The sequence below is a fragment of the Chionomys nivalis genome, chromosome 20 (assembly GCF_950005125.1).
Source record: "Chionomys nivalis chromosome 20, mChiNiv1.1, whole genome shotgun sequence".
NCBI lineage: Eukaryota > Metazoa > Chordata > Mammalia > Rodentia > Cricetidae > Chionomys > Chionomys nivalis.
In genome coordinates this window covers 30335640-30407388 of record NC_080105.1, presented here as the reverse complement: position 1 = coordinate 30407388, position 71749 = coordinate 30335640, and the positions used below count along the sequence as shown (strand labels likewise).

At 43.2% G+C, this 71749-nt stretch overlaps 2 protein-coding genes across 4 annotated transcripts; one reads left to right on the top strand and one right to left on the bottom strand.

The window, feature by feature from the left end:
- Positions 1-12672: 12672 nt before the first annotated feature.
- Positions 12673-54534, bottom strand: Trappc11 (trafficking protein particle complex subunit 11). 3 transcript variants are annotated; one of them, XR_009055681.1, is made up of 31 exons: positions 54407-54534; positions 51551-51776; positions 50412-50581; positions 49065-49135; positions 48039-48153; positions 46101-46200; positions 45702-45775; positions 44240-44336; positions 41727-41860; positions 40586-40733; positions 39000-39093; positions 38263-38342; positions 38082-38160; positions 37954-38008; positions 37498-37643; positions 36841-36902; positions 36604-36736; positions 35327-35457; positions 34227-34382; positions 32245-32432; positions 31992-32140; positions 30002-30123; positions 29209-29328; positions 27665-27730; positions 27402-27558; positions 25105-25216; positions 20100-20191; positions 18424-18557; positions 16449-16616; positions 15851-15956; positions 12673-14075 (listed from the first exon to the last, which is right to left on the bottom strand). XR_009055681.1 is itself a non-coding variant. In XM_057752635.1 (30 exons), exons 2-30 carry the CDS (start codon positions 51752-51754, stop codon positions 14031-14033), a joined length of 3396 nt encoding a protein of 1131 aa, XP_057608618.1. In that variant the 5' UTR covers positions 51755-51776; positions 54407-54534; the 3' UTR covers positions 12673-14030. The 3 variants fall into 3 exon arrangements, 2 of the variants coding, with proteins under 2 accessions (XP_057608618.1, XP_057608617.1); XM_057752635.1 differs by lacking the exon at positions 15851-15956 and having other exon boundaries at positions 12673-14069; XM_057752634.1 differs by lacking the exon at positions 15851-15956 and having other exon boundaries at positions 12674-14075.
- A 206-nt stretch (positions 54535-54740) lies between these two features.
- Positions 54741-69148, top strand: Rwdd4 (RWD domain containing 4). Its single transcript, XM_057752799.1, has 7 exons — positions 54741-55038; positions 58638-58718; positions 62582-62691; positions 62772-62922; positions 63894-64011; positions 66386-66570; positions 67143-69148. The coding sequence occupies exons 1-6, from the start codon at positions 55015-55017 to the stop codon at positions 66490-66492; spliced, it is 591 nt and encodes a 196-aa protein (XP_057608782.1). The 5' UTR covers positions 54741-55014; the 3' UTR covers positions 66493-66570; positions 67143-69148.
- Positions 69149-71749: the final 2601 nt, after the last annotated feature.

Below are 71749 nucleotides of genomic sequence, written 5' to 3'. Positions count from 1 at the left end.
TGAGCCTTTGGGGACTATTTTCATCCTCCACACCACATTTTCACTGCTTTATTTAGGTCTCTGAGCTTCTCTTTGGATAATTAAGACCACTTTTATTATTATATAATTCTGGGTTGACAGATTTTTCTTCCCCTTTTTTATGCACTTTTTAAAGATTCATTTTCCCATTATTTTCTTTGTTGTTTTCAATCGTTGTTCACCCATATCTACAGCACCTTTTTTCTTGTTGTTTTATCTTTGGTTTTGGCAGTTTGCCAGCATTTTGCCTAATAGTATTTTTCTTTGAATTTATCCTGGTTGAGATTTTCTAAGCTTCTTTAAGTGGTTCAACTGAAATAGGTTTGGGGGTTTTTATTTCAAATTTAGAAAGTTGGAGGGCACCCTCCTCTTCAAATTTGCATCCTCACATGTTCTCTCTCCTCTCATTCTGAGATTCTAACTGCACATCAACTCGTCAGACATTGTTACCATCACTGAGATATTTTGTTGTTGTTATTGTTGTTGGAAACAGGGCAGCAGGGAGCCCGGGCTGGCCTTGAACTCACTAACTAGCTGATGATAACCTTAAACTCTTGGTCTTCCTTCCTCTACTTCCCAAGTGCCAGGATTATAATAATGAACTACCATGGCCAACCAAGATCTGTTCATCTTTTTTGATCTTTTTTTCTGTATGTGCTTCAGTCTGATTTCTCTCCATCTGTCCTCAGTTTCACCTGTCTTCTTACACTTAAGTTATCTTACCTGTTTTAAATTTTCTGACTATCATTTCCACAGTATCCATTTTTAAGCTCTCATGGAAGAACTGAAATTGAGTTTCTTAACATTGCCATGCCCCTTTTATTAACTGGAAAAATGTTTACAGAGACCCTGGTATATACATACATAAATCAAATATTTACTGAAAATAAATCATAGAAATTCATTTTAATGCAATTCTCATATATTTCTTATATATGAATATATAAAAAACTTTACCATTTGTTTATTAGTTATTTATAGACAACTGTGGTTTTGCATACCTTTAATTGTAGCACTGTGGAGACAGAAGCAGATGGATCTCTATGAGCTAGCCTAATCTACATAGTGAGTTCTAGGACAGCCAGAGCAACATTATAAAGATTCTGTCCCCCCCAAAAAAGAAAGAAAAGGAAAAAGGTTATTTATATTTAAAAGATTTATTTTATTTGTTTGTGTGTGTGTGTATTTGTGCAGTGGAGTTACAAATAGTTGTGAGTCACTTGATGTAGGCACTGGGAGCTTTGACCATATGACATTCCCATCAGTCACTGGCTGAGCACTCCTGGAGTTGGAGTCAGGGACTTCCCTATTTGTAGTCTGTGGTACTAAATTTCTTGGGAAGAGCGGGCTTTGGACTCAAAGACCTCATGCAGTCTGAATTCCTGTGGGAAACACGACAAAGAGCAGGGGGACACGGGTGGGTGCATTCATTGGGCTACAGTCATTTACACTGAGAATAAGTAAGAATTGGGATACACACTTGATACAGTGCTAGGTTCAGATAAATATTAGCCTTTAGTATAGATAAATCACTCTGGAGTCATCCAACTTGGGTTTACTTAGAAACCCTTCTGATCTTATGGCCCTGAAAATTTTGCTAAATTTTTCTGACCCTCAGTTCTCTCATTTATAATAAGGTTTAAGACAGGCAAGAATATAAACAAGATCGTGCCGGGCAGAAACCAGGTAGAAATTGACTTTTCATTCCTTCTTCTGGCTTTAAGCCAACACAATAAATTATGGAATTTCAAACCTCAGTGAACTGGGAGGCATTTGTGCGGTGGGTAGAGGGAAGGGAAAAAAGGACTTTCTGGCATTACAGCCTAGAAGAACGCTCTTTGCTCTGCTGCCTGGCTGAGTGTTCAGAAAAGTAAGATGTGATTAGCAGAAAGGGGGCCGTGAGAGAAACAGGTCATTTCAGTGCAAAGATAGCTAAGCAATTAAGTCAAGTATCTGGACATTTAGTTCATAAAGTGCTGAGAACCTAAATGTGGCCTTCAACGCTGAGCAACTCAGGAGGCAGAATCAGGCAGATTCCTGTGAGTTTGAGATCAGCCAGGTCTACAGAGCAAGTTCCAAGACAGTCAGGGCTGCATAGAGTAACCCTATCTTGAAAAACAAACAAACAAACAAATTAAAAAAAGAAAGAATATAAATATTGCCTTCAATTTTGACAACTTATCAGTTCAAAGGAAGCATTTTCTTGCAAATAAAATTATATTTTAATATAGGTCATTAGATCTGAACTAGAAAACAGTTCAGAATTTAGCTTTGCCCCTCATCAACTACAAAGAGAAAGTACTTGATTCTTGTTGCCCTCTGGTTCCCGTTCTACTTTATAAGAGGGTCAAGTGAAAGCGACACAAGATACCGATTGCTATTATAGCTGCTGTGGTTGCCTGCAAAAGAGCCAAACAAAATCAAGCCAACCCAAATCCCAGCACAGAGGGAAAGATGATCTCCAGGCCCACCCCTTTCTGAGGAGCCATTGGCAATGGACTGCAGCTGGGGGAGGGAGAATCATTCTTTCTGGAGGATGTGGCCACTAGGAGATTCTCCAGGCTCCTGTAGATGTGGCCGACACCCATCCACATACGAGTGGCCCTAACTGAACTTGCTGGGTTATCAAAAAAAAAAAAAAATGACATTGAAGGGAGAATATGTTGAAGGGAGTATGTGAAAGTAGGGGACGCTGGAGGAGAACTGAGGGCAGGTATAATAAATTTCATCGTGAAATTCTCAAAAACAAGGAAAAACATTAACTAGGAAAAGGCTAATATTTCTGGGGACTTTCAATCCTGGCAAGGCTATCATAAAGCTTTGCAAATATCCCCAGAAATTAAGATTGCAATATTTACATAATTCTCAATGCTTTCCATTCAAGTAAGAGGTGGAGTTTCCTCGGGGATCCCAGGAAATTCTGAGTAGAATCACTATTGTCCCAAACCTGTCCAGAACCTTCATGGGCTAACAGCTTGGTGCGGAACCTGAGGGAAGAGGGGAGAGAATGGGAGAGGAAGGGGGGCGGAGGACAAAGAAGAAAGGGAGAGGGCAGGGGAGGGAAGGGAAAGAGAAAAAGAGATTTCTTATGAACAGAGAGCCATCAAGGTTTCTGCTGTCATCCTCATGTTCCAGGTGAGAAAACAGGAACCCACAGTGTTTAAATAACATCCAAAGGTCACCTAGCAGACAGATAGAAAAGTCAAGGTTGGCTCATCCCAAGTCTGTGGGACTCATAACTAGACCAGTCTCCCAAAGTGCTGAGGCTACCTCCACAGCCAACAAGAACATTCCCTGTGTGAGCAGTATTCACTCCAGCGCCCAGCACTGCTCTGCACTGAGGACCTCCTGACAGTTCTTATTTCAGGGAGTATTTATAGTGGTGCCTCATCAGCCCTCCTCCCCTACCTATTGTTCTCGGAGCATCACCCCGGGAGATTATTATTAGCGCCACTAAATTTGAAGAGGAGGAGTGGTAGTCATGCGTGCTCAGAAAGTCTACCAAAGACGGAGGCATTTTGAAAGCATAGCGGGGGCTGCTGGGAAATTCTAGCAGTTTCTAGAATACACTCGGGACTCTTACCCGATATGTTTGTATTATTTTTATATTATTCACATTATATGCATCCCCATGTAAGTGGTGCACATGCAAACCCACAGATGGTCTACCGTGGACCTCAGAGAGTGTTTAGAAATAATCCATGTAGGAGACAGCAGGAAATAAACACACATCGGCTGGAGATGCAGTTGAGCAGTAGAGGGCTTGTTTAGCGTGAGTTTGCCCCTCAACCTCGTGAACCAAAACAAAACAAAGGCAACAAGCAGTCAGCAAACAGAAATGCAGGCAGTTTTGGTAAAGGATAAAAGCCAAATAAAAACTTTTTAGCATGCCTAAGGTTTTTTTCATTTAATAATTATTTTCATTATCTTTGTATTTTTTTCTGCATTTACCCCAAATTTTCTACTATAGCTATGCATGGCTTTTAGAAATAACATAAAACAAAAATAAGAAAACAAGTGGTCAAAATCAAAACCTTTTACAAGGGTGCTGGAGAGGTGGCTCAGTGGTTAGGACTGGTCGCTCTTGCAGAGGATCCAGGTTCAAACCCCAGCACCTCCATGGCAGCTCACGGCCTTCTATAATCTGATGCTCTCTTCTGACCTCCATGGGAACCTGACACACATGTGGGGGACATGCAGGTAAAACAGTCATAGGATAACAAATAAGAATATTGGTGGGGGTGGGGACAGGCTGGGGCCAGTGTTAAAAACACTGGCCACTCTTCCAGAGGACTCAAGTTCAATTCCAAGCAACCCATAACCAAATATCTGGTTTTCATGGGGTCAATAATGCACCTGATACAGAGATAGACATACATGCAAAAACAAACAAAAAAAAATGCTAATACACATTTTAAAATGGGGTGGGCTTTTACAAGCTTTTAAATTGAGAAAAGAGTCCAAGTTATTCTGGTATTATCCTTTCCTACCCCAGGTCTAAAGGCCAGAAACAAAGTCAAAGCAAGTACATTAATGCTTTATTGAGACAGTAATCCCAGGCAGTATAGGCAGCAGGCAGGGAGGGAAGAAGGGTAAATATTTGCACAATTCTAAGCTGTTCAAAACACAGCTAACTCCTTGTCTGTCTGTCTGTCTTCCTTTCTTACTTTTTGAGATTCTAATGTAATTGCATCGTTTCCCTCTTCCCTTACCTCCTCCACTCCGATAGTCTCCCTCCTCGCTTTCAAATTCACCACCTCTTTTTTAAATTGTTGCATATGAGAGCGTGTGTGTGCGCGTGCGTGCGTGCGTGCGTGCGTGTGTGTGTGTGTGTGTGTGTGTGTATAGCTGGCTACAAAGGCGTGAAATACACACAGTGGAGTAGTTCCAGAAATACCTGCCAAAGGAGAGAGAGTCTTTTAGGGTTTTTATTGCTGTGAAGAGACACCACAACCACAGCAATTTCTGCAAAGGAAAACATTGAATTGTGGCTGGCTTATATAGTTCAAAAGTTCAGACCATTATTATCAAGGCCCGTGGCTTGCGGACAGACACAGTGCTGGAGAAGGAGCCGAGAGTTCTACATCTTGGTCCACAAGTAGCAAAAGGAGACAGTGAACTACACTGGGCATAGCTTGAGCATATGAGACCTCAAAGGCCACGCCCACAGTGGCGCACTTCCTCCAACAAGGTCACATCTCCTAATACTGCCACTCCCTGTGGTCAAACATTCAAACACATGAGTCTATGGGGGCCGTTCCTATTCAAACCACCACAGTGAGCAAAGGAGAAAGAGTGAGTTTCATTGGTCAGGACCGAGAGCCCCAGCTGCCTCTGAGCTTCAGGCCTTGAGCACGAGACTCAGCTCCTAATGCGGTTGATGAAAATGCTGAAGACGTTGCTGAAGAGGAGGACATGACCTGCACTATGTTTTGTCTTTTTTAAGGACCCTCCCAGGTCACTCCCTTCTCTTCAAGAAGGCACTGCAGTCCACTCCGGTGGGCAGAACACAGAAACAGCTTGCTTCAGATAGGCAAGCATTTCTTGTGCTCGAAGCAGGGTGTATGAAGGGCATATGCATTCAAGGACCACACCAACCGGAAAGTGGAGGCCGTACCTGCAACTCCCTTAGGGAGGGATGGCTGGTTTTCCCCTGGGGCCCAGGGCAGACCATCTCACCATACACACTTCCTGATGTCCTCACTATCACAGGGCTCAGGCTTGAACCCTCTGCAGACTTGACTGGTTGCAGGAGAGGAGTGAGCTCTTAATGGTACACAGCAGGTAATCCATTCACTCAGCCAGCACCTCCCCACCCCCCAACAGACAAGCATACAAGAAAGCCTTCTGGGCCTGTCGCAGCTGGGGTCCCGGTTTTAAACATAAAAGCTCATTGTCCTAAACTCACCCAGCTTGTCGGACCACTTTGGAAATTTCATTATCCACCGTTGAACTTGGAACTGGTCACTCCACACCGTCCCGGGGAGGGGAGGTGCGCTGTTTATGATTTGTGCACTGGAGCGTGACATGGTAAATTTCTGCGAAAAGGCCATTCTAGTTTAACTTACAACGAATCAAAAGGGGAAGCATTTCTTAAAATGGTCCTCGCTACCCCACACTTGGGCAAAGGCAACCGTAACCACAGTGCACACCAGAGCAGCAATGAATCCAAGGAGAGAGCTGCAGGTAGCAAGCAGTCTGTGTGTGTGGTTAGGCTGGTGTGGGGCACAAGTTCCATTCCTGAGTGATTGATGTCAAGTGTCTTTTAAATATAACCTTCTACCAGTGCCAGATCCTGTGCTGAACTCTCAAGGTTGTCCTTGGAACAGCAGAGGTTAATATTGATGTTAGGTGTACAATTAATAAAGGTTTGTGTATGTAGCTTTTTTGATTTTACTCCCAGGGCTGAAGATTCCTTGTAAACGTTACTTTTCAGAGGGGAGAGATCTAAAGAGAGTTAAGAACTCACATCCTAAATCCACCATAACCAGTCCAAGATCCTGATGAGCCAGCCAGTCAGTCATTTATGTTATTAGTTCATAGAATGAAGTATTTCCTAGAGAAAGGAGCACGCAGAACAAAAGCTGAAGAGCCGCTCTCCTTCTTTTTTGAGATAGTGTCTCACTGTGTTGGCTTGGCTGGATCAGGCCGGCCTAAAACTCATAGAGGTCCCCCCCAAGCCGTGGAATCAAAGGCCTGTACCACCATGCCGAGCTCTTAATAGCTTTGGAGTCTACGGGGCACTAACTTCCTTTCTCTCCTGCAAATGACAAATTGTCCCTCATAGGAAATGCATTCCAAGGCAAGTGAATATAGTTAGCTAATGGGGGGGGGGGGCGTTTGAGCGTAAGAACCTTGATTTTGCTGCTGCTGCTGCTGCGTATGTGTGTGTGGGGGGGCGGGGGTAGGGTCTCACGTAGTCCAGGCTGGCCTAGCATTGGACCTTGGACTCTTGCCTCCACTTGCCAAGTGCCGGGATTACAGGAGTTTACTAACCATTTTAGACTCACCAACTTCTTGCTCTCTTTCCCAGTCAACTGGGAATACTGGAAGTAAAGAAACCAGCTACAGGGCTGGAGAGATGGCTGCCCTTCCAAAGGTCCTGAGCTCGATTCCCGGCAATCGCATGGTGGCTCACAACCATCTGTAATGAGATCTGGTGCCCTCTTCTGACCTGCAGACAGAATACTGTATACATAATAAATAAATAAATCTTTTTTAAAAATTAAAAAAAAAGAAAAGAAATCAGCTACATAAAATATATCTGAATAAAATATATCTGGAGAAGTGGCCAAATCTACAATGTTGGGTGTTCTACAAGGGACTCCATTTCTTCAACTGGATTCATGCTATTAACGTTGAGGGAGTCCTAGACCAGGGCATGATCAAGCCCACAATAAGAAATACAAAAGACTAACTTAAGTGGAGTGTCAGGCACAGTTAAGTATGACTGAATTAAATATTATCTTGATTCACAAAAGCCAGCTATAATAACAGTCCTTAGTCAATCAGGAAAAACTGCATATGTATTGTGCATTAGACAATTTCAAGGAATTACTGATAAATTTATTAAGAGTAATCAATTTGATAAAACATAATACATGGTTATATTTAAGTATTTACAGGTGAAGTGATTTAATAAGTTTGTTAAATTAATAAATTAAAATCAATAAATTTAATAATACAATAATACATGGTCGTATTTATTTATAGGTGACATGATTTAACAATAAGGCAGACAGTAAATGGCAACATATTAACGGCTGAAGCTGACTCCAAGGAAAGTATCTTGTGTGTTTAGAGAAACTGACGAAGAATTAAAATAAAATGGCAGCAATCCGAAGTGAATAAGATCAATGTAGTCTGGTCATCCAATGGTCTCCAGCTTCTCTCACTTGAAACATTGTCAACTGTGGCTCACGCCTGTAACCCCAGCACCATCAGCTGTGGCTCACGCCTGTAACCCCAGCACTAGCCAGGTGGAGGCAGATCTTGGAGCTATGCGGCAAGTTCCAGGCCAGTCTAAACTACAGAGTTTAGATCTCAAACACACGACACACCATCAGCTATCTGACTAAAAAATAATCAGAAAAGAAAAACACCAAGCCAGCTGTGGTAACACCTTTCCCACCCTGAGCTTCAATCACTCGGTGTTTCCCCTCAACAGTGGACGTCTTGGCTTTTCTTCCGGTTAGGGCGGATTTAGTCCTTTCACAGCCGTTATCGCCAGAGATCAGATCGGTTTCCAAATACAAGCTCATTTATTACTGCTAACCAGACAAATCACGACGCAAATCCAGAAGGCAGCCTTGCCCTGCAGCTCCGGTGCTGGGAGGTGGGGGCCGCTGCCAGAGCTCTGGGTTTTAAGTGAGTTTCATCTTCCTGCCCACTTATCAGGGAACCGGAATCTGCGGAGGAGGAAACACTGGCTTTACTCTCGGGGGACCAGCCTCCGTTGGAAGCCCTCGCATACCTTGGCGCTGCCAGGAGTGAATGCCAGCATTCCTTTTCATCACCTGGAACGCTCTCCTTGCTCTGTTTATTCTACAAATCTTTCTATGTGCTCCGAACTGCGGCTCGCGCGTTATCGTCTCTCTGTGGATGATGGAGATGCATTCTTGTATAACGAAAACATGGAATAATTCCTTATAAACATGAGGGCTAAAACAACTCCCCTGTCACTCCTTGAAGAAGCCCTGCCTCCCACCTGGCCCTCAGGCTCCCCCTGGGCTTCCTTTCCTGCCTTTTGTTTTTACTATGGAAATCTTCAAGCACACCCCAAAAGGAATCCGGAAGAGTTTAACAGCATGCTCACGTGCCCTCCTTATCTTTAACACTCTACAGCATCTTCCAGATTTTACAATCTCATCCCAAGTAGGGTTTTTAGTCTGTTTGTTTTTCCAACAAGGCCTCACTGTGTAGCCCCCCACCTGTCTGGAGTGCCCTATGTAGAACAGGCTAACCTCAAACTTGTGGTGATCCTCCTGCCTCTGCCTCTCAAGTTGTGGACAATAGAAGTGCCCTATCTAATTTTTGGAAGTACTTAAAGCCACACCAGCTATCCCATAAGCTTGTCTGTCTTGTTCCCACGCTGTATTGGAATTCTGTTACCTGGAAGTTTCTCTGACTGGCCACTGGTCCTCTATGACCTAGAAATCAGCACAGGAAGTGGCTCACAGGGAACCCACAATGAACATTTAGAATTGATGTCCGGATACAAATTTGCTACCACAGTATTCTTTGTTTCTCTGGTTCAAGACAGGGTTTCTTTGTGTAGTCTTGGCTGTTGCGGAATTCACTCTGTAGACCAGGCTAGCCTTGAACTCACAGAAATTCACCTGCCTGTGCCTCCCAAGTACTGGGATCAAAGATGTTTGTCACCACAGCCTGGCTACTACCACAGTCTTAAGTCTGGTTTTCAACTCATAGAACGCATGGTGCATTGATCATCAGAGACATATTTAACTCAAAACAATTTAGGACTGGGCAGGAGTATGAAGCATGAAACCCAGGAAGGTTCAGCCTAGGCTTTGAAAGTGAGTTCCAAGACAGCCAGAGTCACAGGTGAGACCCTGTCTTTAAAACAAAGCAATACACATTGAGTAAGGTACCCGCCTGCAATGGCAGGTATTTGGGGGGCTGAGAGAAACACACCCCACCTGAAACACTGTAGCACTCAGTCTTAGCAATTACCACTTGGCAAGATACACAACTTTAGCAATACTGATTTTAGATTTTAATTTTTTGTGTATAGCTGTTCTTCCTGCAGTTTTGATAAGACGCCACAAGAGGGCATCAGATCCCCTGACACCGGAATTACAGACGGTTGTGAGCTCCCATGTGGGTGCTGGGACCCCAGGAAGGATCCTTTGGAAGAGCAGCCAGTGCCCTTAACCAGTGAACTATCCCTCCCGCCCGACTTTAGGAAGTTTCAAGGAGCCTACCAAGGGTGGCTGTCAGCTCTTGTCGTGCATCTGAAACATGGTGGTTGAGGAGGGAATCCTCTGAACACAAGACATCTGCCTCGTGGCTGCTTTGACTTTTGCATTCTGCCAAATGCTCAGACAAGAAAACTTTAGGCATTGCTCAGGGTATGGTTTGCTTGGCACAAAGACCTGAGGTGCAGGCCTTCTTGGCAGTTGTGATTAATCTTTCCCTCAGGTAAAAATGTGCTTCAGAAAGCGGGGACAATAAAGCCTTGTGCTACCTGGCTTTTGTACGTGGCTCGAGTAAACTGAATGGAAAGGAAAATCGTTCATAAACGTGAGCTTTGAGCGGAAACTGAATATAACTAAGATTTCTTTGTCATTCAAAAAAGTGGGACTTTGTATTTATGGAGCTCTTTAAACGTCTGAGAGTCAGATGGCTATGAAGCACCGAAGAACTCACTCTAGAAATTTCCAAAAACGTGGTTAATCTTTAAGTAAAAGGCTACTTCAGAGCACTATAATAATAAAGCTGAATTAACAATAAAACTTGCTCTCATGCTCCTCCTGCCCAGGGTTGTGGTTCTCAGTCAGCAGCCTTGCACAGGGATGGAGACGATGAGGCCCCACAGGTGGGAGCCACATGCCAGGGATAAGTTGACTGGACAAGATAAAGCCTGCATTTGTCTTTGACAACGGGTATTTGTTTGACAGTCTCCAGTTATTAATGGTATAGATAATTGTTTCTTGAAAATCATAGTCATTAAATAATATAACCCATCCATCACTAAGTCGTTGATAAATTAAGAATTGGACCAGAGAGTGCTTTTTCTGGGTTCTGAGGTCAAGAGACAGCTATAGAAAGGTATTTGTTGGGACCATATGCTGGCTATCTACATCAGGTTGGGAGAAGGGAATCTCAAGTGAGAAAATGACTCATAAAGAGGGTAACAGCCAAGCCTGGAGGGCATTTTCTTAATTAGCAATTGATGGGGGAGGGCCCAGCCCATTATGAGTGGGGCCACCTTGGGCTAGTGGTCCTGGGTTCTCTATAAAAGCAGGCTGAGCAAACCAGAGCAAGCAAGCAAGCCAGTAAGCAGCACCCCTCCATGGCCTGTGCATCAGCTCCTGCCTCCAGGTAGCCACCCAATTTGAGTTCCTGCCATGGTTTCCCTCAGTGAACTAGGTTTTAGGCTATGTACGTCAAAAAACCTTTTCCTCCCCAAGTCACTTTGGTCATGGTGTTTGATCACAGCAACTGTAAGACAGACCGCATAAACCGATGGACCGGCGCCTTTAAAGAGTGGAGTTTTGGAAGCAGCAACTCTTCCACTGCGATGCTAATGTGGAAATTACAGCTCAGAACCCAAAGTCATTGTTCTGAAGAGTGCTGGCAGGAAGGAACGCTATTCTTGGTGGTGGGAACATGGAAAAGTGACTACATCAACACAAAACAAAACTCTTCCCTTCCAATAACACAGAGACATTTCAGACCTCACCAGAGCAGTCGTGCCCCTTAAAATGCTTCCGTTCTGAGAATTCGAGGATAAGGGGGCCAGGATGGTAACAGGAGCTGAGGGATCAGCTACCAGCTGCACGTTTAGGATCACAGGTGGTAACCTCTGGCTGGGGCCCTGGTGCTAACAGCAGCGTCTGGGAGCCGAGCTTCTATACAAACCTCCGGACTGATGCTGTCGTGGTTAAAAACCACCACAGTGGTGTGCGCGGGCAAACAGCAGTTCCGGAAGTGAAAGTAACACAGGACGAGACAGGAGGCAGCCGTGCTCACAAGGGGCAGGTGCCCCAGGTGACACGCTGAAGAAAGGGGGAGGAAAGACTGTGGAACGACAGCTCTCACACCATTACGACAGTTTGATTTTTTTGAGCCCAAGATACTCACGATTTTATGTTTTTCAATAACAAAATTTCAGTTTCAAAACAAATAAAAAAGCCGAAAATAGGGGTAATGGAGGTACTTTAATCCCAGTACTAGGGAAACAGGGAGGCAGATCTGAGTTCAAGGCCATCCTGAGTTTACAAAGGGATTTCCACAACAGCCAGCCAGGGCTACAGAGAGAGAGACTGTGTCTTGAACCCCCCCCCCCCAAAAAAAAGGAAAAAAATATCAGTTTCAAAACAGGCCAATAGAATATAGACACAAAATTCATGATATGGGAGGATTCTTGGCTACAATTCTGTATTACTAGCTGTATGGTAAATTTTAAAATAAGATTTGTTTATAGTTGGGCGGTGGTGGTGCTCACCTTTAATCCCAGCAGGCAGAGGCAGAGGCAGGTGGATCTCTGTGAGTTCAAGGCCAGCCTGGGTCTACAAGGGCTAGTTCCAAGATAGGCTCCAAAGCTACAGAGAAACCCTGTCTCGAAAAACCAAAAAAAAAGACTTGTTTAGTAAAGCAAACACAATTAAGTAAAAATCACACTAACGCCAAACGTCAAAGCTAAGCTCATGAGTGACTTGTCTTACAAGCATGCAGCTTACACCTGAAAACATCAGTGTCAATGTGTGATGGGACTTTATTGTTTGTGCATTGCAGTCAAGCACTGTAGAGTCCACGGGGACCTTAAACACCTCCATCTGGAAGTCTGGAAATTTCTGCTTAACTCACCAGAGGTCATGGGATCAACTTGGCAGGTTACGGTGAGGAATCAAAAGAAAACATTAGGATACAAGACAGGGACTGAGACGGTGTACTGTAGCAAACGTGTTTATATTAAGTATGCATGTGCATATACATGTATCTCATTACATATGGCACTATGTACAACGCACGACAAGTCCACAGACATGAAGTGAGAGGTCAGGCCAGCTAAGCGCGAACCTGGCTCTGGCAGTGTCCAGCTACATCCTCACAGGAAGCCTGTGGACAGGCCTCATCAGCCTCTCTTCCAGAAAACTCGGTACACAGACGCAGTCACCTGACCAGCAAGTGACACAGGAGAGATCTGGCCGCAGTCCACTCCAGAGCCACACCGATGGCCTCTATCTGAAAATCCGTGACATGAGGAACTCATGTCTCCCATACAGTCTTCCCCTGCCTGAGCAGGGTTAACAGAGCAAGTCCCAGGGCGCAGAGAAGGCTCCTGACCATGCTTCCCAGTGCCCTCACGGCGCGTTCTTGGTAGAGGCTATTTCCCACAGCTGAAATCAAACCAGCTAAAGAAATCAATGCTATCTACAAGCAGATGTGAAAGAGAACATATTTATTTACATCACTACTTCCTTTTTACAATATGCCCAGTCTACATAATAAAGTTTTCCAAGAAATTAGTTTTAAATTAAAATATTTTACAAAGCAAATGTTCACCATATAATTTTCTCATTTACATGAATTTAAAGATATTTTAAATAGCACTTATGAAATTATGTAAAGTGACTGAGAACTCTTAATGTGACCTTGAGTCATTCTCAAGAACTTAGTTTAGGAATGATGTTTATAATCAGGTCCTTTCAAGAATATAAACCTGTTTTATAAATGATGACCATGAGAAAAGCTCGAAACTTTCTGATGGTGAGTAAAACACTGGCACCTTTCCACAGCCGCAGAGCCAGCGAGTTCCCCGGACAGCCAGAGCTACATAGAGAAACCCTGTCTGGAACAGAACAGCAACAGAAAGCCCTGGAGGTCTGTACACCACTCAGACCTGCAATGCTTGCTGAGGGGCTGTGCTAAGCACACAGGGAATTTATGGGATGGGTCGTCTCCAGCAGAGCCAGGTGTGATGCAGCGCCTCTGTCCAATCACAGCTGGGTATCTGTTTCCACTGATGCTGGGCAGCCAAGTCACATCCCGTGGAAACATCGTGCTGACCATGACATGACTTCTAATGGCAGCAATGACCCGACACCCTCTCACATCACACTGACAGACTTCAAATTTTTATTAAACTGTACGAGATGATGATTTCCTTAATACCTTAAGCATGACTTTCTCTGAATAGCTGGTATTATATCCATTAAAAAATAGGCAAGCTTAACTTCCACCATCATCAAAGCTACAAGTCACAATGGGTCTCCTAGGCACCGTCTTGGGTCCTCTGTCAGAACGCCAAGGGCTGGTCCTGGGCATCATGCAGCAGCAATAGAGGTGTCATCCAGGAGTCGCCCCTGTGGCTTTACAACAGGACAACAAAATGGAATTATGAAATATTAACAGAGGAGTTCTACTACCGAAAGCATCTTGAGATTTCTCTAAGTCTTACAAAGCTGAACACCAGCTGCCATGTGCTTCCCCTGCAGGTCTGCTCCACTCGGTCTCTCTCCTAACCCTGTGCTCTCGCACCCACAGGTCCTCACAGCTGCCTGTAAAACGGGAGCTACTTACCATGCCCACCCACCATGCAGGCTCAGGCCCTCCTATGGCTCAAGATCTGAACTTACAGAAAACTCCTTTGGGGGATTCAAGATCTTCTAATCTCCTAATTGAGAAAAATGTGACCTACATGAACTTCAAAATATGCATGCATAGACACATACATCTACCTACCTCCTACCTATCTACATACCTACCATCTATCTATTATCTACCTACCTACCATCTATCCATCCACCCACCCATCCACCCACCCACCCATCCATCTACCCACCCACCCATCCATCCATCCATCCATCCATCCATCCATCCATCCATCCATCCACCCACCCATCCATCCACCCACCCATCCATCCTTTTCCTTTCTAAGGCTGCTGACAATAAAATGTAAACCATGACAACACAGACTTCAGTGCAAGAACAAATACAGACATCACAGAGCAGAGATGCTCAGTGGGTTAGGCGCTTGCTCTGCAGCATGAGGATCTGTGTCTGACCCCCAGAAGCCATGGGAGGAAAGCAGGCATGGCGACACATGTTTGTGAGCTCATCAACGGGAAGAAGGTGAAGATAGGCACATCCCTGGGGCTCACTGCACAGCCAGTGTGGCTCACGAGCAAGTTCCGGGCCAGTGACAGAGTGTATCTCAAAAGGCGAGAACTTTTTGCCTCCACACACATGTACACGTGCACATGACTACACACACAGATGCATGGGATTACAACTGTTTTGTTTTATAGTGTTGCGGATGAATATACCTGTTTTAGCTGTAAAATTCTTAAGTGGTTAGCAATACACTAGAAAATCATTCTCGTGAAAGAAATCAAAAGACTGAGCTAGCCTTAATTACAATTAGGTTTGAGTGTATAAAGGAAGGAAGGAGATTAACTGATGAGTCCAGATCTCTTTCTGAATATAATAACTGCTAAAGTCTGAAACAAGTTAGCCCTAGGTGGCCAGAATATGACCGAGTCTGTGTTCATACACACGATGAAACTAGTTCTGCTATGTTTATCTATAGCAAATTTCCAACAGTCAAACAGCTAGAGACCCTCCCCCTCCATCAACAGCTAGAGACCCCTCCCCTCCCCCTCCATCAACAGCTAGAGACCCCTCCCCTCCCCCTCCATCAACAGCTAGAGACCCCTCCCCTCCCCCTCCATCAACAGCTAGAGACCCCTCCCCTCCCCCTCCATCAACAGCTACAGACCCCTCCCCTCCCCCTCCATCAACAGCTACAGACCCCTCCCCATCCATCAACAGCTACAGACCCCTCCCCTCCCCCTCCATCAACAGCTAGAGACCCTCCCCCTCCATCAACAGCTAGAGACCCTCCCCCTCCATCAACAGCTAGAGACCCCTCCCCTCCCCCTCCATCAACAGCTAGAGACCCCTCCCCTCCCCCTCCATCAACAGCTAGAGACCCCTCCCCTCCCCCTCCCACTCTTTCACACCAAGTCATGAGACACTGTTCCCCTGCAGGTGACATCAGACACAAGAACGGCAAGATGGGTGCCTTTAAAATATGACCAGGTAAGAATGTTTAAAAATTGAGGCTGGGTGTGGTGGCAAATGCCTTTAATCCCAGCACTCTGGAGGCAGAGGCAAGTGGATCCTTAAGTTCCAGCTCAGTTTGGTCTACACAGTGAGTTCCATAATAGCCAGGACTACACAGAGAAACCCTGGAGGGAGGGAGGGAGGGAGGGAGGGAGGGAGGGAGGGAGGGAGAGAGAGAGAGAGAGAGAGAGAGAGAGAAATACAGACAGACAGAAAGGGGGGAGGGAGGGGGAGGGAAGAAAAGAGAGAGAGAGAGAGAGAGAGAGAGAGACAGACAGACAGACAGACAGAAAGGGGGGAGGGAGGAGGAGGGAAGAAAAGAGAGAGAGACAGACAGACAGACAGACAGACAGAAACAGAAAGGGGGAGAGGGAGGGAGGGAAAGAGGGAAAGAGAGAGAAAGAAAACATACTTTACTACAAAGAGAAAGCATGTTCAAGGACACTGTAAAGACACTAATCATCTAAGGGAGTGGCAATCTTTGAAATTAGACTCTATAAAATAGTACCATAGAAACGAACAGAATTGCCAAATTCACATATTAAAGGCCCCCAACTATGACTCAGTGAACTTCTAAAGAAGCTGACGTTAAAAGGCAGGAAACAGCCAAGCCTCACCTTCACAAAGATGCTGGTCGGTATAAAACGCCGGAGCAGCTGGTTGGTGAAGCTGGGAAATCTAAGCAAGTTGATGTTGAGCGATGGTAGCTGCTGATACCCCGCCATCAGAGGGTAGAAATTATACAGCATTTCCTGTTTGGTGCCAGGCAGAATACGTAATCGAATCTAGTCGCAGAAAGCCAGAGAGAAACAGTCACACACAGTTTGCTCTATGAATAGGCACGTACTCAGTTATCTATGATGGACGAATCCTTCTGGTGACACGTGCATGCTCTCTTCCAGCCATCTTCTAAGACGTACAGCTGAGCAAGTAGACAGGACGACAGGCAGACGGGAGACGTACTGTGTGCAGTGTACGACACAGCATGACACGGTGTACAACACGGTGTACATTACAGTGTACGACACGGTGTGATACGATGTTGGACACAGTGTAGGACACAGGCGGCACTGCGCGGTGTCTACACAGCCTGAAGGGCAACTTCTGCACGCTCTCATTTTGTGTCTTAGACCAGGAATATCTTAATCCTCAAAAAATACTATAAAAAAGTATCTCTTTGTAGTATTTTTCAACAAAATACAAATTATTTGGTTTTGGTTATTTTCTTTTTGAGATTTTATACTGCATTATTTTGGGGATTTTATACTAAATGTTAAGGTGAACAGCTTGGGGGGTTAGAATTTTGCTAATACTTGAGAGGCCAGCAAGATGGCTCAGCAGGTAAAGGCACTTGCTGCCAAGTCTGATGACCTGAGCCCAATCTCCAGGTCCCACATGGTGAAGGAGAGAACCGACTCCTCCGACCTCCACAGGCACACCCTGGTGCACAAGTACACACAATAAATACATAAGCATAACAAAAAATGTTTTTTACTTTAGAAATATATAAACTTATGAAGTTCTGTAAGTCAATACCTGGAAACAGCTTACTCGTGTGCAAATGAGAAACAAGTGTGCATGTGCACACAATGTACCAGGGGCCACACACGGGCTTCTGATGCACAAAAGCTAAGATATGTAATATTTTATGCCATAAATTTATAATGGTGCACAGCTGTATTGCTTAGTCCATACATAATTCTACTGTGTGTTTTTTTAAAAGACTTATTTTTACTATGTATATACAGTGTTCTGCCTGCATGTATGCCTGCATGCAGTAAGTCCTGAACGGCAGAAGAGGCACCAGATCTCATTACAGATGGTGTGAGCCACCATGTGGTTGCTGGGAATTAAACTCAAGACCTCTGGAAGAGCAGCCAGCAGCCAGTGCTCTTAACCTCTGAGCCATCTCTCTAGCCCTCTACTGTGTATATAACAACAAACTCAGAATTCTGAATATGCAGAGCTAACTGGTTGATCTGTTCAGGGTAGATACTTGTGCATTAAGACACGTTTGTTCCTATAATTGTTACTATCCCTTTCTAATAAAAGATGTTCACTGACAAACATGGGGTGTCTGCTAACATTCTCATTCTTCTCTGGAACATGTTTTTGACTAAGTGTTGTACTGACTCATTGCAAAAGCTGATAAACTTTTCCAACTGATCTGACTGAACAATGAAGAAAGGTTGAACAGGCAAAAGTTGTTTCTGAACATAGCAAAATAAATTCCATGCAAGATCAAAACTCGTACAGCTCTTCAGAAAGGCAGGCTTAACCTCAGGATGGCTGTGCTCCAGGTCTCAACCAAGACATAAGGCAAATAAAGAGGAGGTTCACAGTTCCTGGGAATTCTAATGTGTTGCTATAATAAAGCCCAGTGATCAGCGAGCTGTGCTTTATAAGGAGAAAGAGCCCATCTTTCTAATCTTGAAGATGTGAAAAGGAAACCCACCTCTGTAGGAAGTTAGTTAAACTTAATCTTTAAAAAGGCCTAAAAATTTACTACTATCAAAACACAAACCCCAGCTTCCGGTTTCTTGGTCACACTTCTGTGGTCACACAAGCAGCACCCGCAAAGGTGACCCGTACCTGTTTGAGACCTGAGAACATGAAGGCATCACTGGGCTCCACAGAAATTTCCACATCTTGTACCAAGTCAGTCTTATTCTGTAAGTGATACCTGACAGGTAGCGACTCTCTGACGCGTCCAAACGAGGGCAAGTCTAGAGAGAGAGGCACAGTTCTCTCGGTTAGACAGAGCTCATCGCCCGTGGGCTCACACTGCGGGGACACAGCGTTATCGAGTTATGGCTTTGCTAGTACGAGATCTTTTGTTTGGATGCTGACAGGACAGGCTGAGAAGGAAGGAAGTCTAAAAATGCCTGACACAGAAAGAGAGCCTGTCTACAGAAGTGGAATTTACAAATAACATTACAAATCTGCAAAACTTCTCTCAAAATATCAATCAAGTTCCTACACTAAAAAAGCCAGCACTGTATTTTACAGAGAAGCAAAACATTCTCCCCTCATGCAGATGCTCCGTTTCCTGGAGTTCTGCGGACTAGTTTTTACTGACATGCAAAACCGGAATGTTTCACGAACTTGCGACCATCCTCGCGGAGGCCATGCTAATGCCGTCTGCGCTGTTCCAGTCACATGCAGCTCTGCTCAGGCAAGCACTGCAGGAGGTGGCACGGGAGGAGGCAAGCATTGTAAGCTATTTTTAAAACCATTACAGACATGATAGCGGCTGGTAAAGAAAGGTTTCTCTTGACAGAAGTATTCAATCAAGAGAGGAGAAATAAGCCAGGCACTGAGTGGTGCACACCTGTAAGCCAGGAGAGGCCAGCCTTGGCTATACAGGAGTCTGAGACTAGCCTGAACTACATGTCATCTTATCTTAAAAAGACCAAGGAAGAGCAACAGAGGGAGGCAGGTTGGAAATCTGAAAAAAACTATGTGCCTGGACCATATGAGATCGGATGTTAAAGGGGAGGGGCTGGCTATGTGCCCATTAAAGGGAACATTAACTGTGAAGCATTCTAACAGAATCTAGCTCTGAATCTGACCAGGTCAGATGACTGTCAATTTACAGGGACAGGGAATCTGTTAGAGATTCTACCAATGACCTGGGTTCTTCAATAAATAAACAGGAAGAGGGGAAAGGGAGGGAAAGCTGGAAGTAGGAGAGGCAGTGGGTGGGGGGAAGAGAGAGGGAAGGATATGGGAGACAGGACTGTGCCTACCGAGAGATTTAGATGGAGACTCAGATTTATCCATTAACTGCAATGTAAAGACCTTAAAATAAGCTGAGGAACATTCAGCCAACCACAGTCTAAACATCAGAATCTAGTGAGCTTAAAAGCATAGGCTGGGCGTGGTGGCACAAGCCTTTCGTCCCAGCACCCACCAGGCAGGGGCAAGGATCTTTGTGAGTTTGAGGCCAGCCTGGTCTACAGAATGAGTACAAGGCCATCCAGGGCTATATAGTGAGATCCTGCCTCAACCACCCTCCTACACAAAGAATTCATTGATCATTTTAAGTCATAATAATGCAACAATTAGGTCCACCAAAAGCCATGTTTGCAACCATACTAAAGCACTTATGGATTAAATGATAGGTAGGATTTGCCTGACAATGATTGGGTAGGACCTTGGAGGGGTTCTCATGTACACCTTATAGATGTTAGCCATCTTACACAACACACTGTGAAAACACTAAGCTCTGAAAAGCCCCTTATCAAGTAACATCTGAAACCCGCTACCTGCGTTCACGTGGAGAGGGATGTTCTCGACAATCACGTGCGGCAGCGTGATGACGGTGCTGATCACTGGGATGCTGTCCATGCCTGCGGCCCTATGGCACGAAGTGCAGCATTGAACTCACACTTCCAAACACTCGACAGCGAAATACAGGTCTGTTTTTACCAAGTACCTTTCATAGAAAACCTACCCATTTTCCAAGCTCCATCAATTGAGTTTTGTGCATAGGAGTTTTCTGAACCCAACTTTTGTTGTGAATGTTTAGTAAGCAGACAGTATAACCAGGGCGGCCATGCATTCCCACTGGGAGCCAAGACGGGAGCTCTGCCTGGCTGTCGGGGAAGCACGCTGCGTCTGGAGCACGAGTTTTTTCAGGGCAATAGTACTGCAGATTTACACTGTGATACAGACCCCTCTTCTCCTGAGGGATGCTGAGGTGGGTCCCAGACCACTTTCAAAGGGCATGGTTAACTCGTCATAAGAACACAGTAGAAACAAAGAATCAGAACATTCTACTATCAGTAAAAAGTACAGTAAGTATGCTAAGATTTACTGAGATAAAGTAATAAAATAAGACTGTTCAATGTTTCCTTTGTGTTAGGGCTTGGGTGGGAACTACAGAGCGGGCTGCAGAACTCCTGGGGAAATCTCTAAGATCCCCCTGTATGGAGATGTAGAGCAGTCGACATGTGGGACCCACTGCAGAGCAAAGTCAGCATGGGGCAGGAACCAGGTGACCACCGTGAGAAATTACCCCACAGACAGACAGCAGCATGGGAGAAAAACTGCCTTTCAGTTGCTGCTTAACTCCTACAACATAGACTGAGAGCCAACACGGCAGATTCACAAGGAGTGGAAGGAAATGACAAGTTAGGTTGTTTTGTAAAGATTTTTAATCTTAGTAAAATGACCTATTTTTCCATTCTCAGGTATTCTACCTTGAAGTTCTAATATGGAGTATATTGATACATATAACTCAGAAATAACCTCATCAGTATTTGTTTCCGAGCTGCTAACAATGGCCTACAGTCCTGTTGTCAGACTCTGGAGCAAGCATCTTCAAGGAGAGCTGCGGGAAGGGCTGGGGATGGGAGCTGGAGGACAGCGCCTGCTTAGCACATGCTAGGCCACGAGTCCATCCAGCACTGCAAACAAGACCAGGAACAATCTGTGGGCACTTTCTTGCTCTGTTTTGCATTTGATAACATAAGAATAATGATATCATAGAGTTGTGTCTACTAAACATTGTTTTCAAAGCTTAAAGGCAACTTTAGCATTTTCTTCAATTTTTGTTTTACAGGTTTTAAAATGTTTCCATTTCAGTTCATCCTGGTAATCTGTGACACTTTAGAGACAGCTGTGACAGCAAACTTGTCATACTCATTATGAATGATTGTACAAAACACTTCCTTGTGAAGATAACTCAGTGGCTAAAGGCACTTCTGCCAAACCTGAGATCTGAGTTCAGTCCCATGAGCTACATGGCGGGACAGACTGACTCCTGGAAGCTGTCCTCTGACCACTCATGTGCAGCACACATACCATCCTCGTCCTCCAAACAAAATACCGTAAAATAGTCCCTTATAATTATTCCCATTGGGACTCCTTTCTCATTTTTAATTAACTGCATTTCACCTTAAAACTTAAACCATTAGACCACACCAGGAGAGAAGCACACAAACATCACCTGGACCTCGCTATCAAAAAGGCACGTGCCAGCACTGGGACCTTCAATGCCGCTGGCCCGTTCCCTCCCACCAGTCCCTCCCACCAGTGTCCTGGATTTGGGATCTGCCATTCCTGTGTAATGTATTTGTTTGTACTTTTGCCTATTAGATTGATCCTACTAAGCAATACATGGTGTGTTTCACATAGTTCCAACATTTTACAGGTGTAATTTGTTAGTGTTTGTGCCTGTAGCCTTCTCTCTTCACTTATGTAGAAATATTGACATGCTTACTGGCTAATGTACTTTCATTGTTTGAATATGTCACAGTCTGCCTGCTTTCCATTTGATGGCTCGACGATTTAGGGTTTCTCTGAGGTTTTTTTTGGGGGGGGGTAACTATTATAACCAATGCCACTCTGCATGTTCTTATCCATATATTTATTGTGTACAATTTGGAATTGTTCTTTGGTCTGCAGGGTCACAGACATCTTCAACTTTGCATAACACTGCCTAGTAGGCTTTGGAACAAACTCCAACTCATACTTGAATCTTCCACACTTGGCCATATTCACCCTTCACTGCAAACTAAGAAATGGGAAGCATGACTCTATCTTTAGCTGACCACCCCCTAGTTACTGACCACTGTGTTCCTGCCACCTGCTTTCCTCAGCTCAAACCTTTCTCCACTTTGACAGGTGACCGGTCTGTCTCAGGATACCAGAGGTGAAGTTCTAAACGTGAATACTTAGCTTATCAGCTACACACACTACTAACCCTTACTGGTTATACACATCACTCACCCCGTCAGTTACACACCACTACCCCTGTCAGTTACACACCACTACCCCTGTCAGTTACACACCACTACCCCTGTCAGTTACATACCACTACCCCCGTCAGTTACACACCACTAACCCTGTCAGTTACACACCACTACCCCTGTCAGTTACACACCACTACCCCTGTCAGTTACACACCACTAACCCTGTCAGCTACACACCACTAACCCTGTCAGCTACACACCACTACCCCTGTCAGTTACACACTACTACCCCGTCAGTTACACACTACTACCCCGTCAGTTACACACAAGTACCCCGTCAGTTACACACTACTACCCATCAGTTACACACAAGTACCCCATCAGTTACACACTACTACCCATCAGTTACACACAAGTACCCCCTGTCAGTTACACACTACTCACCGTCAGTTACACACTACTCACCCTTACCATTTATACACACTGTAAAAACGTTCACCTATTTTGTTTGAATTTTATCTTTTCATTCTCTACAATATCTTCCAATGACTTGGAAATTTTAATTTTAATATTTTTAGATTTATTTGTGTGTGTGTTTTGCCTGGATGTATGTATGTGTACCACATGTGTGCTTGGTGGCATGAAAGTCAGAAGAGAGCACTGGATATCTCAATTATGAATAGTTATCAACCACTGTGTGGGGCTAGTAACCAAACTCAGGTGTTCTCGCAAGAACAACAAGTGCTCTTAACTGCTGAGCCACTTCTTCTGGCCCCAGGAAATTTAATTTTAATCTTCTATTTTCTGTTCCTAAAGAAGCTGCTACTCCAAGGTCATAAAACAATTCTATTTATTTATTTTTTATTATATATACAGCGTTCTGTATTCCTACAGGACAAAAGAGGGCACCAGATCTCATTACAGATGGTTGTGAGCCACCATGTGGTTGCTGGGAATTGAACTCAGGACCTTTGGAAGAGCAGCCAGTGCTCTTAACCTCTGAGCCATCTCTCCAGCCCCTGACAATTCTTTTTTTTTTTTTTTTAAGTAAAAAGTCTTTGCTTTTTAACAGAACTTTAATATGCTTGGAATAAACATTTACCTATAATACATAGCAAACAACTCATTTTAAATGGATAGTCAATTATTTTCTCAATTTCCAAATTGCCTTGCCTTCCTCAGCTGACCGGCCATGCTATCTCTGTAAAAATCCATTCCATGTGTGTGGATCTACAGGCCTGCTCAACCCATCTGCCCCACTGGCTTCGGAGACTCCTGGCCAGTCACACTATGAGAGCTTCCCAGTGAGGCTTAGAACTTAGAAGATATGAAGAGCCTCGGCTCCTTGTAGCTTTTCACCTTTCCTAACAACTTAGAAATAAAAGTTACTACACAAATCACAATGAATCTGTAGAAGAACTTAAAAGACTGATTCATATAAAACATGTATGTCTTTTCTGTTTATTTAGCTGTTCATTTATTTATTTATTTACTCATTTACGGTTTTGAGACAGGGTTTTTCTTTGTAGCTATGGCTGGCCTGAAACTCGCTCTGTAGGTTCTGCTGGCCTCAAACTCACAGAGGTCCACCTGCCTCTGCCTCCCAAGTGCTGGGATTAAAGGCGTGGGTTACCCCAGCCCAGCTCAGCTGTTCTTTTAATACTTTACAGTTCTATTCTTTCCTATGTAAAGAGAATGCTAATCTCCTACTAGGCAAACGCCTAGGTTTCTTAGAATTATGATTGCTGTGGAAATGGTAAAACTTTTCAGAAGTTGTTTTTATTTTATGTGCATGAGTTTTTGGTCTACATGTATGTAATATGTACTATGTTCATGCCTGATGCCCAAGGAGACCAGAAGAGGACATTATATCCCCTGGAACTAGAGTTCTAGGCAGTTGTGGGTGCTAGGACTTGAACCCAGGTCTGAGTGAAAAGTGCTCTTACCCACTGAGTCATCTCTCCAGCCCCAAATGACCCTTCCTCCGGTGCACTGCTAAGAGCCTTTTTCTGACCAACAGAAATGCCACTGAGCGTTGTATACTAATGTTATATATAGTAACCTTGCTTAATCCTTAACCTTTCGAACTCCCTCTGTAAAAAACTATTTTGTATATGTTTAAGTGCATACACGGACACACATGTATTTGGGCACGTGTGTGCCACAGTATGAGTGTAGAAGTCAGAGGACAACTTGTGGGAGCTGGTTCTCTCTTTCCACCACGTGGGTTCTAGGGATCAAACTCAGGCTGTCAGGCTTGGCAGCAAGCAGTTTTAGCTGCTGAACCATCTTGCTGGCAACCCCTCTTGGGTTTTTATGTTAACAATCTCACTGACTGCAAATGAGGGCGTTTCACCTAGTGCTTTCCATGGCTCAGATTTAGTGTGACTAAAATTTTATTGGCATGGAATCATGCCAAAAAAGCTGGATTTATCTTCCTCATCATTGTAATTTAACACGGTAATCACATGTATGGCCGCAGCTTCTACCCTGCACGTCAGCGTGATAAAGGGCAATGACAAACAGTAAAGACATCAGAGCAGACACTGGAGGGGAGGGGCCGATGTGGATTTACCTCTTCCAGGAGATAATGTAATGTCCGGTAGCCACTCCACCTTCCACATTCCCGGCAGACGGGCAGCGAAGACAGAAGCACTCACTGGCGCTCTCTCCTGTCTGTAAGACAACTGCAAGACAGAACCCTTACAGCCTACGCCATGACAGCAAAGCAGTATCTTTATCTTACAAACTGTTTTAGAAACACAGACACCAGAGCTCAGAATTGCCATGTGACTTTTTCTAGGTCATAAAGGTCTAGTATTTGGACTAACCTATCTATATTCTTTATAGTGAAAACCAGTGGGAGGCAGTTGGGGACATAGCTATGTAAGAGTTCATATCTCCTACGCCTCCAAAACACTGGGTATCGGTGAACATGCACCTGTAACCTCAGTATTGGGGTAAAAGGAGTTATCACTGGTACTTGGTGGCTGCCTGTCTAGTTACGGGTACAATGAGACACCTTATCTCAAGGGAATAAGGTGTAGCTATAACAGGACACCTGACATCCTCTTCTGGTTTTTGCATGTGCACATGGATGAGTACACACACACACGTACACACACACACACACACACCACTACCACTAACGGGGCATCCATATATCAGCAACAAAGTCCTACTGAAAAGTAATGAACACAGATAACTTGAAGAAAGAATGATACGCTATGGTTATTAGTTTCCTTTTTCCAAATTATGGCTTTTTAAAAAAAAAGTAAGGACTGAGGCAGGCAGTATCTTCCTTCCTGCCTGCAGCCCAAGCCCCTTCCTTCCTTTCTGCTTCTCTCCCAAAGAAGTAGCTGCTGCTGTGGTTCCTCCCCCCACTTCCTCTCTCTCTCTCTCTCTCTCTCTCTCTCTCTCTCTCTCTCTCTCTCTCTCTCTCTCTCTCTCCTCTTCCCCCATCTCCCCTTCTCCCCTTTTCCCTTACCCCTCCATAACCCACTAAATAAATACCTACTTCCTCTGCAAAAAAAAAAAAAAAAAAGTAAGAAAGAAAAACATCTTGAGGTAAGGAAAAAACCTTTGTTACTGTGGTGCTATTCACACGGTTACTCTTCTTTCCTCAGTACTAACCTCTTGTTCAAACACCAGCAGTCACCATCCTCCACTGTTCCCTGGGTGTCCTCACCTCTGTATGGGAAGGTGTCCTCTTACCAAAATCACACCACATATCTTGACGTTAAACATCTAACCAACCCCAGTCTCTACCTTCACAGTCACAATGTCAGTCTTTAAACGCAAGTGGTTGACAGCATCTAGTTAACACAACTTTAACAAATCTGTGACCAACTATGAAACAACAACAGCCGTCCTCACCCACTTGGGTGTTTATGGCTGTCCAGTGAAGAGGGCTGTACTAAATGAATGGCTAACTGATTGTAGAAAAGTAGTCCCCAGTGACAAAGAAAAAGGGTTGGTTCATTTCTTAAGTTGTTTCAAGTAAACCTAAAGAGTAACAGTAATGTAGCCTGATACATTTTTAGAAATGCATGGGTTCAAGCCTTTGGAGGTGGCTTTTACAAAAACCTGGGATATTCATAACACAGGCTACAGAGGTTCTCCCTAAATTCTAAGTTAACCAAAATAATCATGATGTCTATTAACAAATATCAATGTGGTAAATTTATGGCACAGAAGTGCTACACTGTTGGTTATGAATAAGGAAGGAGCATGAAGCAAAACGCAGGTGACCCGTAGGAGTTGGGAGAGGCCACTAATCAGAGTCTCCCTGGCATCTTAGCGGTAACTCCCCACACCAACACACTGTTTCTAGGATTTCTGACCTCCAGAACTTTAAGACCATACTAACTTCATGGTCACTGTTACACCAGCAATAAGACACTGACACACCAGAGGTTCCAACTAGAAATCATCCCTCAATTTAATCAACACTCATTAAATGACATCACAATATAAAGACATGGACAATATAAAGAAAAGGCCATGGCTCTGACTCTAAAGGAGCCATACTTAGACCTGGATAATGGCAGTGTCGCAGGCTGTTACAACAGAAGCGTGGCCAATGCTGTGGGTGTGAAGATGGAGTAGGAAGCCCTGCACAGGAGAATCAGAAAGTCTGAGCTCGTGAGTCACAAGGAGCAAGCAGAGGAGCAACACGTAGGAAAAGAGATGAGCAGGCTTTGGACAAAACTGTTAACCTCTTCAAAAGCCTGGGCAAAAATTAACTATTATACTGCTAACTTACAGACAGACAGACAGACAGACAGACAGACAGACAGACACACACACACACACACACACACCAACACAGGCAACCTCTGCCCCTTATGGGAGAATGATGCAAAGTTTCACCTTTGTCCACCTGGGACTCCAGATGATCCATTGCAGTCATAGATGGAGCAAGCTGCAGCTCACTGGACACAATTGTGAGGGCCCAAGGTGAGGCACTTAAAATATCCGTCATCAGCAGGAAGGGGATGTCCGCATAGACTCTTTCCAGGTGCTCAAACTGCCACCAAGCAAGACGAAAGGTCAGCGATTGCTCTAACCCACTTCACATTTCCCTTCCAACTCTCTAACTGACGTGAGTCCCAGGATGCCCCACAGGAGCATACCTTTGTGGAGACGAATCTGACTGCGACATCAAATGGAAAGACGGTTTCTATGGTTACAGTTTCATCCTGCAAGACAACAGCAGGCACTTATTCGATGGCTTTTTAATATCTCTTAACATGAAGTTTTAAAGTTAGAATGCATACAAAGCACAATCCAGAATTGATTGATAAACAACTCCAAGTTACACATTAAGAAGCAGGGGCCTTTTCCTAGACAACATTTGTAGAAATCTACACAATGACCTGCTCTGTCTAGTAATCACCTGCTGTCTCACAGTCACCCGGTACAGTGCTTCTGCATTACTCATCTCAGGATGGAGTGAAGAAGGCAGGACAGGCATCACTACCGCTCTACACAAGACGAGCCACATGTTAAGAAGATAAAGGGACTTGCCCAATGTCACAAATGTGGCCAAGTCCAGAATCTGCACCCTCTTCTCATGCAAATTCTTTACCTTACTTTGGCTCAAAATAACTGAAAAAATCTCAGAGTAATGTTACAGACACTGATATAATTGCCATGCACATATAATGTAAGCTCATAACTATCTACTATGTCTAAGTTTTAAGATGGAAGTCATGTGGCTACAATGGGAGTGACAAAGGTGAACATCTGACCACGGAGCTCGATTCTAACCTAACAGCTGGATCTCCCCTCTAAAGACTAAAAACAAACAGCCCAACACACTGGTGAGAAATCTTTTCAGAAGATTATGTTAGGTCAGTGGGGTGGCTCAAAGGATAAAGATGCTTGTTTCCAAGTCTGGACAGCTGAGTTCAGTTCCTGAAACCCACACAGCGGGAGAGAACCAACTCCCACAATTGTTCCCCAACTTTCATTACGCACTACGGCACGCACGTATGTACATGAGCACACAAACACATGTACAATACACAAATGTAAATGGAAGAAGGTTGTGTTGGTTAGAAGTTCAGGCTGTAATGTCAGACAGATGTTTGTCATGTGACTTAGGAAAGTCACACATATAAACCTAGACCCTAGGGCTTAGTTTCCTAATATTCAGAGGTGATGAGAATTAAATGAGATAGTGCAAGCTTGGCATGGTGGTAGACGCCTTTACTACCAGCACTCGGCAGGCAGAGGCGGCAGATCTCTCCAAGTTTAAGCCAGTCTGATCTACATAGTAAGTTCTGGGAAAGCCAGAGCTATACAGGAAAAAACCTATCTACAAAAAAAAAAAAATAGTGTGGAGATTGGCAGCCCATCTCCTAGGTCCTGTCTAAGAGGCTCTGATCACACCAGGCTATGTGAAGTTCCTGACAGTATTACTGGCCTTGTTCTTAACTAGGAAGCATTGCTCACCCTTTCAACAACCATTTTTCTTCCAATAACTTATAAACAGCTCACGGCCCACAACTTCTACAAAACCCACACTATAATAACCTCCAATTCCCAGGTTTTTGTTTCTGCTGGGCTGAAAGGTGGATCTATAAGGTGACATGTTACTGCCAAGATCAAAAAGATATTAAAATATGACAAAATGGAAGTACTTCATACATGAAAAGTGATCATAAAAAAATACCTTGTGACACTTGCAAACAATTTCTTTTCCTTCAACAGTTGTATTGATCAGGTAAGAAACATACACAAGGAACATTCTGGAGCCCACTGTTCCACAGCGAACATACACTGTTTTTTCCAGCTGCAACACAGTAAGCACTGTAATTAATGTTACGGAGAAGACAAAGTTCCCATTTAGAGACTCCTAGTCACATCTTTACACAGGTTGTTACAGTGTGGCTGCTGTGACTGATGAAAACTGCCACCAGCCACCAAGAACCCTGAGCCAACTCTCAGGACGCAAACCTCCAAATCTTTTACTCTCTCTGTCGACTTCCCAGAAAACAGAAATTGACTGAGAAGTTCTTGCAGCTACAGACACCAGTGATTTCACCAGCAACAATCCACAGGAGGGTTGTTTGTTCTAAAACCCTGCATAGAAACTGACTATGACATTTTACATACTTAAATATTAAAATGCGTGAGAGATGTGGGCTAGCGGCCACTGTCCCAGAGCTCTGCGATGCTCCTCTAGAACTACAGACCCACCAGACCCTGCTGAGCATGCTCCCCTGCTACTTTAGAACTACAGACCCACCGGCATCCTCTCCGGGCCCTGCTGAGCATGCTCACCTGCTCCCCTGCTCCCCTGCTCCCCACCCACCGGCATCCTCTCCTGGTCCTGCCGAGCAAGCTCCCCTGCTCCCCACCCACCGGCATCCTCTCCGGGCCCTGCTGAGCATGCTCCCCTGCTCCCCTGCTCCCCTGCTCCCCACCCACCGGCGTCCTCTCCGGGTCCTGCCGAGCAAGCTCACCTGCTCCCCGGGATGTAAGTCTCCCACAGGAATGTCCGTGAGTAAGGCGGGGTAGGACTCATCACACAGCTCTGCTCCATGAAGAGTCACGTGAGTTTTCTGAGTTAGGTTGGCATCCTGCCCTATGATGGTTGATACAGTGGTGTTTTAGGACATTATTGTAACAATGACTACTATACAAAGCGCACTATATTGTACCATCTTTTAAACAAATATCCTGTCTTGTTACTATGCTGGTGCAAAGGGAACTATGGTCTCAGACTGTGCATTTTAGCTCACTGTAATTCATCTTTATGAATCAAAGTTGGAACTATTACAATCAATGTATTTTTGCCAATGAGAAAGAAGTTTTTTTCTTATAATGTAAAAAAAAATCTGTGCTTTGGGATTGAAGAAAATCCTGGCAATCATTTGCACTCTGCTGGCTGTGGAAGTGTTTTCCCGGCAAAAAGTTGTAGCGATACTTAAAGAAGGGTAGTCAGTTGGCAAGAGGCCAGCCAGGTAAGCATGGTGGATAGGGCAGCATTTCACAGTCCAGTGCATTCCGTGTCAGAAGCACCAGCTGTACGATGCGGTCGGTGTTGCAGAGAACCGGGAGCTTTCCAGTGTGCAGTGCCCGCTACAGGCGCCGTGCTTCTCAGCGCACCTCACTGATCTGCTGCGCATGCTTCTCCTACTGACAGCTTCACCGGGGCACAGAAAGCTGCCATGAGTCAACCTAGCAGCAGGACAGCAGACAGCGACCTTATTGGTGCTGTTTGGTGAGCTTTTTGATGCAAGTCTGTCTTTGCAAAATGCTTTGGAGCTGCCTCTTAACCCGTCTCTGAGCTGGTCATTGCCAGCTCTCACCTCACCATTGGGTCAGAAAAACAGTTTGCTATTGTACAAAATATGAGAGCAACAGTTGAAATGATCCCTCCTTCCTTTTCAGTCAGCTCATGGAGGTATCTACTTATGGCACTTCCCACCTCTTCCTCTTGCCTCAGATGCTGACCACCACAGAACAGACCAGGGTGAGTTCCTTGGCAAGTTCTTGTAGAGATCTGAAAGATCAGTTTTGATGATTGCCCTCAAACGGTCACTGACTCCGAATCTTCAACAACCACCACATTGTGTTTGTTCAAAGGTCAAATGATGTGGGAGGTCCTTATGTATATGTGTTGCTTTTATTGGTTAATGAATAAAGTTATTTCAGCCAATAGCTTAGCAGAGTAAAGTCAGGCAGGAAATCCGAGCAGAGATAAAGAGGGCAGAGTCAAATGAGACGCCAGTCAGCCGCCAAGGAAATAAGACATGTAGAAAATGAGGTAATGCTATGGCCACGTGGCAATACACAGACTAACAGAAATGGGTTAAAGTGTAAGAGCTAGGTAGAAATACACCTGAGCCATTGGCCAGTGTTGTAATTAATATAGTTTCTGTGTGATTATTTGGGTCTGGGTGGCTAGGAAACGATAGGGCAGTATCCATTTACAGTCGAAAGTCTTGCTGATGTTGCAAGCTGTTGCCAATGCTTTATTATCCATTTTTAACTTGTGTAAGAAAACTGCTCAATGGGTCATCAAGTAAAAGCACTTGTTGCCAGTCCCGATAACCAGAGCTTAATCCCCCAAACACACATGACTGAAGGAGAGAATCAATGCCCACAAGTTGTCCTTTGACCTCCACATGTATGCTATGGTACATATAACCTACCCCGAAATAAGTAAAACTTTATGCAACCAAAAATTTCTTTTAAAGAAAATTATTCAAATTTGCTCTTTGTACAACACAATTTCCACAGTATAACAGAAATATAAAATAAATAGCAAGTAGTAATTATCAAAAAGACATAAAGGGAGAAACCCATATTAAAACCATGTATAATATAGCCACATTATTAATAATCAATAATTCAAATATCAAACGGCAAATTTCAACAATGCAAAAAAAAAAACCCCAGTGACTTTTGCACCAACATAATTGACCAAATTAAAAAATGAATGCTTACCCGGCTTTAAGCCAGCAGTGAGCTTCACATCCCTGATTTGGGACTTTTCATGGGATTGAACAGTTACAACCAAACAATACATCTCATTCATTAGGGCAGGAGGCTCATGTCGCAGGTGTACAGAAATGTTTGGGACTCTTGAAATGATCCTTTGGAAAGAAACAGCTCAGTAATCAACTTAAAGAAGTGAAGTAATTCAGGGCAGCATTTAAAGAAAATAAGACGATCCAATGTGTTTTCAAAGCACACTTACATTGTGCTCGCCTGGACTGTGATGCTGTCCCAGTGAACCTCACTGTCAGGAAGTTTTGGTCGTCTTTTGAAAGACCTTGCAGCCTGCAGGGCTTCCTGGGCGGACGCAGCATCTCCTCCTCCTCCCTGCCAGCTCAAAACCACACACCGGCCTGACTCACTGCCCAGAACCAGATCCACAGAGGTAATCTGTACAAGGAAGATGAAGCAGAAATTCAATCACATACCTGCTGATCATCGTCCCCTGTCAACATCACAGTGAGGACCATCACACCTAAGTTCACCTTGCTACGTGCAGGATGGGAAAGAACAGAACCCTCTCACTCTGGGCAGGTGCTCATTATACCTGGGACATCCAAGTAATGTAAAGATATGTACAGATGTGATATATAGGTGTTGTTATAGCTATGATGCATAGATGGATAGATGTGTGGATGTGTAGATATGCTGCCAGCACTTGACAGACAGATGATCGTTGGTGGACGCGGACGGAAATAAGGAAGTACTGCTGATACATTCACAACCTAGTGTCTAATCCCACAAACATTTCGGCTGAAAGTACTTATAACATTAGTAATGAAATGTTTTATTAGCTGAATATCACTTTCAAATAAATGCGTTACCAAAGGACTCAACATAAGATTATTGATTATAATGATAGGTTTCCTCAGATACCAAGTAAAAAATAAAATACAGTTATAAGTGTCACTGAGAACACAGTCCAAGAATGGAGCTGTGCTAGGGCAATTCTGAGAGTTTGTGGGAAAACTAGACAAGAGTCTTGTGACCTCGGTTTCTTCAAAACCACAGTATTATTCTTGGACTATGCTTTTGTGCCCCTCTACAGAAAAACATGTTTGTGCCACAGGCAACTTGTCCTTGTGATCACGCACAGCTTGAATATAACAGGGCATAAACTGTGTGATGTTCTGAATAAAGCTGGCTACTGAGTGAGTCTTCAGTCTCCCTCATCTTTAGGCCCCACTCTCCCAGGTTCACGCTGCCAATTGGAGCGGTAAACATCTAGGGATTTAGTCAAATCACTAAGGACATTTAAATGGGAGAAACTGAAAGTGTTGGGTATTAGTCAGAAGTTCAGTTACTTCACAGAGTTTACTATGCAAACGCGAGCAGTAAATCTTAAGTATACGCATTTTAACTATGTCCCAGGTTTATCACAGCTAACACTCTCTTACAGGTCATGGAAAACAAGCACTTAGTGAACACTGCCAGCACTGACCTGGACTGAGGGAACCCCACAAGCCCGAGGTACCATTATCACCATCCCCATCTTACAGATGAAGGCGCTGAGACACAGAGGTTAGAATGCCTGAGACCTCTCAAGCTACAGAGCTACAATTGAAGCGTATGCAGCTGGCTCCAGAGTATATACAACACAAGGTATCACTTTCATCACACAGCTGCCGATACTATGTCAACCTGCTAAAATAGTTATCTTCATTGTCTTTAGATAGATGCAAACAGCAATGTTTGAACAATAAAAAGATAAGCTCTACACAGAGAAACCCTGTCTCAAAAACAAATAAACAAACAAAAGATAAACTCTAAATTAGGTCCTATTATGTAAATTTGTTGTATTATATAATATAAATTGTTGAAAACTTCTTAACTGATAATTTAGTCATTAAAAAATGAGATTGGTCTTATATAGTAAGAGCAAACAATGTCTAATTATACTACTGAGTGAGAAAAAGCTGGGATTAGAGTATTATGTATATAATATATAGGAATACATAGAATATATTCCTATTGTTGTCCATCAGGCTGGGGATTGAATCCAGGACCTTGTGCATGCTAGGAAGAATTCATTCTACCCCTGAACTACATCCATGGGGCCCAATTCTTTAACTGAATAATTTTGAAGTACAAATATGTTGATGAAGAGCATATGGAAGGAAAACTTTTAACATAAACATACTGCTTTTGTCAGTGAAATTATATTTGAGCAAATTTATAACTAACCTCAATTTTCTTTCCCACATCTTCAGTTTTTGCAACAAATTTGAATGACAACTTTCTCGTTTTGCCAGGAACTAAGCACATCTTTCCTTGAGTCAGATTCTCCAAGACTTCGCTTGCTTTGGACGCTTCTTCTAGTACACAGAACTGGTTGTAGCCCTTGGAGAGAGGTGAGCAGAGTCATGTGCAGGCATCAAACACCCGAGTGATTCGAAACACATTAGTTCCAGTCCAAACGATCCTGGACTCAAGAGTTTACCTACTCAGTGCTCACACCAAGAAAGACTCGACTTCTGGAAGCACTGATTCTCACGGAAAAACAAAAGGTGCATTCCTTGTTACACCAGGGATCACCATCTATCACTCTTTCCTTAAAAACAAAAACCTCCTTACTTTCCATTACTATTTATGTGAGCCTCTGTGTGTGTGCGTGTGTGTGTGCATGGGTGCTCTCTGTGTGTGTAACAGAGTCACCACTCCCATCTGCTAATAAGCCTAGGAGCTTCTAAGAGCCGCCTCCTCTCACAGAGGACAAATAACCATCACAGGAAATCCTTATCTACTCTATTCTCATTTCTGGCTGACGATTTTCAAACACCCATTTTCTTTGTTTCTTTGCGGTCTGCAGTTTGAATTTCAAATAAGATACAATCAGCATACAAGAAGAATTTAAAGTTGATATTTTATTCTACAATGGCATTCTTAGTAGTTTCTAACTATGAAAGAAGCTCATGCCTCATATTTAGAAAAGCAATGGACTTGGAGGCAATTCAAGGAAAAGGAACGTAACGGTCCCTGGACTACCCTCTAATGTCACGATGAGAATTTCACAATGAAGGGGACCGGAAACAACAGCAACAATCTGTCCCGGAACCTAAGAGTCTTAGCTGTGGAAGACAGCGAAGGCTATGGGAGACAATGCACTCAGGGGAGGTTTGCCCGAGAAGGTGACAAATCTGGAAGAATCAGCTAGTCAAAGAAGGCAAACTGAGTCAGACCAAAGCAGCAGCATGCACAGAGCTCCTGCCCCTCATCCAGCCTACACACACACACACACACACACACACACACACACGGTGGAAACACATCAAGTGATACACTACCTGATTATTGAAGCTGACACAGAGCTTGGAAAACCTAATGGGGTGTGGACAGTCAGCCTTCAGATAAACATCAAACTGAACAGGAACATCCACGTGAAAACTCGGAGCGTGAAACTTGGCTTTGCATTGTACTAGAAATCAAACAAGAAGAGCAGAGTCAGGCGGGGCCAGGCACTCCATACATTGCCCTGGGAGTTCCCTACAGAAACGGCTCATCTGCAGTCTTACTGCCTTCTTGCTTACAGTGTTCTACAGGGGGCAGCTGTTCAGCAAACACAGACACAACTCTCTCTGATTAAGAAACCAAGGGTAAATAAAAATCACCTGCTTCCCGAATGCTAGGATTAAAGGTGTGCACCACCACTGCCCAGCTCCATAAACATTTTTAATTTTAAAAACACACTTGTTGATAAAATGTTGGTGCCAAAACTTAAAAGGAAAAGGAGTCGTTTTGAATTAGCTTATTTCAAAACTCCTGCCTAGACAATAAAGTATACTTTTGGCTGTGAACCTAGCCTTTATTGGCTGAGCCATCTTTCCAGCCCAAAAAACCATAAAACTTTATTTAAAATAGGTATCTATTCAAGAATACTTCATATAAGACTTGAATTACAAATAAAAAGCAAATTATTTTTAATAAATAAAGAATTTGAGCAGGGGAAAATTTCAACCACTGCTTCCCAGAACAATAAGAAATTTGAATTCACTTTTTCTAAGTGGGTCACCCTAACAAACGCATTCATGAAATCGTTCTATTATAGTGTTATTTATTTAATATGTAAGCCTATGGTTACGACCACTTTGGGTTCACATATTAAATATCCACATTATGATTCACAGCAGCAGCAAAATTACAATTATGAAGTAGCAACAGCAATAATTTTATGGCTGGGGTCACTTCAACCTAAGCAATTGTACTAAAGGGCTGCTGCACCATGCGGAAGGGTGAGAACCACTGATGTCAACTATGTTGTTACACATATAGCATAGTTTTTAAAAAAAGAAAAAAGACAAAACTGGAAAATGTTCTTCCTCGTGGTGCTTTAAAGTAATAATGAATTGGACAAAGGCCTTCGTCATTCACGTATTTATTCGATAAATACTTGTTTAACCTGAAACACAGTATTGGCTAGCTCACTGCTGTGACACCGAGGAGAAGAATGACCCATTACTATCCACTAGATGGCTGTCTTCTGAGCTCCTGTCATATTTATTGTTCTGCCTCTATCCACGGCAGACAAAGGATTCTCTGGACACTGTGGATGTTGCTTACACACCAAATGGCACGAACTCCTGTACGCCTATTGTGAAAACATTGCTTCCAGCCAGGGAGACCCGGTCAGCCCACAGCTTCTGAGCAGTCTTCATAGCTGAGGCATCACAGTCAGGTTCAGGGTCAGGGCTGTCATTCTGCAATCAGAGTTCCAAATTTGCACGATTAGCTGGGGGAAAGTCCATACAGATGCAGGTCTGTGTACATGCCGTACACCTCTGTCAACAAATTATCAACCCACCATTAAAACGTTCATGAGGTTCCTCTCTATCCGGGACTTCTGATCATCTTTCAGAGTTGAAGCTGAGATAGGAAAAGAAAGTAGAACGGTAAGGCGGGCAGCTCAGTTGGTCCCCTGCTTGTGGGGTTCAGGCCACTAAGAACTGCCCAAGGGTGCCGAGAACTGGGTCACCTCTCCAGTGTTGCTAAAATGTTGTTGACGTGTGGACCTCCTTTGAGACAAGGCTGCTCATTGGCCTGGAGGTCAGCAAGCCCCAGTCTTCCTGTGCCCACAGCCCCAGCAGTGCGCTTAGACACACGGGCCACCATGCCTGGCACACACATGGGTGCTGGCAGTTAAAACTGGGCAAGCATTTTACCAACTTAAGATATTTTTGAATCAATACTTCTAAGATGACTAAGCACAGTGAATTTCATATAATAAAAGTACTTTTTTTGCTTGTTTGTTTTGAGACAGAGTCTTTATGTGAGCCTGGCTGTCCTCAGACTCACTCTGTAGACCAGACTGGCCTTGAACTCAGGAGATCCATGCGTCTCTGCCTCCTGGGAATAAAGGTGTGCACCACCACGTCCAGCACAAAAGTACTTCCAAATTCCTGACAATAAACCATCATTCCAATTTAAAAAATATTAATGATGCAAACAATTGCATCGTTACCTCTTCCAAGGAGTTCTAGAGAATAAGTAATGTAATCCTTTAACTGGGCCATGAGGTAGGAACACTTGAGAGCTGTTGTCAGTATGGAGGTGAGCAGAGTCCACCACCCTTCGCTCCGGTAGTCACACATGACGTAATCCAGCAGCCTAAGAGAGGGAGGAAGACGGGCTCTCCAGAGGGTGGAAAGGCCTCGGAGAACTCCATGTGCTCTTCTCACGACATAAACTCACAAGTCCTACTGGGACACCTCAGCGGCTACCGTTCACATCTGGCTACAGCTGAGGTTACCTAGAAACTTAACCAATTATGTAGCAGAGGACACTTGAGAAGATATCACATAACTGGAATTAAATAAAAATAGGCACAGTAAAGACAAATCCTGCAATGTAAGTGTCTATTCCGATTACATTGTAAGGCAATCAGTACTTGTGAAAATAAACAGCAAATCTGACTCACTTCAGAGCTTTGGTATAGTCCTTGGCATAATAATATTCCTCTCCCATCTGAACCACTGCAAAGGAAAAGAAGGCTTAAGAACTGAGCACTCCTCCAAGCAGCACAGAGCGGGTGTGCTGGGTACATACTGAGGTGGCTCTTCATCCGGGGACACTTGTACTTCTTGAACTGTGCGACAGCATTGCTCAGAAGAGTGATTACGATCTCCTGTTGGGACAGAAAAGGCGTGGGGCGTTGGAGTCAAAACTGTCTCCTGTTTTACTAGAATAGTGCCCACGTGGTTTATACTGGGGTCGGGGAGCAACTCACAGAGTGGACAACACTTCTTTCCTTCAGCTGAATGGCGAGAATGCCCGCTTTCTCTTTGTCGGGGTCAGAAAGATCAAAGCCTATGTACGACAAGAAGCAACCCAGCTTAGCTCACTGAACAGAACTCCTCACGCCAACTCCTGGAGCCTTCACTAGAACAGAGCGCATTTAAGACTGCGAACATTCTGGAATCTTAAAGATTCTCAGAGACAGTGTTATTATCATGGAGAGTTCTCGGAGTTTCTTTTCTGAGAGAACGTTCCTAACCCTGGTGTTCTCTTCCCGTCACACCCTCGTGCTCTATGGACAACTGAAGTGTGTGACTCAGTAGCACCTAAGGTGCCACTGCCACAGATGCTGCCCAGTCAAATGTGCACTGAATGCAGAAAGATGAACACAAACTCTTTTTAAGGCAATACATAGTAATGCCATTTTAAAATGTTAAATAAAATCACCAAAGTTAAAATGCTTAAATACTCAAATGTTTTAGTCACATCAATGCTTTTAACTCTAAGTTACTCTAATATATGATGAAAGAAACCATTCTAAAAACTAAGAGCACAAATCTTAAAATGAACCAACAAGCAAACAAAAACCAGACTAGGAAAGCACATTTTTAAAGAAGTTTAAAAAGCATAGATATGAATTTCAATATAGTTTTCCCCGGCTCCATTGCCATTACACAGTAGGAAAGTCATCTGTCTGAGAATGAAAGGAAAAGAAGAAAAATTACTTACTTAGGATTCCTTGCCTCCAGGGTCTCTGTCCATAGAAGTCAAGAACACCTGTTTGTGTTTCTAAGGGATCAGGACTGGGGTACATCACAGAGGCCTGCAATCCAAAAAACAGAGCTAAGGAAGAGCTTATGAAATTCATCCCAAATTAACTCTCGGCCAATCTTTGACCGAATAAAGAAATATCCATAAATATAAGCATCAAAAATTGTCTAAAAGCACCATTATAAATATTTTAACATGCTTTATTAACATTTGGAAATCCTATAAACCTTAAGTAGGTGTGGTGGTGTGTGCCTTTGATCCTAGCACTCAGGCAGAAGCAGGCAGATCTCTGGGATTTCAAGCCCAGCCTGGTCTACAGAGCTAGTTCTAGGACAGTCAAGGCTACACAGAGAGACCCTGTCTCAAAAAAACAAAAACGAGAGAGAGAGAGAGAGAGGGAGAGAGAGAGAGAGAGAGAGAGAGAGAGAAAATTCCTATAAACTGAAATCATTGGTTGTGATGACTTCACTCACAAATCATCGACATTATATGGAGTCCTGACAAAAAGAGCCATTTTTTTCTCATTATTACTTCTGTATTAATTCTGGTATTGGTGGAAAGGGTATTTTCTGGCACTAAAAAGAACATATTTACAATTCCTTTTCTCTTTTGTGTATCTAAAACCAAATGTAATATAATTACATTATTGAGAAATTCTACAACACCCAAAGGAAAAAGATAAAATTCCAAGTTACTAATCTCCTGCCACTTGTTAAGACACACGTTATTCTCTACTGCAGCACAAACCTTAGTTGTAACCAATCAGCACCATATGTCAAGCTACTTTTTCCATTTAAATATGTTCTGTACATATCACTTTAACACTAAATTTTTCTAAACATTTGCCTTCTCGTGCTTCCCTGCTGCTACATATATTAATAAAGTCTTTATAATATTCCTATTTTACAGACCGGAGAGGTGGCTCAGCAGTTTAAGAGCACTAGCTGCTCTTTCAGAGAACCAGGGTTCAAATCCCAGCACCCACAGCTCACAACTGTCTATAACTCTAGTTCCAGAGGATCTGGCACCCTCAAACAGACACACATGAAGGCAAAACACCAATGCACATAAAAGTAAATAAATCTTTAAAAAGAAAATTCCTATTTTACACTGCAACCAATAAGCCTATGAGAACTTCATAACTAAAGGTTGGTACTGACCCTTCACATCCATCATCCTACTTCTGAAAATGAAATTTTGTGTCAAGAGATTATGCCTAGGTTTAAAGCTCCTCAATTTACTTTCTATTCTATTGACTCGAACTTGTTAATGCCCCAGTCCACATATTCTTTACAAAACCAAGTTTAAATCATCTATTAAAATACTATATTTAAATCACAATAAGACAAATTTTAAAAATTTAATACATGCAAAACCTGCTCAAGCAAGTTTAAAAGTAGAATACCTGGGTTAAAATTGAAAAGTCAAAATAATTTGAAAGATATTCAAAGACAAAGGGGGAAAAATCAATACTATGAGCCCTAGCTTCTCTGAAGGAAAGGTTACAGTGTCCTGAGTGCGAGGTGATGCAGGCCAGGACTTACATCATGATCACAGAGGGCTTTGGCGTGCTGTTTCCGCTCCTGCGCATAGTAAGCTGCCTGCTGATAGTAGAAACCAGGGTTCTGTGTCTGAATAGCTGTCAACCCCAACTTAATGGCTTCATCAAACAAATCTCCAAAGGCCTGAAATCTTAAAGAAAACAAACCAAGGGATGAAAAGAATGGATAGTACAGGGAAGGAAAAGCAGCTTACTTCTAACAAGTATTCATTCTGGAGACCGTAAGCTCAGCACACTACATTATTAAAGTAAAACTACTGAATAACAGCTAATTTACTTGTAAATAATAATATACAGTCGTGATGAATTACAAATAAAGTTCTTTCTTTAAGTTATCTGTGATAACTCAAGCCCATGACTACACCATTCAGACCTCAGCATCAACTTCACTCTTCAATTAAATCCAACTCTCTGGAGGCAACTTTATCTAGGTAATTGTTAATAGACACAGTCCTGGTTGGTCTTTTTGTTGTTAATTTGACACACGCTAGAGTTATCTGGGAGAGGAGCTTCAGGTGAGAAAATGCTTCTGTTAGAGGCCTGTGGGGAAGTCTGTGGGGCACTGTCTGGATTAGTGACTCCAGTTACTAATTACTCCAGTAATTAGTGATGTGGGAGGCGCCATTCCCTGTCGGTAGAGCCACCCCTGAGCAGGTGCTCCTGAATGGGTAATAAACAGGCTGAGCAAGTCATGAGGAGCAAGCCAGTAAGCAGAGTTCCTCTCCGGTCGCTGCTTCAGTTCCTGCCTTGAGTTTCTGCCTCCCCGCGTCCCCCCCCCCCCGCCCCCGACTTCTTAACTCTAAGACAGACACTAAGCTCTATGAAGCAGGAATTTTGTTTTGTGCTTTCCTATATTTTCAGGATACAAACACAAAGTGGAAACCCAAGAAATACACGCTGAATTCAAAAATGGTACCAGAAACTATCTGACTTCCATTAAGTAATCACACCAATCAATACATACTATTCCTGGATATATACCTGGGGCATAATATTAAAACCCTATTTAATAAGGAAAAAAAAAAACACCAAATTTTGTATATAGCCAAAGCCTTTGCTAACGTCATCTCTTCAAATCCAACATTTTATTTTTAAACTATTAAGAAAATGCAACTTCAACGTACTGTTTAGACATCCATGCAGCATGCTCAAACGCCAGCTCTGCACTTCCAATCTTTTTCTTACACAAGTCAATGTGCTTCCGAAACTGAGCAATTGCATCCAGTGGGGTGTTGTGCTGAAAACACAGCCTACAAATCTGGAGGGAAATGTAAAACTCAATCTCCAAATAAGGGAGAAGCCTAAAGACACATTCATACACATTGAAAATATGCAAACTCTAGGAGTAACTTTAAAAGAGCACACAATCTCAGCCTTTATTCCTGTGGAATGTGGTCCTCATTAGAACACTTTGAGAAATGAAGAAATAACTCAGTACACTCAATCTGTCCTATGCCTTAGAAAAGCCTTCCAGAATGTGGAGTTTTAAAAAATTATAACTAAGGAAAAACATAACAATGAGCTGTAATATTTCCAATGGGAATTAATAAAGGAGAGACTGACTTTGAGCATTAGAATTGTCAGGAAATTAAACATTTCTCCTGCATGATCAAGAGTTAGTTGCCTATACATCACTGAGGGCTACAGAAAATTTCAAAATGTCTTTTCCCTGGAACACTAGACACACATAGTTCCCAAACGGTACAATCTACATGAGCTGGTGGTAAACAGAAATCCAACAAAAATAAAGCCTAAATTTACTTCCATAAGCTTAGAACAACTTTTAATGTATTGTTTAGGTACAAATAAATATATAAAAAAATCTTTGTGTGCACGCGTGCACGTGTGTGGTGTGAAGTGTACCTGTGTGCACACGTAGAAGCTAGAAGACTCTGTAGTGCCTTGCTCTATTACTGTCTGTTTTACTTAGGAGAGCAGTCTCTCACGGAACCTGAAGCTCACAATTACAGCCACACTAGCCACCCAGTGAGCTCCAGGATCTGCCTGTGGACCCCACCTACCCCACCCCAGTCAGTGCTAGAGTTATAGGTATATGCCCCCACATCCAGCTTTTACGTGGGTTCTAGGGGTCCAAACTGAAACCCTCATGATTGTGCAGCAGGCACCTTACCCATCTGTGTCCTTCAGTCATTTCATTTTTGTTTTCAGAGGCAATCAGCATTTATCACATGGCCAGTACAATCTACAGACAGGCAAGTGTCTGAATATTCACAGTTACAAACTAGGTACCGTGTGGCACCAGGATTACTATGCTGAGTTACACCTTAATTAAGGATTATCTATCTAATCCCAAATATGAGAGTTGGCTTTTGTCAGTGTGACACAAACTTAGGCATATCTGTGAAGAGGGGCTCTTAGCTGAGGAAATTCTTCCATCAGATCACCAGTAGGCAATGATAGATATCAGAAGGACCCGGCCCACTGTAGGTGGTGCTGCCCCTGGGCTGATGGTCCTCAGTGCTGTAAGAAAGCAGCTGAGCAAGCCATGAAGGAGAAGTCAATAAGCAGCGCTCCTGCATGACCTCTGCATCAGCTCCTGCCTCCAGTTTCCTACCTCGGCTTCCCTCAATGGATTGTGACCTGAGACATTTCAGTCAAATCAACTCTTTCCTTCCCAAGTTGCTTTTAGTTATGAAACCAAACTAAGACACGTAGCTATCACTTCATCTTGACTGATGAAGCTGCCACATTCATAATTGAATAGTTATTAATGTCCCATGATAATTTATATAAACAATCACCCATTGTAAGGTTATTTCCAGTATTTTTTCTATTAGAAAATACAGTAAGTATCCATAGATTTTGAGTTACAGATAATCCCATAATTGGCAAAGAAATTTCCGGAAAAAAAAGGATTGTCAGATCAGGAAATATTCACTTTTAGATTTGTGTTCACTAAAAAAGTTCTCTACCACACATCACCCATCAGTGTCAGACATTGTTAAATGAGTGGGAAAACAATAACAGCCTTGCTTGTCTGCTGGAAGCCAGGGAGGAAGAACAGGTCATGACACAAGGATGGAACAGGGACAGGACAGGAATGGGACAAACAGGATTACTTCTACAATACACAATCTTAAAATGCTAAACAATATCTATGGTTTTACTAAAGTGAACTGAGCCAACAGTGGTAGTGTATGCTGCAGGCCCAGCTACTCAACGGGCTAAGGCAAAATCACTTGAGCCCCAGAGTTCAAGACTAGCTTAGGCAACAGTGAGTGAGAGCAAGTCTCAAAATACAAAAATAAACCCACTATACTAAATAGATGTATCTGTTCTATGGCTGAGTCATACTCCAGGAAATGCTTACATAATTTCCAATATGCTGCATCGTTTAAACTCAACAACAGGCAGCTTTCTAAATCTGACTACTTCTTTCTCTTACTCAGAAACAAACACTGAAAGACTCTCAATAATTAGTACCTAAAAACACAAAACACAGCTATTACTATGAGGCTGCTGAGAGTCAAGGCCATTTTTGAGTAAAGGACATCAAAAAACGGAACAAAATTCATCAAATACCAACTTTTCGTATCAAGAAACTGATTTTGATTTTTGCATTTAAAGAAGGTAATGTTGAAAGGTAAATCTCCTTTATTTCAAAGTAGAACTATACCTTGTAGTTTATAAATCCTGCCATCGTCTTAATTTCCAGAATATTAGTTTCATGGGCTCTCAATTCATGTACAAGGTTATAGGCAGTCCTATAATTCCTAAGTAAACATGAAGAAGGTGGTTAATTATGATAGAAATTAATGTTTAACATTCCCAAGAACAATATTAAGCACTCAGCAGCTCAACAACAGCATATATATATAATATGTATTATATATATAATATATATCCATATATATCCCCAGTAGTATACTGTTCTTTCTATAATTAACTAGCCAGTCAATAACAAGTAGAAACAAGTTGAAAACTGAGGGTAAATTGGATGGTTATCTAAAAATCACACTAAAAAATAAGCACTGTTTGGGGGCTGGAGAGATGGCTCAGTGGTTAAGAGCATTGCCTGCTCTTCCAAAGGTCCTGAGTTCAATTCCCAGCAACCACATGGTGGCTCACAACCATCTGTAATGAGGTCTGGTGCCCTCTTCTGGCCTGCAGAAGAATATTGTACTCATAATAAATAAATAAATAAAATAAATATTTAAAAAAAAAAAAAAAAGCACTGTTTGCTGGGCATGGTAGCACACTCCTTTAATCTCAGCACAGAGGCAGGAGAATCTCTGTGAGTTCAAGGCCAATCTGGTCTACATAGTGGGTTCCAAAACAGCCCAGGGCTACAGAGATTGTCTCAAAAAAAAAAGCACTCTTAATAAATACATACACGTGTATGTGTGTACTTTTGAGACAGTCTCACTAGATAGCCCAGGCTGGCCTGGAATTCGTTATTCAACCCAGGTTGGTCTTATCCTTTCCAGCAAATGGTCTCAACTGACACCACCCATCCACCAATAAAAATAAATGACATCAAATCCAGCTATTATTTTGATCTACTGCTGTTCTCTCCCCAATTATAAGATGAATAACTGATTCCTTTTAAATCCCTTTCCACACTGCCAATGTATATCCAAAACTCTGAGCTACCGCACAGAGATGGTATTTAATTAAACTGCAGTTGGTAAAAACAAAGGAATAAAACGTTTGAGCATGTCAACACACCTGCTACCCACCTTCAAGGCTCCAGCAGGGTCTTTAAATGAAAAATGATGCGATAAACTAAACAATTAATGATAAAGCCTATTTGAGTTGAATAAATGAATATTTCATGTTTATTATACTTTGAAAATTAGTTTCAAGAATTTTACTGAATATACAAATAGAAAAATAAAAACAGAAAAATTAAGAGTATTGTGACACTCTTTTCTTTAGATCATGAAATGTAGTTAAATTAGACCAGGAAGTTTATGACAACTTATTTCCAGCATTAAGATGGGAAAAAAACTACTTATTAAATATCTGAATATAACATGAATACCTTAAAATCAAGGTGACCAAGATTCATAGCTGGTTAGTGGTTATGGCTCATTAACACTGAGGTAATGAGGATTTAGTCTGAAACAGAAACTTACTTCAGAGCATTCTGTGTGTCCTGCTTCAGCTCACTGAAGAAAGCGATTTTGAACTGATGCCTAACAAACAAGAGCTGAAAGAGATTAAAGAATGATTATGTAGAAACTGTTAATGCAAAAATGCTATTCTTATGATGCATTAAGGTACAAAGGGAATTATTCAAAATTAAATTCACAGTGATTCCAACAAGGACACAGCTGAAAAGCTCCCAAGAGCTCTTCTCACAGGTAAAGGAGTTTGAAACTAACTTTAATGGGGAAAGATTCCAATTTGAAAACCAACTCATTTTTAAGAGCTTAAAAAAAAAAAAACTTTTCAAGTACTAAAACAACTTAAAATATCAGTACTGCAGAAATTAGAACCATCCACAAAGCAACCAGAAATGCTTTTCAAAGTACCTGGTGTGTTGTTTTATTCAAAAATTCTTTATGAGATTTCACTCTTCTGATCTCGGTGTAGTAATAGGTCTGGGCATGTTCATAAAATGCGTTTTCTAACCTGTTAAGAAACAACGAACACACACACAAATATGTATTTGTATATACATATATAACACACGCACACACACACACACACACACACACACACACACACACAGTTATTCAAAGCCAAACTCTTTTTAAGAATGGCATTGTTGAGAACTGACATTTGTCATCAACACTGGGCTTTACTGATAATTAAGGTGAAAAATGAAGCACTGTATTTCTAATAAGAAAGTCTAAAATCAAGACCCACCCTAAGGCCTTTGAAAATCATTACAGCACGGAATACAATAGATGAAATACTTGGACTTCATAAATATCAGATGATCTTTAAGAATACTTTCGTCCCTACTATAATTTTATAAAACATCTGAAAAGATTTCAAATTAAATTATATTTTACTATTTTTCAATCTTCTAATATTTTGAGTTTAAAAGAATAAATAAGAAAACTTATGGGGAGATTAGAAACAATTGGTCTACGAGATAGAAAGAACACTGGTGTTATTAAGGTCCTGCTCACTGAACAACTCTGAGGTTACATGAACACCACACAAGAGCTGCAGGGACCAGTAAGCACTCCACACTCTTCTGGAGAAAGGAAGGGCCTGAGAGAGTAAGAGCAGGGCACGATGGAAAGTGTGTTCATAGGCGCTAACAGGTGACTGCAAGCTTCTCCTACTCAGAATAAAACATAACTTTAACCTATATTCAAAAGATTTTTACCACTGTGATGGTTCATACTTTTAATCCCAGCATTCGGGAGGCAGAGACAGGTGAATCTCTGTGAGTTCAAAGACAGCCTGCTCTACAGAACAAGTTACAGGATAGCTAGGAATACACAAATTAGCCCTATCTGTAAAAATCAAAAACAAAACAAAAGATTTTTACCACATTTGAGGAAAATAAGTCAAAAATTTGAAATCAAATATTTTATTCATGTCTTTGTAGACAAAGTCTTACTATGTAGCCTTGGAAAACTCTAAACTCACTAGTGTACCCAGACTGGCCTCAAATTGGCAACCTTCCTCCCTGACCCTGACTCCTGAATGCTTGGGAAATTGAAATTTTCTAGGGTAGAATTTTTTATTTTCAAAACTATAATTTTAGAAAATGTTAAAATATAAAAATAAAGTTAGATTCTAATCTTGAAACAAAAGTTATTAATATAAACTTGTCCTTAAATTTTTACAAGAGAGAACAATAAGGGACGGACTATAGTGAGAACTATTTGTATAGCTTACTCTAAAGATGAAAAGATAACCTTCTCAGAGAAATCAGCCCTGACTACATCAAAGGTAAGCTTGCTTCAGTTTCCAAACAGGCTGTGTACTCAGAACATGTGACAACCAAGCAGAAGAGACCTGGGAACAAATCGACCTGCTTAGACTTGGGCTCAGCAGGTAAAGGTGCCTGCTGCCACGCCTAAGAACCTGAGTTCAATCCCAGGACTCAGATGGTGGAAGGACAGAACTGACTCCTGTAAGTTGTCCTATGCCCTCTGCGGCACGGGCATGGCCCTCTCCCCTGAGTCATAAATAAATGTAATTCTAAAACAAAAGCCTAGAGAAAGACATGGAATTAAGCCCTTCCCTGCTTTTAAGGAAACCCGGTTAGACAGTTAGAGAAGCGCGTCTGGCTTTGAGTCAGGGCCTGTCTGCACAGCCCACATAGCCTGGAACTAGCTAATGTGCCAGGCGGCCGCTAACTCCTGTGACTCTTCCGTAAGTGAACTGCCTAGCTGAACTTCACTGTCCAGGATGATTATATTATGAACATTTCGTTGTTGTCTGTAAATAAAAGGGTCTACTCTACCAACTCTTCATTCCTGAGCAACAAGAAAACTTTGATTTACCTTATAATGTAGCCCACAAGGTGGTCAGTGTGGGGCAGCACAAACAGAGACTTGCCTGAGAGTTCACACACATTGCATAAAGCTGCAGCCCGCTCTGAGGCAATGACGTCTTCTCCTGTCAGCAAGCCCCAGACAAAGAGAAATGAAGCAAAGGCATTAGACTCCTGTAGTAAAATTTACCCACATTTGTAATCAGGAATAGAGCTGCAAGCCCCTGTCACTATGTGAGTAGGATTCCTGCTCTCCCCGAGGGCTTAGGGCTCCCAGAAGTGACTACATTCCTATTTCCTCCTGAGCAGGGCAGACAGGACAAACCACATCACATGGCTGCTTGAAAAGACAAATAAAAATGGGGGCAGCTATTTATGAAGGAAGTTTCCAAAACCTCAGAATGCTACAGGCTTCAACATGGCAACAAAAATTAGTCTAACTTAGGAAAATCTGGGAAGGTAAAGGAAGAGTCATTTAAATGAAGCATTTTTCTGGACAATATTACAAACCCTACATTTCTTTATGTAAGAGCAAATTTTAAATAGAATCAGACAAGTAAATAACACTATTTTTAGCTACTGAATTAACTGTCAACCGATCCATGCATATGTGAGGATAAGCAGAAATAAAACAGCAAGTCTGAGCATTTGAAAACTTCATTTGTTCTTACTATTTATAAAAAACAGTTTGCGTATTACTGACATTTTAAGTATTTATTTGCTTTGTGTGTGTATACATATGTATGTGCACAGGTATGTATGCATGTTTGCACTGAGCAGTACACCTGTGGCGGTCAGAGGACAGCTTTCAAAACAGATTCTTCCCTTCCACCAAGCGGGTTCTGGGAATCAGAACTCAGCGGTAGGCAAGTGCCTTTTCTTGCTGAGCCACCTTTCTGGCCTTTCATGAGTGTCTTTTTGAAGTTGGCATACTATCAGCCCCCAAAATGAACACACAAAACATTTAAATATAAAAAAAAAATCTGCCTCCTGGTATCAGTAATGGGGCATAAAGCAACTGATGGCCTTCCGATACCTGGAGGCAGAGGTGCTTTCTTTTGAATCAGGACGACTGCGACCTTTGTGTTTCTCCCTTGCAAACTCTGCCTGCAATGGAAAAATAACAACATAGTTACTAAAGCAGTTAGCTTGTTTTAGCAGATCTATGTCAGGCTCCACATAAAACACACCATCCAACTGAAGACAAATTCCAACTAAAACACATCAAGATCAGAGTAAACCTTTTCCTACAAAGGAATATATTTGCCATAATGACTTCTATTTTCAGAGTATAATCATATATCACACTTACTATCCCTAAAATCTGCTCTAAAAGTGAAACTTAAGGGCCCGCGAGATGACCTAAGTTGATTCCCTGATTCCACATAATTTTTGAAAGGAGAGACCCAACTCTCCCAGGTTGTCCTCTGACCCACACATGACTTGCCTCCCAAACAAAATAAAAGTGAAGATGATTTAGCATGAAATTTTAACATATACTTCTATATAAAAATTACAGTTAATGTACTTCTTCATAGTGACATATTAGCCATCCAGAATAATTGCCTTAGAACTACACGGTGACAAAGCCTTATGGGGACCAATGAGACGGGCAGAGCTTCTGTGTCAGCTAGGCAAGCCTGGCAACCTGAGTTCGAGCCTGAATATATGTTCAAAAGAAGAAGGAAGGAGCCAATTCTCCAAGGCTGTCCTTTGACCCCTACATATGTCATGGCATGCATGAACAAAAATACAAACTGTGCGCACACAATAACAAATTATTAATAATTTGTAAGTGCCAGAGAGATAGTAAGTGCTTATGCGAGTCCAAGAGAGATGCTTCAGCAATTAGGAGCTCTTGAAGCTCTTCCAGAGGACCAGAGTTCAATTCCCAGCAGTCACTGTGGGGCAGCTCACTACAGCCTGCCACTCTAGCTCCATGGGGTGTGATGCCTTCTTCTGGTCTCTGCAAGCACCAGCATGCATGCACATGCATATGCATACACACACACACACACACACACACACACACAGAATAAATAAATAATAAAATATATCTTTGGGGTCTGGTAGTAAATTGTTATCTCCCAAAGAAAGCATAGTATAGACAAAAAATTGGAACACCAGGCCAACTTGCCTTCTAAATTTCCTCACATCCCTAGTACTATATAGTTAATATTTATTAGAAACAGAATGAGGCTAACAGTCTCCAAGGTAACCACTGCAGTTTAAACAGTATTGAATTACTTTCAAGTGTTTGCAAACAGGGTTGACTGCTTGCCTGGCACACACAGGCCATGGACAAAACCCCTGATGTCACAAACAGGTAAACCAGTGAACAACAGACAGTGGCGAGTACCACAGAGGCCCACCCGCGTCGTACCTGACGATTTCCACCCTGGTCGCGCACTCAGACTGCTTTTCTTTCCACTGAGGCTCATCCCAGTCCAGTTCATAGAACACAACCACCAGAGCCGGCACCAGGTTCAGATGCTTATTCATCCAGCCGGTCTTCAGGATCCCTTTGGGAATGTACCACTCGTACGACGCTCTCTGCCGACGGCGACAAAACCGAGTTAGGTGGTAAGAGGAGCAACAGGAAGCGCTCCGGAGTGCCAGGCACTTTATAGGCGTCTGCTGTGCTCCCTACGCACACCGCCCTAAGATGAGGACAGTACGTCCGTCAGAAACTAGTAACAGCTGTCAGTGTCTAGTGTTAGAACCGACTCTCAACCGCACCAACGCTTCCCCTCCGTGGGAGGAGAACGGCCAAAACCAAGGAGCCTAATAACGCCAAGGTCTAGCTATGTATAAAGATGGACTCGGCCCTTTCCCAGGTCTACTTCTACTTCCCCACCCACCTCTTTTCCTGTAAAATGTTACAACAATCGGGAGTCCACTGCACTTCATCTGTTCACAGACAGACTGCCATGGTGGAAACCTGACCGATGGATGAAATCAAAACTGTTTAAAATCTGGTAAAACTAAATCTAACTGCAAAAGTCATGGATTCCATAATGAAACTGGAAATGATGAATGGGTAATGTGAGATACTGCTTTAAAAAAGACTTTGTTAAGATTGTGGAGATGTGGGGGTTGTTTTATGAAAAGAAAAGGGATGGGGGTAGATGGAAAGGGCACTTTGTGCAAAGCCTAGGACCTGATCCAGTCCTCAGGACCCACACGCTGGAAGAAGAGACTGACACTATGAGCTGTCAGTGAACCTACACACACACAATACACAAATAAAAAATTTTTAGAGAAAAATGTAGGCTCACAGTGTTGAAGTACTGTAATTAGTCAATCCTCTTGAGGTTAAAAATAAGTGTTATTAAACATATGCATATACCCATAGTACATAAAAACACCGTTTTTCCTTAGGCACAACAGTAACCTTTGCCCCATAAACTCAGGGGGTTCCCAAGTTTCCAACACACACACACACACACACAGCAGGGTTGGGAGTGGGGTGGGAAAAGGACAGGGACTATGAATGAGTATGAGCAATTCTAATGCCATTACCTTAGATCTACATTTTGGATATTCATGGTCACCTGGGAGCACCTTGAAAGAAATTGGTACCCGATCAGCTCTCCGATTGGCACAGAAAGCATCCCAGACTGCTCGATGCACAGCATTATAAACTACATCAAGGCCAGTAAGTGTAACAAAAGCCATTGGCCGACAACATAATTCCACAGGAAAGTCCCACCGTGTGGGGCTCATGCTTAAGACGTCACAGAAAAATCTGAAATACAAATGTCAGGATATTCATAGTTAATTAAAAAAACCAACATCAACATCTAACATATAAACATTATAAAAAGACAAACGGCTCTGCATGTACACAGTCATGCATACAGAAGAGAGTAAAATAAAAACTTTAATTCCTAAATTAGATTTATTAAAATTACTAATTGCATTGCATTTTTTTCTTTCAAATTTCATAAAAGAGGTTGTAGTCGATTTTTATACAAATTTTATACATTCACAGTAATGTATACCAAAGTTTGGGACGAACAGGCTAAGAAAGCAGAAGTGATGAAATTAAAATAGGTCCAGACTGGCACATGCTGCAATCCCAGTCCCCAGGAGGCCGAGACAGGAGGATAAAGCATTCAGGACAGTTGGGGGCAAAATAGTAAGACTGTCTTAAAAATGCTTTTCTTTTAATTCGAGCTATGTGTCCTATATCAACCATAATCAATAAAATTTAAAAAGTTATTGACTTATAAGAAACACACACACATCCAACTTCCTCTAATTTCTCTGGAATTGCAAATAACTAATTCCTCAGTGCTTAGAAGATAATTCAAACAATGTATGTATTATCTAATAGCTGTTTCTCAGTTTTCATAAAGTAAGATGATGCAATAGGTAAAGGAAAGTCTGTAAGAGAAACACTAATAATGGGTGGAAACACATACAGAACATGGTTCTATTGTGTCCTGTAGCTAAGTCGACACTGGATGCAGATATGCACTGACTTTAGAAAATGATTATTTATCCGGGACAGTCAAGGCTATTAGACAGACAAACCCTGTCTCGAAAATCCAAAAGAAAGAAAAATTGTATAAAAATATTCTTATTCCAGACAAAATTATCACCGTATTTTTAAAATGATTCCTTATTTCCAAAAGGATTTCTCATAAGCTCCTTTAAAGAAGTGATTGGCGTCATCACATTATACAAAACACAACGCAGTCCCTGGGAAAACTGAAGTGCAAAACACCACTTTTCCCAAAATTGTGAACTATTTCTAACTGAAAAGTTAATCATCTTAATTAATTAGCTATCACATGCTTAAGTGCTAAAGAAACAAGGGGTATCAGAAAGTGATTTGGAACACTTGCCAGAAATGATGTGTATCTATAACACAAGCTTGCAGAATTGCTCTCAAAGACTCATAGGAAGGGTGGTGCTGTGAGGACAAAGAAACACATTGCTTCCAGAGAATTCAGGACCAAGAGTGAAATAGCCTAGGAGAGCTCACAACATAATATGGCTCCATAATACCAGACAATCGAGACAAGAGGGAGAAAAACCCAGTTCCCTTAATACTTCCAGAGGCTCAGGGGAAATAGCTGTGGCCCTTGAATATGGCGTTGTCATAAAGGGAAGCAGAAAGAACTGACGAAGTTTTTAAATTAGTACTGCCTGAGAGGATTGCAGTACGAGTCACATAAATCACGTGATAATTCCCTGCAAGTCACATCGGAAGGTAAAAGAGAAGCCAGCTCAGACAGCAAACTCCTGTAAACCCAGCAGTCAAGGGGCAGAGGCAGAGGCAGGCAAGAAGATAGCTTCAAATTCCACAGTAGACTAGTCTAACAGGGTAGTTACAGGAGGACCAAGGCGATGGCACCTCAATACCCCTCCTCCCCTCAAAAAAAAAAAAAGGAAAATGGGAAAAAAAGAAAAAAGAGAAACTGTAACCCAAGAATATTCTCCAACAAACATGACTATAACTTATCGATGAACTTTTAAAAAACCTATTTGTGCATTGTCTTTAAACTCTGGTGTTGTATCTTATACTCGCAGACCATATTAGTTCAGACTAGCCCAATTCAAGTGCTCGATAGTCACCCATGGCTACCACAAATGACAGTGCAGCTCTCAATTACAGCAAATCTGTCCCAACACCATCACGGAAACTGCACCAGCAACCCTTGCCACATTCTGCCGTACAAGCTTTGCCACTTGCAATGGCCCTGCTAACGCCGCCGTGGATCTCAAAGGAATGGGACAAGACAAGTACTAGCTGAATAGATTTCAATGACACGCAGGAAAGGGGTCGTTTCCTGACTTCCGGGAAAATAAATGGAGAAACCAAGCAAACTATGGACAGGCAGGAGACAGGCAGAAGCACAAAGTAAGACCTCACTCAGCACCAGGTCACCTGGTTAGTGCAGCGGAAGTAATGTGTCAGCTAGCGTAGGAGAGAAACAAGCTAACCCAATCAAAGTGGCTACTAACGAAGACGGCTATCAATGGACAGATGGATCAGTGAGCAAGACGTCGGCTAGCAGCAAGGATTCAGAGACGTCCAACTGCAAAAAGCTCAAACAAAGAACGATCGCTTGGTGCATGATCGACACTGTAGAAGAGAAGCAACACAACCTGAGAAAAGACACTGTCCCCAGGGTCATAGCATTCGGCTCTGGTAGCTACAACTGGAAAGGAGAGTAACCTCACAGGCCTAGAAACTGACTCCATCTTCCTCTATCAGAAATGAGCTCTCTATCTAGAAATAAGCGCGTTCTTCTTTGCAGCTGAAAGAGAACTGCCAAGATTGCACCCGTGGACGCCAAGGGAAAACGCAGGCCCCCAAGCCAGCCGGGTTGGTCTGGCCAGCAAGGGTCTCCGGGCCCAACTCACCCAGGCCGCACGCCCTGGGCCCGCTGCAGCAGCGGCGAGTCGCCGCCAGCCCCGAGAGCACCGGGAGAGCCAGGCAGGGGCGTCACGGAACGCGGCCACCGAGTTCCGACAGCCCCACAGCCGGCGGCAGAAGGCGAGACTTCCTTTTCCCCGCCTCTGCTGGCACAGGAAGCACTTTCTGGGCCTGAGTGACAGTACTCGCAACCAGTCCTGGAGCAGAACGAAGCACCTTGCACGGCAGGGGCTCCATTTCCTAGAGGAGAAAGGCGTGGGGGCGGGGAAAGGAGGAGCCAATAGGAGAAGCGATCGTGAAGGGGCGGGGCCTCCTCGTGACCGCCCCTCCGCGGCTGGTCAGAGGTCTGGGTGTCGTCCCCCTCCCCGCAACTTAACGCGGTCCGGGTTCCCAGTCCCACCTAACGCGGTCCTGGGTTCCCGGCCCGCAGCCGACTGCCAGCGGCTTGGTGCCGCCGAGGATCGGGAGCGCGCGAGCTCGTACCCACCGCTGCGAGGAGGGTTTCCCCAGACCGAGGCGCGGAAACGGGGTGCTCCGGCCTCCCGCCCGCTCTCCGCCTGATCTTCGCGGTCGCAGACGCTGTGCGCCCTGCGCGATGGGTGCCAACGAGGACCAGGAGGTGAGAACCCAGAACTGCACACCCCAGTCCCGGCGCAGGTCCCAACGTGGGGCACCCGGGACGCCTCGCGTGTCCTTTGCGTTGAGAGCCCTCACAGCCTGGCCAGTCAGGTGTCCCACGTTGGCGGATCCACTGCCAGACGGCACCGGTCAGCAGTGAGGCCAGCAAGCATGAGTGGGTCACGTGCGACCCAGCCTCCCGCTCCCCTCATTTTTTGCAACCCCAGGGATATCCCCAGATTTCCTAGCTGAGTGTCCTTGGTCCACGACCCTGGTGCACTTGGTTGTCCTTAAATCCCGCGTGTGGCTTAAGCGCTTACGTGTTGAGTTATCCTGTCTTAAAATCCTTTAAATTTTAAAATTTAGCTGGGCGGTGGTGGCGCACACCTTTAATCCCAGCTCTCGAGAGGCGGAGGCTGGCGTGTCTCTGTGAGTTCAAGGCCAGCCTGGTGTACTAGAGCTAGTTCCGGGACAGGCTCCAAAGCTACAGAGAAATCCAGTCTCGAAAGACCTGTGGTCTCATAGGGAGGGGGTTGAGAAAGTAAAATCTCTGGGGAGGGAAATGAATGGCCCTTATGTCTCGCTTTCTGTCCAGAATGTTTTTTAGTGAAATTGCTTGTCAACCTGTTATTAAGTGAATATATATATTTGTGAATATAAAATCTGTTTGGGGCAGTTTTTGCTCAGAATTTTGTATAGCTTGTGTTTTGATTTTTTTTTTTTTTTTTTTGTAAAATGTCATTTTGGTATAGAGTTGGAAGGAATGCATGCTGTAAATCACATGTCGTCGACCTTTCTAACTCTGTAATGTGTTCAGGTGAGGAAGAGTGTCTGCCGTTGTACAGTGCCCCAGGGTGAACGTGATGGATTAAGGATTGGAAGAAGAATGTAGTAATTCACTGTTTTTGAGTGTGTTGCTTAAAAGTTAGCATACTGATGGCAAGTTACAGGTTCTCTGTAAAGAACCCCCAAATCCAACAAGCTAATTGGTGTCTGAATAACCCGCTAAACACACCTACCAGTTCCTGGACTCCAAAGCATTAATGAGATCAGGGTCGAGGATAGAGAGAAAGGGAAGAGGAATGACTAGTAAGTGGATACAAACTTAAAAAGAGACCAACAAGGTCTGATGTCTTGCCACACAGTAGCATGGCTAGTTTAAAAGTATCCTCTGAGCCGGGCGGTGGTGGCACACGCCTTTAATCCCAGCACTCGGGAGGCAGAGGCAGGCGGATCTCTGGGAGTTCGAGACCAGCCTGGTCTACAAGAGCTAGTTCCAGGACAGGCTCCAAAACCACAGAGAAACCCTGTCTCGAAAAACCAAAAAAAAAAAAAAAAAGTATCCTCTGCCTTATGCTAGCAGTGGTGGTGCACACCTTTAATTCCAGCACTGGGAGATGCAGAGGCAGGCGGATCTCTGAGGGTTCCTCCTGCTCTTCAAAGTGAGTTCCGGGACAGCCAGGACTGTTACACAGAGAAACCCTGTCTCGAAAAACTAAATAAGCATATAGATAGATAAATAGATAAAAAGTATCCTCTGCATTTCTCCTTGACAAATAATGATTGAAATTTTGAGGTGATAGATATGCTAATTACCCTAATTTGATCATTGTCTGATAGGTACACTTATCAAAGGGCTGCATTGTACCCCCAAAATACAATTTTTTAAAACAGTATATGAGTGTTTTGCCTGCATGTGTATGTGTACCACTTGCATGTCTGGTTCCACAGAGGGCACAAGAGGGTGTTGGATACCTGGAACTGGAGTTATAGACAGCCATAAGCCACCATGTCCGTGCTAAAAATTGAACAAGGTCCTCTGGAAAAGCAGCCAGTGCTCTTAACCACTGAGCCATCCAGGCGATCAGTACAATTATTGCGTGTCAGATTGGAAACAGCTCTTTCTCCCAGCAAAGCACAATGTAACGCTTCTCTGACCTGACTAATAATGGAACACCCCCAGCACCACTGGAGCTGACACCACCTCAGACCTAATGAATCTAAATGTCTGGGGTTGAGCCATGGAATCTTTCCATTCTTAACAGTAAGATTCTATTCTTCCTCACGATCAGTCTGGATCTTTGAAGATAGCTTCCTGCCCGGTTTTGAAGGTGCTGGCTTTGGAAACTCTCCTGAAATTGAATGTGTGTGAACAGTCTCCGTTTTCTTATGCACAGTCTTCTGACATACTGTCAGTCAGTGCCCCGTAGTGCTTCAGAGAAAGCAGTTCATCCCTTGTCCTATGCTTAGATATTTAGGTTCTAATGCAAGGTCTACTTACTCTGTCAAATATTATCCTTAGCTTGATTTGAAAAGACTTTTGGGGGTTTCTATCTTGTAAGGCTTGTTGGAGCCTAAGGATTCTAAACCCTCACAAGCGCCTTGTTGTTTCTTTATAGTCTGTTCTAAAATGGGTAAGTGGAGGGCAAATCAACATCACCATCTTTTGTCTGGAAAATTAATGACATTAGCCAGCTGGTGGTGGTACATACCTTTAATCCCAGCACTCAAGAGGCAGAGGTAAGCAAGCGGACCTCTGAGTTCAAGACCAGGTCTTCAGATTGAGTTCTAGGACAGACAAGGTTACACAGAAGAACCCCTCTTTTGAAAGAAAAAAATAATGACATGAATCTTTTTGAGAGCTAAAACAAGTACCCATGTCTTTGTTTCTCCAAGATTCGCCTGTCACTCACAGTGATTGAGATTTCTCATTTGTGGGACCACAGTATTCCAAGAACAAGTCCCAGCCAGGCAAGGGTTACTAATGAGCATCTTCTAGTCCTTCAGTCTTCTTGAGTAGGTCCTGTCTACCTCCTTCTTTCCTGGGGGCTTTTACAACTACTTAAGCTTTGTATCACTATGGAAATCAGTAGAAGTGTAACTGATTTTTGTTGTTGTTGTTGTTGTTGTTTTGGGGATAGGGTTTCCCTGTGTAGCCTGGCTGTTCTGGAACTCACTCTGTAGGACAGGCTGTCCTTAACTCAGAGATCTGCCTGTCTCTGCCTCCTGAGTGCTGGGATTCATGGCTTGTTCCACCACCACACAGCAACCGATGTCCTTTTTAAAATGGGAAATCGTTGTGCCTTCTATTTCTCCTTTCCACAATTAGTGCATTTTCTATACCTCGGGTGAGTTGTTCAGGAGAGGGACACAAAATATTCTCGAATTGCTTTAATCCACATCTTTTCTCCACAATAGAGAAGGAAGTATGGTAGTCAGCTCTTCACAGGTGGATGTGAGAATTGAATTAAGTGAGTTGATACAATGTAAAAACCCTTAGCAGTGTGCCCACCAGATAGTCTTAAAGTATGTGCTGTTGGTACAGTTGTCCTGTGTTGGTACCGCTGCTAGCATAATTGTGCTGTTGGTACAGTTGTCCTGTGTTGGTACCGCTGCTAGTATAATTGTGCTGTTGGTACAGTTGTCCTGTGTTGGTACCCGCTGCTAGTATAATTGTTCCGTGTTGGTATATATGTCATAAGCAGCTAGGACCAATAAGTTAAGCCATGTTTTACAAAGTTGGGTAGTTTTGAATGGCAAGCTAAAGATGTCTCTTTCTAATCCAGATATGCCACTAAACAATATCCTTTTTTTTTTCAGATGGAACTAGAAGCTTTACGTTCTATTTATGAAGGAGATGAAAGCTTCCGGGAATTAAGTCCGGTTTCGTTTCAATACAGGGTAAGACACAGCATGTACAGGGAATGTATTTCTGTGCTAGGGAAGGGGATGTGGAGGCTGCAGAGTCCAGCTCCATCTTCTAACTTAATGAGTTAACTTTATTATATTCTTGTGTTTTTCTGAAATTTCTGTTTTTCTAGAAATGTTTTGTGTGTGTTTCTGGGGGCCCAGAAGATGGCATCCAATCCCCTAGAGCTGGAGTTACAGAGGGTTGTAAGCCACGAATGGCGTAAACAGAACTGGGCACTTGGAGAAACAGCCAGTGATCTTAACAACTGAACCATCATCTCTCCAGCCCTCCTGACACAGTTAAATGAAAACTTACCACTATAACATTGTTATTGGTAACATTTGAAAACTTAATCCAGAACCTTTTTAAGCATAAATATTATTTTATTATGTGTCTGGGTGTTTGACGGCAAATATGTCTGTGTACCACGTACATGTCAGGTACTCACAGAGCCCAGAAGGGGGCACTGGATCCCCCTGAACTAGATTCATAGACAGTTGTGAGTTGACATGTGGGTGCTGCAGAATGAACCCAGGTCCTCTGGAAGGGCAACCACTGAGCCATCTCTCCAACCTAATTTAGAACCTTTTTAAAAATATTTTAATTGATTATAAAACATTAGAGGTAAAAGAAATCTTAAGTACTACATGGTGCCTCTCTCTTAAAGATGGCTTCCCTGGGTTCTAGCTTCCTAGACTCTGTCATAGCTGACAGTGCTCTATAACCCTCAAATTTGCTTGTACTGTAGACTATAATGGGAAATGGGTTTTTGTTTGTTTTCTTAGAGCAGAGTGTCACCACATAGCCCACATCTAGCCTTGAATTCTTGCATCTTTTATCTCAGGCTCCCAGGTGTGACCAGGGAACACATGCTCTAGGCAGTGATTCTCAGCCTTCCTCCTATGCCATGGACCTTGAATATAGTCTCTCGTGTTGTGGTGACTCCCAGCCAGAAAAGTATTTTCACTACTCCTGTCGTTTTGCTACGGTTATGAATCGTAATGTCAACATCTGTGTTTTCTGATGGCCTCAGGTGACCCCTGTGCAAAGGTCATCTGATCCAAAATGGGGTGGAGAGCCACAGGCTGAGAACCACTGCTCTCTGGCAATCCCCGGTTTTTCAGGCCCACGATCTTTGTACTGCCTCCATCTGGGTGACAACTATAGTTGCTACTTTACTGATTGCCATGACAAAATTCCTGACAGAGCAACTTGAGGGCCAGGCCAGAGAGATAGGAACACTACCTCACAGGCTCCACGGCCTGAGCTAGAACCAATCCGCAAAGTTGTCCTCTGTTAGTGGGGAACACGTGTGCTCCACACAAATCCCATGTACACAGTAAGAACAAATAAATACATCTTTTTAAAACTTTAAAAACTTAAGGAAAGAAGAGTTTGGGCTCAGAGTTTGGACGTGCAGCCCACTAGTGGAAGCCATGACAGAAGGGTCCTGTAGGAGGCTGCAGCTTATACTAAAGTGCCCAAAGTAGGGAGACAGAACATTGCTTCTGCCCATTTCTCTCTCTCTCCTGACTCCAGCCCATAGAATGTATCCACATCAGGGTGAGCCTTCCCACCTCAGTTAGCCCAATCCAGAAAATCCCTCACAGACACGCCCAGAGGATGTTTCTGTGGTGACTCTAAATCCCATCACGTTGGCACTCTCAAACATCACAGCCACTAGGGAACTCCTTAGGGCCAAAGTTCATGATGGAATTAAGACCTGGTCCTTCTGGTTAGATCCAGCAGCTGCCTTCTGAGATTTCCCCAGCCACTGCTGCCTTTTCTTTACCAGGGACACCGAGAATTCCCATGTGGTTTCCTAATTGTCTACAGTAACAGCGTCAGTTATCTACTGAGCACAGTGTGCGGAATGGTCCAGGATATGTGTGTGCACTCTGCAATAGAACGAAACACAAAGCTGGATAGCGCATGTCCACAGTCAAAGGAGGAGAGTCAGGGATCCTCCCGCCCAACCCCCTGTTCTCCAATAGAACAGTTTAGTAGGCTCCTAAATGACCCCCCCCCCTCCACTTCTGCCTTTTCAGCTTCCCTCTTACCTGGAACCACAAGTTCAGCAAACTCCTCTTTAACGCTCTGAAGCATTTAAGTAGCCCTGCAAGAGCCTGTTTAAAGAGGCTTCTTCCTGGGCTTCTCTTGCCCGTAGAGTGATGGCTCTATTCTTAGATCTATAACCCAAGTCCACTTTTAAAAAGATTTGTTTTTATTTTGTGTATATGAGTGTTTTGCTTGGATGTGTGTGTGTATGTGTGTGTGTGTATTCAGGGAGAGGCACATGTATGCCACAAGGCATGTGAGTTGGTCATCCTCTTCCACTATGTGGGTTCCAGGGATCAAACTCAGGTCATCAGACTTGACAGCAGGTGCCTTTCTTTACCCCTCTGAGCTGTCTCGCAGGCCCCTTGAGTGAGAAGCTCGGTTCAGGCCAGCATTATTAACAGACGTTAAAATCTCCAGGCAAAGGTTGCTAAGAAACAGTGTAGTGACGTAGTTGTGTGTTATTACTGCATGGATTTTCTTTATTACCCTCTCCGCTGAAGAAATTAGCCCCGGTGGCGAATCCTGATAGGATCCACAAGCTCCCACATCGCCTCTTCGCACAAAATGCCCCATCTGAACCTGAACAGAGGAAGTAGTTGTCTATATTTGGGGATGTTAGTCAGAAAAACCAGCCTAAGCTCTTAATGTCATAACAGACTTTCAAAAGCCAGGGAGAAGGTTCCATTAAGGTAGACAACCAAATAGAGTAAACCTTCAGAGAATTTCAGCTTTCTGGGCTGGAAGTACATTTGTTAAAGGACACTTTGGGTATAGTTGGGGAATTTGTAATATAAATTATATATTAGATGAGTTTTTTTATATCAGTGTTGAGTTGTTGGACGTGGGATGATTGTCTTGGGGCTATAAAAGATATCCTAAGGTTTTTTTTTCACTCTTAATAACTAAAGATGTTTCATTACTTCTAAATGCTTCAACAAAAACCAGAGTGGGGAAAACCATGTTAAAGGAGTAGGTGCTGCCCTCTGTGCTGACGGGGAAGACAGGGAAATGACCGCGTGTGTAATAAATGCGTACCAGTGAGTATGTATCATGCCAGTTTGGCTTTTCCTTAAGAGTAAAACTGTTTTAAATAAAAACTTGACCAGGAATTTTTAAAAGGAATTTCTTACCAGGAATTGCTCTTGGCCTAAGGCATCCTCCCCAGAGTCCATTGCTTTGCTTGTCTCAGCTATACACTGTGTTTTCTGGTCTCTTGTCCCTTGAACAGCTTGTACCGGCCTCCCTGTTTTTTGTGCCTGCTGCTGTTTAGCAGCTGGAAAGCTGAAAGACAGTCTGTTACAAGTTTGTGGGTAATTACTTTTGTCCATTGGCGGCTTAGGTTTTGTTTTGTTTCTGATACATGGTTTCTTCTGTGTATGTCTTCTGGAGACCGGGCTGGCCTCAAGCTCAAGACAGTCCCCTGCCTCCGCACCCCCAGCTCTGACAGTCACCTGCCTCCGCATACCAGCTCTGTTGTCATCCCGTTCCTTGTTGTTATTGTCTTAGCTGTAGCCTCAGAAACAAAACATGTAAAGTGTATCTTTGGTGTTGCCGAGCTGGCTGCTGATTGAGAAATGGCCCCTCGGCAGCAATGAGCTCCCTGAAGCCCCAGGGGAGTAAAGTTGAAACTCTATCTGGTCCCCTCACCTTGACCAGTCCTCCCCAGAACCTCGGCACTTCTCAGCGTATGTGCTTCTGAGTCTGAACGTGAATGTTGGAAAGAATCATTTTGCAAGTCATAATTTAGGTCTTTTGGTCACTTTCCACAAGCCTAAGATTCCCTTTTCTTCAGATAGGTGAAGATGGTGATCCCAAAGCCTTCCTAATAGAGATTTCCTGGACAGAGACCTATCCCCAAACGCCTCCGGTTATATCTATGAACGCGTTTTTCAACAACACCATGTGAGTAGTTTAGTTTTCATTGCTTTGTCCTTGCCTTCTGTTTGACTCACTCCTGACAGTCTGATGTCTCTGCCTTGTAGCTCCTCGGCTGTGAAGCAGAGCATCTTAGCCAAACTACAGGAAGCGGTAGAAGTGAACCTTGGCACTGCCATGACCTACACGTTGTTCGAGTATGCTAAGGACAATAAAGAGCAGTTCATGGAGAACCACCGTCCCGGGAATTCTACGCCAGTGAGTGTGTGGTTGGTTCTGCCAGCTGGTTTTGGTCTGGGCGTGTTAATTAACTTTTGCTGTATTTGTTTTTAATTAAAGACTTTGTGTTAGATTTAAACAGAGAATTACATTTGATTTAAGTAAGAACAATGAATCATAGATTTCTTCTATTTTGTGGAGAAAATGGAATTATGTTCTGTCCATTTTACCCTTCAGCAAAGATTAAAATACTTCTATCCATTAAAATTAAAGCCAGGTGTGGCGATGTGTCCTGAGGAGGCAGAGGCCAAGTCTGGGTTTCAAGGCTAACCTGGGTTGTAAGATACTGCCTTAAAAGAGAGAAAGAAAAAAGTCATATCTTAGTTCCATTTGAGGCCTACATGTGTTCAAATCCTCCCTGCCCATCTTTTTTAACCCTGTGACTTTGGCCAACTTTCTTAACCTCTGTGCTCAGATTCTCGCTTGTCAAATGGAGTTATAATAGCGTCTACTTTATATGATTGTGGTAAGGCCCAAATAAATGGTATAATGCGGTCATAGCAATACTCGTCATGTGCTAAGTATTTTAGGTTTTAGATATCATAGGTACTAACTATGCAAGCCCAAATATTTAAAGATTTTCTTCAGGAAACCAAAAGAGCTGGGTGGAACGTATGAGTTTTCTAAAGATGTACCAATAATGACAGCAAGTTCAGTAATTTAGACAATTTTGTTGGAACCTTGGCTCTTCAACATAACATGGGTGATCAGACTTCCTTCTCGGGGTCCCAGTTGAGCTGCCACCCCACTGTTGTGTCCTTGAAAATGAGCCTCTGCGAGAGCAAGGCCAGTGAGGTATAAGGACACCTGACTGAATAAGTGAATAACAGCAGTAACGCCTTTGGTTTTGTAAATTTAGAAACCCACCGCCCCCTTCAAGAAGAAGCTATATTTAATCTGATCCAGCAGGTCTTAAGGCGCGAGTCTAAGATCTGTTTCTGTTCTTGCAGACACCCATAGCCAATATCATCTCGGTTGAAGCTCCCAGCACAGCCCCATCAAGTAAGAAAAAAGACAAGAAAGAACAACTTTCCAAAGCTCAGAAACGCAAGCTGGCAGATAAGACAGGTGTGCATTGTTCTTTGTCTTTCTTAACATGGGACATGGGTGGACTTCACTGTTGCGGGGGTGCTTGTTATGTTTAGGGTTACAGGATTAATTCCATAGTCTATCCTTGGAACATTTGAATCAGAGACCTGTTAGTCACAGTAAAAAATACCATTATTTATTACTGCTCCATCATGACATCATCATTTGGAAAAAGACAATGAGTCACAAAGTAGTTATAAACATTCCCACTGAGGAACATTAGAAAAATGATCAAAACATGTGGCCCACTTGAATACTGTAACGTCGTGTGGGATTTTATTTACCTGTGTGACAGGTTTGGACGTTTAAAGGCTGTGTAAAATAAACTTTTGCTTGCAGTTTGGTGCATCATTCCCATCTGAACACAGGCAGTTAATATTTTTTGCCTGTAGTTAACTTCATTCTACGATGACATTTCAGAAAAGAATTCCCATGTGTCTGATAGCAGACTCCTCAGAAAAGGAATATCAACTCCAGCTCCATCAACAGTAATGTTTGCTCCTTTTTCTCTAACATGGAAATTTGCAGATGGACATCAGTTTGAATTTTCCCAATCAAGGAAAAGGAAAATATTGTTGGTGTACACACACTTTTACATAAAGATGTGCGTGGCTCGTGTGCACCACCATGTCTGTGAAGTGCTCGTGGAGGCCCCAAACAGGTGTTGGTGCCCCTCGACCTGGAATTGCAGTCTCTCATCTCGGAAGGGCAGCAAGTGCTCTGGCCCCCGCCCTTTCTTTTGTGAAGGGATATTAGGTCTGTTTTTATTTAATGTCTGTCGATGGTAGAATAAAAAGAAACCAACACTGTGTTGGTCTTCATAAACAACAGTTTGAAATTGTAACTGGGTGGTACAAAAGTCTCCGCATCGTTCACCTCAGATCAGGCAGCAGTAAAGTGTAAATAACTGAAGTAAAAATATTAGCTATTGCGGTCTGTTTTCTAGAATTCTGGTTATTGTCTTTCTGGAATATTTTAGCATAACTTTAATGGGATAGCCTGGGCATCTGCACTGATGGTCCAACCGTGTACCCTCAGAATCTGTGACATAAGATTCTTGCTGATCTGAAAGAGAACAGAACCGTGAGCATCAGGGACTGGGCTCCTATAATTGCCTCTCTCTGAGAGAACCATTGGTTTCTGACTGCTTTGCTGGACAATCAATACAGGTGAATACCCTTTGTCCACGTGCTTGGGACCAGAAGTTTTAGAGCTAACGGCCTTCCAGATTCGGGAATGTTGTCATAGTTCCTGATCGAACAGCCATAATTCAAGATCTAAAATGTTCCAAAATCTAAAACTTTTCAAAGAGTTTCCGATTTTGGAGCATTTTTTCCAGATCTGTATAGAACTTGTTTCAAATAACTTTTTAAGGCTCCATAAAATGAGCTTAGCCGTCAACGTGAAGAATAAGAAAGCTAAGCCATTTGAAATAGAAGAATTGTTGTTATTATATTTTAAATGTTATTTACTTTGTGCACATATGTGTCTGTGTGGGCACATGCATACCATGGCATGTTTGTGAAGATCAGAGGACAATTTTAGGGGACCAGGGATGAACTCAGGGGTCAGGTTTGGCAGCATGTACCTTCACCTGCTGGGCCATCGTTTTGGCCCTAATATTGAAGAATTTTTAAGTAAATCGTTTATTTGTTAACTTGTTCCTTAACTTTGAATATTAAAAGGATGAAAGCATTTTGTAAACTATGCATTTTTATATGAGTCCTTATAAGCTTTGTCCCAAACATTCTCAATACAGCGGTGGTTCTCAACCTTCCTAATGCTGTTACCTTTTAATTCAGTTCCTCATGTTGTGGTGACCCCCAACCATAAAGTTATTTTGTTGCTACTTCATAACTACAATTTTGCTACTGTTATGAATCATCATGTAAATATCTAAAATGCAGGCTACCTGATATGTGACGCCTGTGGAGATATGACCCACAGGTTGAGAACACAGCAATAGAGTCAAGCTCCCTTTGAAAAACGTTTTACCAGCGCATGGCCAAGTTGTCCATAAGTTAACTTTCACTCCCCTTGAGTCCTGAAGCCAAACATTTGTCGGTGTCATCTTGCTTATCTGGAGCCAAGTGCCCTGGTGTGATTCCTGAAACAGGGAGCTAGCCCTGCACCTACCCAGATAAGCACTGGCCTTGTAGGAGGTAGAGCTCTCCACCTGAGTGGGAGCAGTGTGGCAATTGCACCCCTCATTTTTCCTTGGTAACAGATTTGTCTTGCACACTTTCATCTACTTGTTGTGTGCAATAGTATAAAGAGTACTGTCTGCTAGGATGTCGGTTCATTTCGAACCATCTGATCGGTCTTGCTAAGGTTACTGATTCTTGTCCTCTAGATCACAAAGGGGAGCTCCCTCGAGGCTGGAACTGGATTGACGTCCTGAAGGTACAGCTTACTTACTTTCCAGTCTTCAAAGTTGTTACAGTTATTGCCATCAAATAATGAGATGTCTGTTTTCCATTTCCTTCCTGCCTCCTTTGGGATCTCGTGGATATCTGTTTACATTTTTGGACTCAGCATGTAAGTATTCTTGAAGCCTTCGCATTCTCTGCTTCCTCGGTCTTAGAGCGTTAAAGCTAAGTAGGAAGCATAGCTCCCATCCCTCTGCTGCTGTGTCCTCCAGGGTCAGCCCCGCTGTAGAATAGATGTGTGCGATCCAGACATCTCCTGTTGAGCTAGATCATAAAGAGAGCTGCAGAATGGAGAGCTGGCACCGTGCCAAGTCTTCTTTCAGAAAACATAGTTCTTATTGAGGGATGGAGAGATGGTTCTGTCCGTAAATTGCCTGTTGTGCACACATGAGGTCCTGAGTTCAGATCTCCAGCATCCTCATAAAAAGCCGGGTTCAGTGGTATGCATTTGGGGAGTCAGGACTCACTGCCCAGCAAGCCTAGCTAAACTAACGGACTCTTGGAAGTAATATGGCCTAGAGGTAGAAAGTACTTGTCAGAACGGTTACAGTTTAAACTCCCATGACTTGAACTTGATTTCCAATTGTTTATTTATTTACTTTTTGATTCTGATAGAAATAATAACTCAGTACTGTCATCACTTCCACTTAATACTTAGATCTTTTTTTTTCTTTTTAAAAGTTAAGCAAAACTGGCTCTAAAGACGATGAGTAGCCCCTGCAGAAGAAGCAAGAGCATCTCTGCAAGGCAGCCCGGATCAACATGTCTCCCTACCTTTTCTGGCACCGAGTGGCTTTTTACAAGACATAGCTCTTTTGTATGTGTCTTTAAAAATAGAAGTGGACAGTCCACGAAGAGATCTGGTTGTAGTAAATTATTTTCACAAGCTCGCCTTAGTGAAAGGCGAGAGTGTGGCCGTTGGGAGCATCGTCGGCAGTGGATGGCCCTGAGGGGTGAGTCAGTGGTGCCCAGGATAGCATCGCTGGTATTCCATGGCATGACCATAGCAACAGGAGTCTCCCCGTAAGTCGCCATCTCCTTCTGCTTGGATAACCAAGAGAAAGCTGCTACAGAGCAATCTCAGTACTGGTGCTGAGGGTTCTGATTCTTTCTGTAGTTCCTCATTCGTCAGCAGTCAATTGCTTCCCCTTAATAAACTGATATCTAGTTCTACTTTTCTCTTAGCTTGGGTGAAGGTGTTTGATCATGAGATCTTCCAATTCTATGGATAATAGAAACAATATAAGAAGAAAACTGAGAGCCTGGGAAAGAGCTCAGTCAATAAAGGGCTTGCCGTGCATGCCCCAGCAGCCACGGAGAAAGCCGGGCATGCGCCTGAAACCCAGTGCTGGGCGGGCAGGGACGAGAGGATCCCTGGTGCTTGCTGGTCAGCCAGTCTGGGGGAATCCCTGAACTCCCAGTTCAGTGAAAGATGCTATCTCAAATAAATAAGGTAGAGAGCAATACAGGAAGAAGACACATAACAGATCTCGGGTCTCAACAGGCAACACACACAAATATATAGATATATCATACAACAAGCAAAACAAAAACAACAGGTTTGCCAAATACTTCAGAAAGCATTTGGATAAGTGCTAGCTCTTGTTTCAAATACTTCTCTTTGCTGCATATGCCAGGATGAGTATAAGATGCCTTAATATTTAATTTTTGTATTGTTGGAGACAGTGGTTTTAATAAATTCCTATTATCTGCTATTGTGATGTTTTGTTGGTAACTAAGGTCTTTCAGTAGATTCAGCATAAAACACATTTTCAATCCTGGGCATACTGCTTGATTGTTGTGGGGGCTCTGCTTTTCGGTGGGTTTTTTATTTGTTTGTTTTTATAGTGTCTTTTCAAATATCCAGATGTGTTTGTTCCCCAGCCTCTGTGTCTTTTTAATAATAGACACACAAGTCTTTCACATGCTGAACTGTTATTGGACTTGCTTGGTTCTTAAAGTCATTAGGAAAGGAAACCTGCAGTAGTTTTACCTGGAGACTCTGTGTATGTGTGTGTGTGTTTGTGTGTGTATGCATGTGTTGCGGTGACTGTGTGTGCTTCAACGTTGTCAGAATGCCAAGTTGTAGTGAAGCCGACAGTTAACTTTTAAAGAAGTTACCACAGCATGAGAGCAGCCTAAGAGGTGTCCGTGGGTTTCCCAGAGTTACCCTTGGCTTCAGATAAACCGCGTGAGCTGGAATAAGTGTGCTTACACTGAAAGAGTCCGCTCGCACTTGAAAGAGCTGATTCCCGTGTGGCTTCATGGGTTAGCATTGACATTGAAGACACCCAGACTATGACATCTTTTATTTTCAAGGTTTTGTTTGTGTAGTTTTTATTGTCATCTTAATTCTTTTCTTTTTTTTTTTTAAGAAACATCTTGTAATGGAAAAAAAGTGTTTCGTTCTGTTTTAAAGCTATTACACTGGTCAAAGTTATTGTGGGTCTGAGATCGCAAAGAATAATGCTAGTAAAATGCAAATGAACTATTTTTACTCTTTTTCTATGAATTGTACAAATCTCTGGGGCAGCTGGTGGCAGCGGTGCCTCCTGTTACCTGTGTGGACACTTGAACTCTTCCGTCAATGCTGCTGTCCCCGGATATGCCCCCAGTATATTTTCTCAGAGTCTATTTCCTTAAGACTGTATGGATAACATGCCTGAGAAGCAATAAAGTCGGAATCATAGTGATTATTTTCTGTTTGTTTTGTTTCAAATCACTTGAGAAAGAATCGCTAACTTTATAAATCTGCATTATAATTTTACGCTATGAGATGTGTGCTCCTGCTGGGGGCCATGAGTGTCATTTCCAAAGAGGAAATATCCCCGAAAGAAGAAAGGAAGGAATTCCCAAGATTCCTAGACGGGGATTACAATCTGGACGTTAAAAACAGCTTGTACTTCCACATCTTCCCGGCCCCAGATCTAAAGAGGCCAAGGCCAGGGTCAATTACGTGTGTTCAGCAGCTGAGATCCCTCTCCAGCGAGGCCCCATCTTGAATTTACATAGTCTCTCCAAAAGTACCGCCTGCCCTCTGGCGATTGTCCCCACTTGAGGATGAAATGACCCCACAGGCTCATGTGTTGGAACACTTGTTCCCCAGCTGGTGGCGCTGTTTTGTAATGTTGTAGAACTTTGGGCGGGGTGGGGGGGAGGAATGGCTTATTTTTTTATTAATTTTTTTCTTTTTTTATTATTTTAAAAATAATACCATTCAAAATTTCCACTTCCTCCCCTCCTCCCATTTCCCTCCCGCTCCCCCACTCACCCAAACTCTGCTAATGACTAGACATAAGACTGAGCCTCGGTTTTGCTTCTAAAGACAAGTACACCAGGATTTGGTGTGTGTTTCCCCAAGACTGAGGGATAATCAAAATAACACACTTAAGCTGGGTTTGGAGGCTCGTGCCTGGGAGCACTAGAATCTGAGAGCCTGAGGCCAGTTTGGGCTACGGAGAGCCTTTCTGCCATCGGCGGAGATTATTTTGTTCCAGAAAGTGAGAACAAGAATGAAAGCCAGGAAAGCTACATTCCAGAATTCAATGTTTCCCATTACGCCACAAAATCCAGAGTGTTTCAAACAGCAGTTTATGATACATTCATGAGGATAGAATGGAGGGGCTTTGCTAGCGGTTTTTTATTTATTTACTGGGTTTTCTTTTTATTTTTGGTTTTGGTTTTATGAGACAGGGTTTCTCTAGTTTTGGTTCATGTCCTGGAACTAGCTCTTGTAGACCAGGCTGGCCTCGAACTCACAGAGATCCTCCTGCCTCTGCCTCCCGAGTGCTGGGATTAAAGGCGTGCACCACCCACCGCCCGGCTCTCTGTTTTTCCTTTTAAACATTTATTTAAGATGACGAGGGAGGTTGCTACAGTGTTTGTGGAGGTCTGGACAACTTGTGGCAGTCGGTTCTCTCCTTATAACTGTAGGTCCCAGGGATCGAACTCAGGCCTCAGAGCTTGGTGGCAAGTGGCCTCACCTGCTGAGCGCTCTCGTTTATTTAGGGAAATGGGCCCCTGGGATCCAGTCTGGGGCAGTCACTGCAAAGACCCCCAAGTCTGCATCTCATGCTGAATCTGGAGAGCAGAAGGGCTCAATGCACAGGGCTTTGGAGGTGTTTCCTGGTGGGCCTGGTCTTCTGCGGTTGGGGTTGGCGCGTGGGACTGCATGGCTGTGGTGAGGTCACACTCACCCAGCACTTTTCCTCCATCAAGGAGCTGATAGCTTTTTTTTTTTTTTAAAGGAACTTGGACTGGGCAGAAAAATGCCATCATGCCCTCTACCTTTTATGGGGGTGTCTTCTTCCTTGTGAAAGCCTGTTCGCATTTCTGTGCTGGGTGGGGGTGGGGAGAGTGGGGGAGTGGCTGAGTCAAGATGTCAAAGTTATTAGGGAAGCAGAGGTATAAATAAGAACCTGAAAGCCACTGACCGCGAAGACGCAAAGACTTGATTTTTTAAAACATAATGAGGAAAATCCTTGTGTGATGATCTTTGCTGATGTGAGGAGTCCGAGGGAACCTCTGGGTGAAGGCAGATAACTATTTGTTCTTGTCTCTAACTGATGAGGACCAAAAATCAGAAAATGGGCTTTGTTTTCCCACCATTTCCACTTGCTGAGTTTCCTGCGTGAATCTAGTTTCTAAGATAAATTGTTCTAAGGGGCCTAAGGTGTAGATGAGACAGACAGGAACCAGCCCCACCCTGCCTGCTTTTCCTCCTTGAGGTCCAGGTCTCTGGGATTCAGGAAGTGATCCTGTAGGCTTTCCTGCAGCAATTGCTGCATCTGTCACCTCTCACCAGCGTTCAGCTGACTGAGGCTCTGTCCTTGACTTCCAAAGAGCACTCTCTGGGCTCGGCTTTCTCCACCTGTAACTCCAGCTCAGAGGAAGTCTATGCACTTTTTGGCCCTGCGCAAGTCCGCGCACCAACAGCACAGGCAAACAAATAATTTTTTAAGAGGAAAGACTTTCGTTGATGGTAGTGTGAGTGCCATAATTACATTTTCAGTTTTAATTATGCCTAAGAGATCCTTGAAACAAAAAATGCCTCTGGACTGCAAGTCCCTTGCCCAATGACAGACAGTTCCGGAAATGCTGGAGGCTATTGTTTATGGGAGCTACAAGCAGCAGATTTTCACTCCCTTGACAAGTTTGTTTGACCCACTGGCATCTAATGTGCTTGATCACAGGTGGGTGGGAAGTTCACAGGCAGGAAAATATCAGGATGTACACTTGCCCCTGACTGGATGCAGGCTAAGGTCCATCAGGATATATGTTACCCCTGA

Bases quoted from the DNA above. Each gene is read 5' to 3' on its own strand.
- Trappc11 (XM_057752634.1), bottom strand. From the start codon at position 51,754: ATGAGCCCCACACGGTGGGACTTTCCTGTGGAATTATGTTGTCGGCCA. The intron at 46,201-48,038 runs GTAAATCAAAGT...GTTTCTTAACAG, and splicing joins CTTGTGGGCTACATTATAAG to GTTAGAAAACGCATTTTATG. The intron at 41,861-44,239 runs GTATAGTTCTAC...ATTTCCCTCCAG, and splicing joins CAGGATTTATAAACTACAAG to ATTTGTAGGCTGTGTTTTCA.
- Rwdd4 (XM_057752799.1), top strand. From the start codon at position 55,015: ATGGGTGCCAACGAGGACCAGGAG. The intron at 58,719-62,581 runs GTAAGACACAGC...CCTTTTCTTCAG, and splicing joins CGGTTTCGTTTCAATACAGG to ATAGGTGAAGATGGTGATCC. The intron at 62,923-63,893 runs GTGAGTGTGTGG...CTGTTCTTGCAG, and splicing joins GTCCCGGGAATTCTACGCCA to ACACCCATAGCCAATATCAT.